At 33.0% G+C, this 62,043-nt stretch overlaps 1 protein-coding gene across 1 annotated transcript; it reads left to right on the top strand.

The window, feature by feature from the left end:
* Nucleotides 1-6,733: 6,733 nt before the first annotated feature.
* On the top strand, nt 6,734-33,264 carry LOC148951684 (uncharacterized). Its single transcript, XM_089091305.1, has 3 exons — nt 6,734-6,890; nt 12,865-13,034; nt 28,391-33,264. The coding sequence occupies exons 1-3, from the start codon at nt 6,869-6,871 to the stop codon at nt 28,538-28,540; spliced, it is 342 nt and encodes a 113-aa protein (XP_088947431.1). The 5' UTR covers nt 6,734-6,868; the 3' UTR covers nt 28,541-33,264.
* Nucleotides 33,265-62,043: the final 28,779 nt, after the last annotated feature.

The raw sequence follows: 62,043 nt of genomic DNA, 5'->3' as shown, positions 1-62,043 counted from the left end.
AAACCATGATTGAAAAAAAAAAGTCCAAGCAGGAATCGAACGCATGATAATCTAATTTGAAGTCCAGCGCTGTACTAACAGAAAAACGCCTCTAATAATCTAATTTAAAATATATTGGTGTTCGTAGGACTCGCTTTAAGGTAAAAAAAGGACTCTCTTTTCTTAGGTGTTTGTAGGTGCCTCTTTAATCTAATTTAATAATATATTGGTGTTTGTAGGACCTTAATTGCGTAGCTTATTAAGGGGGGCTGGAGGAGGAACACGCGGGAGGTGTTCTTGCAAACGTCAAGTTAAGGGTTTTGAACAATAATTATTGCAATGACACCGATTTATGCTTACAACATTTTACACTTAAGAAGTGGCACCAAAAGTGTTGTTTCCAATGCTATATCTCACTTACGAATGGTAGAATTGATAAAAATCACGTAGATGTGAGTAAAATTTTTCAAATGAGCTGTTTAACCTGACTCTAAAAGGTTCTGGTAGTCCTCTAGCCCCAGCTTTTCAACTTGAGACATGGCAACACAAGTGCCATTTTTAATGCAATTTGAAACTTGGAGATGGTGGAATTTACAGGAAGAACGTAGATATGAGCAACATTTTTGTATTTGAGCTATCAAAGATCTATCTACGATGTTCTGGTAGCCCGCTAGCCACGCCCCTCAAGAAACGGCATAAAAAGTGCCTTTTTCGTGCCATATGGCACTAGCAGGTGGCGGAATTTATGTAATCCACGTACATACGATATGAGAAACAGCTTTTGAATGAGCCCTTAAGCATCTCTCAGTAACGTTCTAGTACCCCGCTAGGCCTGGAAAAAAGAAAAAAAAAAGACCGTTTTAACGTTTTTTAACTTTTAGTTACAATGGTCTGTGGTTCGCTCTTTACTAGGTTGCAGCTAATGTTTCAACCTAGACAAAGAGTTCATTGCAAATTGTCCCAAGAAACTATCTAACATTGACATCCGTGATATCTAATAGATGGTAGAATTTGTAAAAACCAAGTAAATATAAGCAATAGCTTTTAATTGAGCCATTAAACATGTATCTACTATGGTGTGGTAACCTGCTAACGTTGCAGTAGCTTACTGGTGAGCAGACGATTTTTGAAACTTACTAAGGGGAGTGGGAGGGGGAGTGTACGGGAGGGGTTCTTGTAAACATCCAGTTAAGGGATCTGGAACATAACTATTACAACAGTACTTTTACAATACTGTTTGTAGGACTTTAATTGCGTAGCTTATTAAGGGGGCCTGGAGGAGGAACACGCAGGAGGTGTTTTTGCAAACATCTAGTTAAGGGTTTTGGACCATAATTATTACAATGATACCGTTTTATATTTCCAAGATTTTCAACTTAGAAGTGGCACTAAAAGTGTTGTTTTCAGTACTATATCGTACTTACGAAGGGTAAAATCATAGGCAGCGCGCTTGCGCTGCCTAAGTAAAGAACGATGTGGGCACACTGTGTTTTTTTTTTTGTTTTTTTTTCTCCATACCCGGGCACTTCGTACCGAAGGAGTTGTCGTAGAAAGTTCGAAAAGGGGTTATTCGATTGAAAATTGAAAGGACCAGTGCCCTTTTTAATAGTCGAAAGCGAATGGAGGGCAACTAACCCCCCTCCCACGCCCACCATTTCCCCAAACACATCCAATCACAATTTTGATATAGCCATTTTGTTCAACGTAGTTGATAGTTCTAGAAATTATATCTTTTGAGGATGACGACTCCCCCACAGCCCTCAGGGCAAGGGTTTTAAGTTATGCCCTAGGGGCATATAAGGTTTTTATAGAAAGCGTTGTTGCAGACACTTCAAAAGGGCTCATTCGATTGGAAATTGAAAGGGCTAGTGCCCTTTTTAATAGTCGAAAGTGATTGGGGGGCAACTAGCCCCCCTCTCACGCCAACCATTTCCCCAAACACATTCAATCATAATTTTGAGACAGCCATTTTGTTCAACGTAGTTGATAGTTCCAGGTAGAAATTATGTTTTTGAGGAGGACACCCCCTACAAGCCCTCAGGGCAAGGGTTTTAAGTTATGCCCTGGGGGCATAAAAGGTTTTTATAGAAGGCGTTGTCATAGAAACTTAAAAAAAGGTTCATTCAGTTGGAAATTGAAATGAATTGTGCCCTTTTTATTAGTCGAAAGTGATTAGAGGGCAACTAGCCCCCCCCCTACACGCACCTCCTTTCCCCCAAAAAACACATACAAAATTTTGAGACAGCCATTTTGTTCAGCGTAGTTGATTTTCTAATAGAAAATATCTTTTTAAGGAGGACACTCCCCCACAACCCTCGGGGCAAGGGTTGTAAGTTATGCCTTGGGGGACATATAAGAGGTTTTTATTAGAAGGCGTTGTCATAGAAACTTAAAAAAAGGCTCATTCAATTGGAAATTGAAAGGGCTAGTCCCCTTTTTAATAGTTGAAAGTGATTGGTCGGTAACTAACCCCCCTCTCACGCCCACCTTTTCCCCAAACACAACCAATACAAAATTTTAAGGTAGCAATTTTATTCAATGTAGTGTTAATTTTGGTAAATTAGATCTTTGAGAATGACAAGCCCCTTACTGTCCACAAAACAAGGGTTTTCATTTTTTCCTTGGGGGCATGTGAAGTTTTAAAGTCCTCATTAGCACAAAAACTTCAAGAAGGAATCTTTTAATTTAAAACCATATCTGGCAGTGCCATGTTCAATAGTTAAAAGCAATTGGAACGTAGCAAGCACCACGAACACACCCAGAGATTCATCAGTCACATCGCCATAAAATTCTGAGAATACCATTTTGTTCCAGGTTCTAGAAACACAGAACATCTTATCTTTGATTACAACACTCCCCTCACCGTCTTCAGGCAAAAGGTTCTAAACTATTCTCTGGGTGTATGTTAGCTTTCGATGAAGTCTTTATCACAAAAACTTAAACCATTACTTATTCTATTCGAAATTTCAAGGTCTCTCGTCTCTTGTGATTATCAAAAGTGATTTTAGGGTAGTTAGGCCCCCTCTTTCGCTAACTTTCTCCCCAAACATATCCAATCAAAATTTTTAGATAGCCATTTTGTTCAGTGTTATGGATTTTCAGATAGAAGTTATGTTTTTGAGAAGGACACCCCCCAAAGCCCTCAGGGCAAGGATTGTAAGTTATGCCCTTGGGGACATATAGGGTTTTTACTGAACGCGTCGTCGTAGAAACTTCAAAAAGGGCTCATTCGATTGGAAATTGAAATGGCTAGTGCCCTTTTTTATAGTCAAAAGTGATTGGAAGGCAACTAACACCCTTCTTCGCCCACAATATCCCGAAACATATCCAATAAAAATTTTTAGATAGCTATTTTATTCAACGCAGTTAAAATTCAGGGCAGTATGAATTTGAGTATGACACTCTCCCCACGGTTTTCAGGGCGAGCGTTATAGTTTATGTTTTTGTTATATGTAAGGTTTTTATTGAAAGGTTTGTTATCATAGATTGAAAAAGGGCTGAAGTGATAGTAAATTCTTAGTGAAACTGCCTTTTTTATCAGTCTTGAAAATTATATGAGGACGACTAACCCCCCTCTGAAGCCAACCATTTCCCCAAAAACATCCAATCAAAATTTTTAGATATCCGTTTTATTCAACACAGTTGAAAGTTTTGGAAATGAGGCCTTTAAAGGATGACAACCTACCCTCCCCCCACAACCCTCAGGGCAAGATTCTTAAGTTATGCCCTTGGAGCATGTAAGGTTTTTATTGAAGGCAATGCTATAAAAAAATCCAAAAGGTTTAACTCAATGGAAAATTGAAAGGGCTATTGCCTTTCTAATAGTCGAAATGGATTGAAGGTAAAATAACCCCCTCTCGCGCCCACCATTTCCACAAGCACATTTTATCAATACATCTATAAATCCATTTTGTTCAACGTATTCGAAAGTTCTGGAAATAAGGACTTTTAGGATGATAACGCAATCAGAGCTTCCAGTACAAGGGGTGTAATTTAGGCCCTTAGTGCATATAAGTTTTATATAGAAAGTTGTTGTAGAAATTTCAGAAGGGGCCTCATTTCATTGGAAATTGAAATTGCCCTTTTTAATAGTCAAAAGTGGTTGGGGTGTAATTACCCCCCCCCCCCTTTCGCCCTCCATTTCCCCAAAAACACTCGATCAAAATTAAGAGACATTCATTTTGTTAAATGTAGATAAAGGTTCGGGAAAATATGTATTCAAGGATGACAAACTCCCGAGAGCCCTCAGGGCGAATGTTGTAAGTTGTACCCTGGGGGTATATACGGTTTTTAATGACAGAGATGTCGAAAATACTTCAAAAGGGGCTCATTCAATTGGAAATTGAGAGGGCTAGTGCCCTTTTTAATAGTTGAAAGTGATTGGAGGGTAACTAACCCCCGTTTCATGCCCACCTTTTTCCCAAACGCCTCCAATGAAAATTTTCAGATAGCCATTTTGTTCAGCGTAGTAGAAAGTTCTCGAACTAAGGTCTGTGAGGATGACAACTCCCCCCCAGCCCTCAGGGCGAGGGTTGTAAGTTATCCTCTGGGGGCATGTAAGGTTTTTATTAAAAGCGTTGTCGTAGAAACTTCAAAAGGGCTCATTTGATTGGAAATTGAAAGGGCTAGTGCCTTTTTCAATAGTTGAAAGTGATTGGAGTGCATCTAACGCCCCTCTCACGCCCACCATTTCCCCAAAGACATCCCAATCAAAATTTTGAGATAGCCATTTTGTTTAACGTAGTTGAATTTTTTGGAAATTAGGTCTTTGAGGATGACAACCCCTCTCACAGTCCTTAGGGTAAAAGTTGTAATTTATGCCCTGGGAGCATATAAGGTATTTATAGGAAGTGTTGTCGTAGAAACTCAAAAAGGGCTCATTCGATTGGAAATCAAAAGGCTTTGTGGCCTTTTTAATAGTCGAAAGTGATTGGAAGGCTTGACAGTTTTATAGTAAATATCGATATGGGCATAGTGTATTATTTTTGTTGTTGTTGTTGTTGTTTAGACCAGGGAACTTTTGATTAAATAAATTGTTATAGGAAGTTTGAAAAACGTTTATTCTATTGAAAATAGAAAGATGTGATGCCCTTTCTAATTGTCGAAAGTGATTGGAGGAAAACTAATCCCCCTCCCACGCCCACCCTCCAATTTTACTTTATGTTTAAAAACTAAATGTTGCCATAAAGTTAAATCAAAATGCACTGTGTTAATACTACTTCCCAATAAGGCATTTCAGCAGTGCCCCAAGAACGACTGAGGGTTTTATGTTCAAACCTTTGGGGCTGCTTCTGCTCTTAAGATTTAACCAAATCAAAATAGCGTAAGTGTATCTTAGCTATCAAAGAAAGTAAACAGATTTTTTTTGCGAATGGTATCAAGTTTTCCATTTCAGGTCAACTAGACGAGGCATGAAACTAACTTAAACACTTCTATTTGTGTCCAGATTTTTAAGAGGGTGTATGTTGTTAAAAATAGCTGAAAATTTTTCTCCAGCATACAAATAGTAGGAGAACAAATTCTCCAGCATTCTAAACTATAAATCTTTAAAAAACGAAAATATTTAAAGTATTATTTTCTTTTTCTCTGAAAAGACTATGTCAATATAAAACGAGCAGAAATTAATTAAAAATAGTTTTTCCACAAAATAAGTTTTTCAAAGAAAAGTAATGAACTCCATTAAGCAAAAATGAGCAAAAATAAAATCAAATAATCTGCCAAGCGTGAAACTACCACAAATCAGCATCGATAAATAAATGAAACCCAAAACGAACAGAAATTACAATAAATAACCAAGTCAAACTCAAAACGAGCAGACATTAACATAAGTTTGGCTCAAAATCCCTGTGCCTTCCCAAGGCCAGATCATAATTTGCACTTTACTGAAAAAAATGCAAATAAATGTGCATTGTCAGTTTAATATACATATACCGATATTTAGTAATCAAAATCTTAATATTATTTGATTTATTAAAGTTATAAAAGTAAAAACAATTATATTTTTTTTTCAATGTATGTTTCAATGACAATGTATCTTAGTATGTTTCAATGACATGCCACTATGAAGCTGTAATGTTATGGTTGTGTGCTTGTTGTGTAGCATAAGGGTACGTACTATTATAACAGCACACATCTTCTTAGTGCTACCAGCTAAATTTAAAACTATCAGTAATGTTAGGATATTATACAGCAGCTTTGCTGTGATGTTTCAAAAGATGTTATGATACACTTTCTGACAAACTGATATTCGAAACCTACATTCTTGAACTTGGCACGCCCGAATGATTGGCTCCATCTGTTTTCCATATTTTTTTTTGGTTTTTCAAGATGCTCGGAACGTTCTACTTTTCCAAAAAAATATATATTTGAAAGCTGAAAGTCAGACATGCCGACTGTATCCAGCGAAGCAAGTGAAGGTTGACAACGTTGCAAGGGCCAAAAGGCTTTGGCTTGTCATATGCAAAGGTTGAATGCCTAATTCTTTTACCTTAGCGAGTGAAGTGAGTAGAGATAGGTAATAAAAACCTTTATTTTTGAGGGCCGAAGGCTTGAGACCATTATTGACGAGGGCGAAGGCTCAGGCAAGTGAAGTGAGGAGAGAAAAGGCACGTTTTATTATAGCAGAAGAACTGAGGGTTAATCATGTCATGTGAACGTTTCTTAACGTCTCCAATTTATTTAACTTATTGAATTTTATTTAATTTTATTAAATATTTAAGTTTATTTAATTATAATAAAATTAAATTTTAATTTTATAAACTTATTTAATTTCAGGACGAAGACTTCAGATTCAGACTCAATATCAGAGACAAGCTTTGACGTTGACGTTGCACTTGGAAGGGGGAATCCTAATTTCCGACTTGGAACAACTAGTAATTGCTTTTCCCTGATGAATAATAATGAAGATAGTGGTTAGTACCCTAGGATAGCTCCTTTTCATTGACAAATGACGATGGTCTTCTTCTGAGAGCTAATATTATCACTTTTCTAGAAGAGTAGTATCATGCAAGGGAGATAGAGCAGAATATCTCAACTTCAACATGAAGTTGGCAAGTTTCAGAGCAGCATGCAAGGGAGGGGATAGCAAGGGAGGGGATAGAAGAGGAGTTCTCCTCCCCACAAGACTTTTGCAAAGGATTGCAATTTTTTTTACAGAAATGGCAATCTAGAAATGACTTTTTTTTGCCAACCGTCTAGGGTAAAACGGAAAGCAGGTCGTCTGCGGTAGGGGTGGTAGGATGTCATAAAGAAAGATTTAAATGAAATAGGAACTTCCTAGGAGGGAGTAAAGAGGGAGGCTTTGAATATATTTGGATGGAGGGGGAAATTGTGTAGCTGTGTTGTCCTCAGGCGGCTTGGCGCTACGAGGTAATGATAGTATTAGTAATTTTTCCGAATGATTTATTAAATTTGAATATCTCTGTTGGATGCTTAGCAAACCATCTTAAATATTCCAAGAAAATTAAATTCTTAATAAAGTGACACAATTATAACTTAAAATTTAGAATGTAAATAATACAGTCATATTAGCGACAGAAAAACAGACAATTTAAAAGGATATGTCCCAAGTCATTAATCAATTCTATGCACATCGGACACTATTAGTTTTGAAATAAAAAAAAAATGTATAAAATTTTAACCTTTTAGTTAGGTTGATAGAATAAAACTCAGTTGTGACTAAGTGAAACTTGCTTGATACACAAAATTTCTTAGCATGAGAATAGGCAAAATATTTAACAGGAGGGATATAAGCTACTCTATCTTCATTTGACCTATCAATATCTAGGTTATAATAATCCTAGGCTTTAAGTCTAAGTCAATTTTTGAATTATACATGACTATCGCGTAATAGTCACAAGGTTTTCAATTTATCTTGAGGATTAAATAAAAAAAACAAGTTTTTTTTAACTGAAAGTAAGGAGCCATATTAAAACTTAAAACGAACAAAAATTATTCCGTATATGAAAGGGGCTGTCCCCTCCTCAACGCCTCGCTCTTTACGCTAAAGTTTTTTGTTGTTTAAAAAAATAAAGTTGTGAGACAGAGTCAAAATTTAGCGTAAAGAGCGAGGCGTTGAGGAGGGGACAGCCCTTTCATATACGGAAAAATTTCTGTTCGTTTCAAGTTTTAATGTCGCTTCTTACTTTCAGTTAAAAAAAACTTTATTTTTTTATTTAATTTCTGAAGGTTTTTGAATTAATGTACCTTAGATTTTGGCTCACCGTACATGAATAATTAAAAAGAAATTCGCATATTAATTTTCCTTCTTTTTTGCTAAATGGCTTTCTCGAAATTTTGTTCTGACGTAACTTACGAATTAACTTACGAAACGAATTTCTATATTCGTATGTTTTTATAACGTATATTAGGGAGTTCGCCCCCTAGTTCAATACCACGCTTTTTACGCTAAAGTTCGAATTTTTTTCAAATCACAAACCCCTGAATCACAAAGGCCGGTTAATTCGAATAGATAGCTCTTTTGAAAGTGCTAAAAAAAACTTAGCGTAAAGAGCGAGGTATTGACTAGGGGGTGAACCCCCTCATATACGTTATCATTTATTTTCGTGTTAATTTTTAATGTTGCTCCTTACTTTCAGTTGAAAAAATTGTATTTTTTTATTTAATTTCTGATCGATTTTTAAATTATGCTGGGGAATCCGGCGCCCCCTTCATAGAAATGTCCCTTCCCCCATGGAAACATCCTCCTTGGAGAGCTTCTCCCCCGTAACCCCTACTCCTACCGCAACCCCCCCCGCCCCCCACCCGAACAAAATTCCTCCTGAAAACTACTATATACTTCCCAATAACCAATACTATATGTAAGCAATGGGCAAAGTTTATAACTTGCATCCCTTCCCCCAGGAACTGTGGGAGATTAAGTCATCTTCAAAGACATATTAATAAGATTTTTGACTATGCTGAACAAAATGGCTATCTCAAAATTTTGATTGGGTGACTTCGGGAAAAAAATGAGCGTGGGAGGGTGCCAAGTTGCCCTCCAATTTTTTGGTCACTTAAAAAGGGCACTAGAACTTCTAATTTCCGTTCGAATGAGCCCTCTCATGATATTCTAGGACTACTGGATCGATACGATCACCCCTGGGGAAATTAAAAAAAAAACAAAAAAAAAAATTAAATAAACACGCATCCGTGATCTTTCTTCTGGCAAAAAATACAAAATTCCACATTTTTGCAGATAGGAGCTTGAAACCTCTATAGCATGAAACTTCTATAGTAGGGTTCTCTGATACACTGAATCTGATGGCGTGATTGTCATTAAAGCCTTATGACTTTTAGGAAGTTCTACAAAAATGAGGCAAATTTCCTCAGGTAACTTTAACTACCAAAACTTTTGATGGGTAAGACTAAACTTGATGAAAGTTATATATTTGAAATCGGCATGAAAATCTCATTCCTTTGGTTTATCTATTGGTATAAAAATTCCGTTTTTAGGGTTTCGGTTACTATTGAGCCGGTTTGCTCCTTACTTACAGTTTGTTACCACGAAATGTTTGATTTCAAATACAAATCAAAATTATGAATTAAGGTAGTATTATAACGGGTGGTCGTTACGTTTTAGGGATGTTTCAGCGCATAAGCTTTAAGGCGTGCTGACGCCCTCTCACCAGAGTGTAAGGGGCAAATTAAAAATAGAAAGTGGGAATCGCTATAAATTATTCTACACTTTGCCTCTCCGTGACAAAAAAGCCAATTTTGGCCTTATTCTAAGTTACAGAACTTTAAAAATAGTAAAAAAAAGCCAAAGTTATATAGGATTTGGTTTAGATACTTGTGGCAAATGTCGACCATATTGGTTATTAAAGCTAATCTTGATCGAAATAACGGTTTTGCTGTCAGCAATTTTCTATTTCTGTTTTTCCATGACATTTTTTCAGGAAAATACCTTGTCCCAGGCCTCCCATATACTTTCACTCCTCATAAAAGACCTGAAAGTCACTACAAGAAATCAGATTAATATATTTCAAAAATCAATCAGGCTCTCAAAGGTTCTCCAGAAATAGGTAATTAACATAATTGGCTAATACAAAAATACATAAAAATATGAACCATTGGGATTAAAACACACTTCCTTACAGGGAAGTATTGGATAGTACTTTTCCTTTTTTTTTTGTGTAACTCAAACTTTTTCAAAATTTAGTTAGAAAGCAAGAATGATTCATTTACTGATTTTATATCTGTTTTTTCGTTCGAAGAGGCCTATGAACTGTATTTGATAGGGGGATGATCAACCTTTAAAACAAGCCACTTTTTGAATAATTTTTCTGCTTTTGTTTTAACATTCAAAGAAAACTAAATACTGTTCAACTTAGCAGTATTTCTTTTTGATATCATTGTAGTTATGACAATCAATGTTGTTTTCTTAGTGTAATATGCAATATGTTTTCATCAATGATTTCTCAGAAATTATTTTAAGGAACAGACGATAATTTGTCCATACAAAACTTTGTATTTAAACTATCTATTGTGTTTTCAGTAAAGCTTGAATGACAGCCTTTTAAGGGATTTGGAGGGCACTTATATTTGTATTTTTTTTAGTTTGGTGTCATTATGCGTTGTAATTTCTCTTTGTTTTAGGGTTTGTTTCCCACGTTTTCCAAATCATTATTATTTATCATTTCAGTTAAGATTTATATAACCCAGATGTATATTTTATTTACAAAACCGCATACAGTGAAAAAGGGTTTTTGTTATTAATAATTGTATATTGTGAAATCTTATTCTAGCGGTTTTGCGCTGATGGTTGAAAAACAATAAGATCAGATTCCGGAAATTAAAAACCATTAGGCTATACAGAACTTTTTAATTAAACTATCTATTGATTTTTCAGTAAAGCTTAAATGACAGCCTTTTGGGTGGTTTGAAAATCACACTTATATTGGTTATATGTGTTCGTTTTAGGTTTGGTGCCATTATTAACTGTAATTTTTGTCTATTTTAGGGTTTGTTTTCTCATTCTTGGTAGTTTTTGCCCATTTTAAATTTAGCATCCTAAGTCAAATCTTTTTGAGTTGTAAATGGGCTTTTTCCTTTTTGTAGAAAAGCTATGTTAAAATCTTGCTATTTAAAGGGGATACTCATTATTTCTTTTAGAACGTTTTTGAATGTAGAGAAGGGAAGGCTAAAATGAGTTTGTCACCTCTGTTGATTTTACTTCAGTAATCTCTTAGGGTTATTTTCTGACTCGTATTGTATTTCAAACCTCAAAGGACCCTTTGTTTCACCCAATTCATTTTCTTCCTATTATTTTTGCTAAGTAGCTTTGTTAAATTGAGGAAGAACCTTAGTTGGAAACCTAGCATGAAATTTAAATATTCTTCTTTAGGATAAAATATGAGAAAATTTTATAGCTATTTTAAAACATCAGACACTTCATAAAAATAAACTATTCAATTTGTTTAGCAATATGTAGATCGTACAAAGAATGATTGTATACCCAACGAAAAAGCGGCTAAAACTAACAGTTTATTGAGGGTTGTGTAGCATTTCTCTTAAAAAAAAAAATCACCATCGCTTAAAAAAAAAATCTGAGATTTATTATTTTAAGATTTTCGAGGGGTTGCAGTTAATGGTAAACTGTTGCAGTTTATCGACGGTGTAGTACATCCAACTGATAGACCATCATGAACTAAGAAAATTAAAATCATTCCCTGGAATTTAAAAGTCTTCGAGGTCACCTAAGTGAAGATCTGGAAGCCATTCAAAAACGGGCAGTGAAAGTGATACTAGACCTGAAACACAACTCTTATGAGGCTGCCCTTAGTACCTTACGACTAACAACGTTGCGTGATAGGCGCTTGCAGTTGATGTGTAATTTTGAGCAGTCTCTTCTTTCGTCCCTGAAACACCGTTTGTTGCTTCCCCCACCTGCGCCTATCACCGCCAACACCCGCCATAAAAACCAACTAGTGCCGTCAAAGTGTCGAACAACCCGTCACAGCACTTCTTTCGTGCCTTTTTTTGTCAGTTATTTAAACCGCCAGTGACCAGTTTTATGCAATGTACTAAACAGCGCCATTTAGTCGGGGCTTCGGCCACGGCTACGATAGTTGTTTATAAATAAATGAGTCTATGAGTCTATGAGTCATTAATTTTATTTTAGCATTGAAACAACAAGGCATTAACCAAAAATAATATATTTTGATTATTTTTTTTATAGAAATTATTATAATAGTTATTCATAACAATTGCTGTGATTGTATTATTACAATCATTTACAGCAATTTTTGCTTAATAATATTTAAAAAAACTACCTAAAAAAAAAAAAAAAAAAAAAAAAAAAATTTCAAATTCTTTAGTTTTCTATGGCAGCAATAGCCATTGATTTTCTGACTTGGCGTAAAGTGGTTGAATTGACGAAAACTTACTGGGCAAAAATTCAATTGTTTTGAACATAACTCTTTTCAAGAAAAACCGGAGTTTTACGTGTAAATTTGTATAATTTTACTCTGTCTGTTTCTGTCCCTCACTCTATCCCCCAATATGTCTTTTGCTTTATGTCTTCCTTCTTTTCCTGTCCCTCTCTTCCTCTTCCCTTTCTCTCTTTCTCTATCCGCTTTCTTACTTCTCATTCTTTTTCACCTTCAAAGTGAAAAAAGTGTCGTGCCATATAATACCTATATAAATACATTCTCTTTAGTTAAACCCCAGGCACTTGAAGTGAGTTTAACTCTCTCAGAAATTCATCCTATTTAGAATGAATGCAATAAAATAATAGTATTTCAAAAACAACAATAATATTAACAACAGAAAAAGGGATCTTGGTTTGAGTAACTTATCGAGAGAGCAAATGATCTTCTGTTTCTTCTGTCAGGTACAAATTCGTTTGCCAGGTATTCTACTCTTGTTTTTTTTTTTACTTTTAAGGCAATGAGTCGCTGCCATTTCATGACCCGTCTCTAGTTATGACAGAACCTTGCAAGATGTGCAATGATCTAACGCTAAAGTATGAAGAGGTAATGAAAGAACAGATGACACTGCTGCGAGAAATTCAAAAGTTGAAGTGCGACAAGTTGGAACTCCTACGTCAAAACGTCGTAAGTGCTCTCAATTTTTTTTTTCTCCTTCCTCTTCTTTTTATCAAAATACCTTTCTTTCGTTCCCTCCAATTTTTGGAGCTTTCATTAGCTAGAGCTTCTACGTCAAAACATCGTAAGTGCTTAGAATCCTGTTTTCTTCTGTCGAACTTATTTCTTAGAATATTCTACTGTTTTTTTCGTCTCTTCTTTTATTGCAGCCTCTGTAAATTGAATATTCCACGTCAAATTGTTGCAAGTGCTTAGAATCTTCTGCTTTTCTTCTTTCCCTTCTTTTTCTCAAAATAATCTTTTTTTCTCCTCACAATTTTCGCAATTGACCATTTTTCTTTTTGAACACCAAGGTGACTGTTTTCTATTTGTTGATCTTGGATATGCGCCTTTAGGGGAGGACGAATTAACTGTTTGGCTTAAATTATTATTTTTTGTATAAGATGACTTTTTTTTAGAGATAAGAGGTAAATACAATTTTTAAGCAACACATTATTAACCCAAAATGTTTTTGCTATCACCCCTATAAAGTAAAGCTTGTCTGAGGAGGTATTTAGTCTTTTGCTTCCAATTTTAATGCTTATACATTGTTTACATTGTTTTACCACATAAGCTCTCTTAGTATTTTACTGGTTATGTCTTTGAGAATTGTTTTTTACTTCTTACTGATTGAGGTTCTTATGTATATATATATATATATATATATATATATATATATATATATATATATATATATATATATATATATATATATATATATATATATATATATATATATATATATATATATATATATATATATATATTGTTTTTTTTTGTTCGTATTAATTTTAATTGGTCAACTTTAACTTGTTTGATCTCAATTTGTCTTTTCTTTACAAATAGAACCAACCTTAATTAACCGACCTATTTGCATTTTTTTTTTTTTTGACAAGAAGCGCAAGTTTGATAGTGTTTGCTTATGAGACTCATAACATTTTTGTAATCTCTGTGGCACCCTTGCTTTTAGCGATGCCCTCAAGATGACACGAAAAACATGGTGTCATCCAAGATATTTTTTTTGAATAGTATTTATATTAGATTGGCCTGGTCTACAATAATGAGTTTTTAACTGGCTCATGGGGTAGGAATAATCCAATCATCAGTTCAAACTCTCAACCTTTACTTGGGGGCTTAATTTGTTTTGCCTTATAGAACACTCCTTTTTCTCTAAGAACAGTACTTGAGTATATAACTACCATTACTGCTAATATTACTAACATCAGGACTACACTTCTGGTCAACACAACCGTGAATACTCCTCCTTCGTCCCTATTCTGTTCAAAGCTCCACTCTTTATTCCCTTCTACGAAGTCACTATTTCGTTTAGATCCTCTCCAATGACCTATTTTCATCCATTTTTGGGCAAAAACTAAAACATGGCCTAGTTATCTTAACCTTTCTTTCCTTATGGCCTTAGAAAGTAAGATCGAACCTTGTTATACAGTTCTGAACTCTATTCTTGTATTTAGGGCCTTTCAATAGGGGATGAACTCCACCAGGCCTTTTGATCGGTCTTGTTTACGTTATGCCTTGTTTTAAAATACTATTTGTCAATTAAAATGTTTTGTATTCAGTCTATTTAGGTGATAGTTCAATCTTGTATTCAGTGGCAGATCCAGGGGGTGAGGGAGGCTCCCCCCTCCTAACGTAGTCAAAAGTAGTGTAATTTTCTTAATTAACGCAAGTTTGCGCAAATTAAACTTGCTCCTAACGCAAGTTTATCGGATCAACCTATTTTGCCCCCCCCCCTGAAACATCCTGGATCCGCCCTTGCTTGTATTCCTATGAAAGTTTAAAAGTTCTTCAATCATTAATTAAGATAGGATTCTTATAGAGTTCATCTCAAGTTATCAAAATTGATTGTAGCAAAGAAAGTATTTTTTTACTGGCAAAGGAAAATATAAGAACATATTTCTTATTGAATCCCAGCTGTTTTATTTCTAGGAAATTATGACATAGGGGAAAAACTTTTTTTTCTAATCTTAGCCTCGCGGAGTTTTTTGGCAGTTTATTCCTGCATATTGGGCCAGGCACGAATGCAAGAACTTCGTTTCAGGGGGGTTCTATATTAAAAGGCAAATTATGTTTATTATTTCAATAAGGATTGCATAAGAAATTTGGCAAAAATTAGGATTATGTTAGGCGTAGCCCCGAGTCCCCCCTCTCCTGCTTACGTCTATGCATTGGACGGCTTATTGTAAAAACACCGTGCCCTAATGGTATTTTAATAGAATAATTTTAGTTCAGTTGCATTTTTGCATATCCAAGTTTCATTTGCCCCTTCTCTTTTTCCATCATTTTGAAAATTTTGCCCCTTCCCTAATTTGCATTCGTATTCACTGGGTTGTTGTTACTACTTTCGCTTAAGGTTGAAACCATATTTGTCTCCATAAACAACTAACAAAAGATTGGAACTCGTTATTCCAGATTGGGATATTTCTGCTAAATTTAGCTATTAAATTACAGCATAGCTAATCGAGACCTTAGAAATATTTCGGTTAAAACACTATTTTACTTTTAATGCTTGTTGGATATTTTAAATCAAACAATTTTCCCAGACTGGCTATATTTTGGAGAGCATATTAAAAACATTGGTTACAGATATACTTGTATATTAATAGAAAATTTGCTCAAAATTTGACGCTAGACGTAATAAATGAAAATGAGAATTATCACATTTACGCCACTCACGAAATAGCTAATTACGCAAAGGAAAAAAAATTAAAATTGAGTAAGATTTTTTTTTTTTTTAAAAAACAATACTTTATTCAACTTAATTCATCTTTTTTACTTGCCAATAATAATGTTGATCATTTTCTTATTGTTGAATTATTTAATATTTCTTGTTTTATTTCATATATTTGACGATTGTTACAGTTAAGGCCCATTCGCAACGAGATTTTACTGATTTAGCTATCGCTAATTTGAGGCAATTTAATTATTAGACTTGAATTAGCGCTACATAATTCTTGGTATTTGTAAAATCTTATTGTGAGTTGTTTATTCTGCTATTTTTCGCTGATTCTCACAAGTAGAATTAAAATGTGACCGCTGTATATTTAAAAAATCTTCTGCCCAAAACAGTGATTTTACTTACAATATTTTCACCGGTCAAATACTTTGCAAATTCGACTGCCAAGTTATAATTTTACCACTAGATAAAAACTACCCTTTGTTATTTTTGTTGACGCAGGATTCAATTTTAGGCACTTCTATCAAAGGCTAAAAAGACAATAACTGGATTGTTGCTTTCGCTAAACATTTATTTTGGATTAGACCGATTTCTTGAGCAAACTACTTAATATACTTACTGGGAAAATATTGATTAAAGAAATATGATTGATGAGACCAACTTTTTTGCTGGTGAGGCTCTTTAGGTCTTTTGTTGTATTGATTCTCTTTCCATCTCTTGACTTTTTTCGGTTTGACTTTCACTAGGTTAATTTCTCTTTTACAAGCATGCGCTAAGAAAATACTATATACCATTTAAAATAACATTTAGCAAACTAAATCGACAACGAATTAAGTGACAAAATATATTTGCATTGGCATATGAGATAAAATATAATAAACTAGTACAACATCGAATTAATCGAGTAATGAAACAGACGAGAAAAAATAGATGGACGAGAAATGAAATACATAATTAGAAGACAGTAAAGAGAAAAAAGAGAAATGATATGGAAAAGAAAAGAGGAAAAGAAATGGACGGGAAAAAGAGAAAAACCACATATTCGATTCACCAACCAAGCAGCAAAATAATTTTTGTAGAAATAGTCCATTCAAAATTTTTGCCCTTAAATTATGTAAGATTAGCTGATTTAACTACTAGCACTGGTGGGTTATTCCACCCTTCAACTACCCTCTAAGCAAATGGATTTTTGCCAGCTTTCTTTTTTTTTTTTGGTTAAGTTATTTTTTCTTGGTTAGAAAAAAAAACTGTTCGCCTACTTTAGCAACTGAGATAAACAAGCAATTGAACAAGCTCTTGATCTTACTCATCTATCCAATCAGCCAAAGAGCAATGTCCCAATTCGTGCAAAGTTATCATTGCATAGTATACATGTCGTGTGACATTTATTATAGCCAAATATCTATGAAAATTACACCATCAGGTTAACACCAAAATGGAATTAAAGTATAATAAACATGCAACATAAGTCTAAATGAGGGTATCATAAAAAAAATTCGTACCGCAAGTGATGTTCATAAGTGATGTTTTGGAGGTTAATATTTACCTACAAGACAGACGGTTAAATTGCATCATCCTCAGTGTGTTACCTAGAGTTAATTTGATTACCCCATAAGTTAATAAATGTTGGTCAATTTTCCTTTTTGTTTTTTTTTCTTTTAAGTTTTCATTTTGTCTTTTTTTTTTGGCTAAGTTTTTCCATTTTTGATTTTTTTTTCCGGTTAAATTATATAATGATATGTCGGCATCGTAAGATATGAATGACATATCACGAAGGTCTCTCCAGGTTAAATGTTGCAAGTCTTAATGATAAATAATATACTTATCGTCATAATCGTCGTCAAAGTCGTCATCATAATCGTCATAATAAATTTAGGCAATAAAAATAAAAGATAAAAAAGAGTAAAACTGAAAATGAGCTTTGAGCAGAGGTGGAAAATAATCTTGAAGGTGGTTCGTGGCAACAATGGCACTACATACCCGTTTTGATGACAAATATATGTAGAGAGTTATATTTGATTGACTTAGAAATAGATGTTAGCTAAAGACTATTATAAGACTGGTGTTTTTACTGAACTCGTTCCAGTTTTTCTGCTAACCTAGATCTCTATTATTTAACTTCGAATTATTCGAAGTTCGATTTTTGCTAGCGATGCTAGTAATCTGTCTTTCACCATCCTAATCAGCTCCCAGCTTTCCCAACTTGATAAGATTGGGAAAGAAGAGCACCGTAAGATACCCCAAAAGAATGCTGGTTGTGTCTACGGAGAGCTTTTATCCATATCAATGCTTGATTCTCTTTGTCCATAACTTCTATCCCTTTTGCAATCCCTTTTTGTTCACTTCCATAATATGTTTAGGAATAGCCTCCTTACACCCTTGCTACCTCCATCGTCTATCAAATAGGGACTGTTTTGTTTCAGGTGTCGCGGCGTAGGATAGTAATCAATCTTTCACCATCCTACTCAGCTCCCAGCTTTCACAACTTGCTAAGATTGGGCAAGAAGAGCACCAGCTCTGTCATGCTTCAGGGGCGGATCTAGGAATTTTTTTTTAGGGGGCACGCAAAATAGGTTGATCCAAAACAATATTTAAGGGGGGGAGGCGCAAAATAGGTTGATCTGATAAACTTGCGTTAGGAGCAAGTTTAATGAACGCAAACTTGAGTTAATTAAGTAAATTACACAACTTTAGACTACGCTTGGGGGGCGCACCCCCCCCCCCCGCTTGGGATCCTGCAGTGTCATGCTTCTATAATCAATCACCCAAAACCACCATACTATCATAGTCATTTATTAACAAATATAAACAAATAAACCGATGTGTACTCAACCTCTATCAAATAGGGACTGTCTTGTTTCAGCTGTCGCCGGGTAGGAATGAGAGGAACAGTTGGTTGGGGTTTGGTGATATAGGACCAGGGGTTCAATCACAGCTGCTGCAGGGCTGATAGGGGAACAACTGTGATCCGAAAGTATCGTCAATCTGCAGACCAGACTAGATGGCGGATCTTTTTTTTTTCATTTCAATTCCTACTCGCAAATTGTTAGTGCTGACGGTCTTGGGAATTTTAGGTTTTTAATTTGCAAGCGAGAATGGGCGAAAGAATGGATGGTAATTGAATTTACAACAAAATCCCAAATGAAATTTTGATTTATGCTGGTTCAAGGTCGCTAGTAGCAGCAGTGCCTTAATTTATCATAAATTAAAGTAAAAAAAAAAAAACAGCTGCATACTAAGAGCTAAAATTCCATGTCATAAAATTAATTGATTCATTAAAAGTACACATAGGTCATAATTAAAAGGTGAAAAAATCAATTGATTAAAAGTTAATCAGCTGCGCACCCAAAGCTGGGAGAAAAAGAATGACAAATAACAATAATAAAAACAAAAGAAAAAAAAAACAGGAATAAATAGAAAACAAGAATTAAGAATTATGAGGTGAAACCCCGTTCGAAATTAAGCGCAAACAACGAAAAACATACAAAACATGCCACATCATGTCCTAACAACAATATAAAAAAGGTGTTTAGGTGCTTTTTTGGGTGTTGTTTATATTATTTTATATAACATGTAAAACAATGCGTAATCTGACTAAATGCTTTATTTTTTTTAATAACTTTAGTTAATGTGATGTTTGAATAGAAAATATAAGTCATGTTTCCACAAATTTTCTTTTTTCTTTTTATTTTCTGTTATTTTTATTTTCTCCTCTTTATTTACTCTTCTGTACTTAACTTGATATAAGTGATGTTCTGTAAGACTTCGCTCAAGAAAATTGACAGAAATATACGTGTCATAAATACGAAGTAGCTTTTGCTAGGCCTAGTGCTTTAAAACTGTCAATTTTCCAATTCAAGATTCAGGTAGGCTTCTCTTTGAGCTTGGAAACTGAATATTATTTAAAGGAAATTTCATGTCCATAGAAAAGCCGCTTTTCTCTATTATCTGTTGCCATGTCTTCAGATGATAAAAAAGGGCAAGGTCTTTACGTGACAAGCAAACAGAGGGCTGATTGCAGGCATTGAATTAAGCGGAAATAAAGAAATGCTGAGTTTTATTTCTGTTTAGCTGAAGAAAGTTTACTTTATAGTAAAGTTTTCTACGCTTTCGGAGACTCGAAAATATTTGCAGGTGTTGCTTATCAATTTAAGGTTAACAGTTTCTAAGTTGTGGAAAGGAGAAGTTAGAATTTTAATTGTAAGTCTCTAATTATGTATTTTGTTTTCACTTGTTTTTTTCTGTAAATTTACACGTTAAGTGCCTTATTTATTTACATACCGGTTATCGTAAAAATTGGATTGCAAATTGTGTGGTAGCCATGAAGTTCCTCGCAATGCGTGATTACTATTTTTATTGTTTCCGTGTGACATTTCAATAATTTTGTGTTTTGTGCCAAACAAAAGCTTCTTCTAATATTATATATCATATTAAATGTGTGTGTCTTTATTAAATTTCCGTTGTGTCTTTTTGCTATCTTTTCTTTAAAGATGCTGGAAATGCTTCACTTTGTAGTTCTGTACTTTTTTTTGCTGTGACCATTCGAATTTTAATTCAATTATTGTTTCTTTTGCAAGATCAGGCACATTCGTCCTTCTTTGTAGAGCTCAGTTGAATCTAGCTTGTGATTTGTCTGAGGTTTTATATATTTCAATAGTTATTTCCTTTTTGTTATTTTTAAAGGATTGGTTATTTATTGATATATAGTATTGTTATGTATTATTTAGTTATTCATTATCTTGTTATTATATTAAAGTGCTTATTTATTAATAATTATGCAAATATTATTAATAGTTGGTATTACTTTATTAAATTATGTAAAGTTGTAAAAATTTAAAGCAATTATTCAAATCTTGAGCTTTACGTAGGCTATATTGTAGCCGGTCAGAGTTGTGCTCTGGCCCTTTGGGAGTTTGTTCTGTGTGTGATAATATTTGTGTCTACGACCTTCTTTCTTCTTCTTATTCTTTTTATTTTATAAATATTTTCTAATATTTTTAAATAATAAAGACAGGGACAAAAAAACAGAGTGTTTAAAAGCTATGTAAACAGATGTATTTGAAAAATCAGAGAAGTGAAAACTAGATTTTGGAAAGAATGATTGAAGAGCGTTCATTTTTTTTCTTTTTTTGCATACCCTAGAAGATTCAAAAACATGCAAAATTTAAACTATACATTTGATCTTAATCTTTATTCATTGGACAAAAAAGATGGCTCTCTTGAAACGAATATAAATTTTCATGTTGATCCGTTTTTCTCATTAAATATTATAATGCTATACATGCCATTTAGATAATTAAGTACATTCGGCCAAATTGTGTTCTTATTAGTCAATTATGTACAATTAGTCAATTATGTACATTCCACCCTAGGGAAGTCTAAATCATTTCAGGCCTCTCAGCGTCATATTACTGACATTTAGAGTCTAGTAATATAAGGGCGTTTGTTCTTATCAAATGCAAAATTACAGTTTGCTTTGAGTTGCGATTGTTCTGCCATCTTTGGGGAATTTTATCACCAGTTCCGCGGAACAGCAAAATAGAGTCTTCCACAAAGTCTCCTCTTGGCTCCCTTTTTTAGAAGCAGTTCTTTTCTTTTTAGGTACCCTGGATGTTCCTGGGAACTTGAGTTGTGATTTTGACCGATGTCGAGGACATATATTTAAGATTTTTGACTAAACTAATCGACCTTAATTTAAAAATTCCTTGTACTATCCTTTGTAATAACTGAAGTTTAGCAACTCAAGTCATAATTGAATCCAATGAAATAAAAAAACATTTTTTTTTTCAATAAAAGTAAAGCAGCAACATTAAAACGAATAGGAATTATTTTGTATATAAGGGGACTGCCGCCTGTTTGTTTTTGAGGTTCCCAGTTTAATTTTTAATAGATTTCAGTCTGTCCATCTCCCTGATCATGAGCCTTCTGAATTTTAAAATATTGCTTGAGGCTCACCAGAAAGGACTAAATTATGCTCACTTTCATTTCTTATTGTTTTCAACCGTGTTTTAACAGCAGTTCGTGAATGTTTCAAATTTGCTGACGATGTAACTGTATTAGTACTGAGACTAAACCGAACAGACTGACTTGAGGAGAATTTTTAATGAATCGAAAGCTGAAGCAAAAACAGGTGAAATTGACAGCTACTGAGACTGAAGAACTCCTCTATGGCGGTTTTCTTTTTAAGGTTTGACAACCACGTTTCCTATAATTCCTTACTGTCGACGAAGAAAGCAGTTAAAATAATTGGAGTACTTTGAGTATTCGTTTTCTAACCTGCAGAGATTTTGTATGCCAACTGAAGTTTTCAAATCTGTATGCTGCAGTTATTTTAGACCTTCTTGTATCAGTGTCCATGCTGGCATCCGGGACTGGCTAATGGCTAATCGGACAGCCTTGAGATGGTACAAAAAGAACTTTGAAATTTATATTTGGACAAAATTAATCAAGATGTGATGATGCACTGAAAAATACATCTTGAATCCGTTTGATAATCGTGTATTTGAATTAACATATTGATGGGGACTAAAATATTTGAACTCTCCAACTCATCGTGGTTTATTGTACGACCTTGAGAACCCTTTTTAAAAAGGACCAACACTAAACTCTGAAAACATAAAAAGAATTGTCCACAATACAGGACAACCCCAGCTTTTAGTACCGAGATACATTGTAAATAATTTGTCCCTTATTTTACTCGGCGTTTTAATGAAAACGCTTTAAGTATTTGATGTAGTTTATTTCATGGATTAATCTGTGAGTGTTCTAGTATTCATTCGACTCTATGACGTATCTGCGCTAGCATTTGCTATTTTGGTTTATTATGCATCTTGTCTTATCTCAGTAAAAGCATTTGTGAGCAGGGTTGCCACCTGTAGCAAGAAAGTGCTATTAAGAAAGTGCTAAAACACTGTAGCATGTGCTACATTGAATAACCAAATTGTAGCACTTTCTTCCTACAATTTTTTCTTTTTGTCTTGGATGAAATAATGAAGATTTTGAAATAATGCAAAGCGCCTTATTCGTGTCTTTGTTTTGAAAGATTGGCGCAAAAATGGTATAACCAGGACCACCTTTTTACCGCGTTCGTTTCGAAAGATCGGCACTAGGTTTGAAATAACCAGACATAAAAAGATGAAACGTTTTACCTAAAACTAATCCAAATACACATAAACAAACCAAGCCCGTATCTTGGCGCAAGTCGCGACACACGCCAAAAAAATTGACTGTAGCACCAAAAATCATTGTATAGCACCCAAATTTGTGCAATTTTGGCACTTTAGGGACTAACCGTGGTGGCAAACCTGTTAGTCCAACAGATTTTGTTAATTTTATTTATTTACTCATTACCTTTTAAGACATTTGAATAGAGAATTTTATTGTTTAAATCAAATGTGCATCAATAAGTACTTTTATACTTGAGGCCATGGACGTAGGGAGGGGGGGGCAGCTGCTCCCCCCCCCACCTAGATCTTCAAATTTACATTAGATATGGCTGAAAAAACAGATGGTTTGGAAAAAGCAGTTGATAAAACTCCATCACACTATCAACTGCCCCCCCCCCTAGACAATATGCTGCCTAATGCTGCCTACGCCCATACTTGAGGCATTGTGAAAAATACTTTATCCACTTCCAAGTCCCTTGTGTTTGAGCATTCGTTCTTGTAACAATGGGGGCTAAAAGTATACTTTTTCTCTGAAGAAGTAAATCTTGTTTTTTGTCACGATATTAGAGGACTCTTGGAAAAAAGGATATCCTGAAACATTTTCGGGATGATCGGCTCATTCTTATTGACAGCTCGCAATCAAGTTTGAAGTGTGTTCTTGTACAAAATGGAATGAGTATCAATATCATCAATAAATATCAATAAATAAATATCAATATAATAAAGATCAGGTTCAATATCAATTGCTCATTCAAAGAGAATTTAACAACAAAAAGACACCATAGTTCTAGTTCCGGAGAAAAAAAATACATGGATGTCAAAAGTAGACTTCAATTTGTGTAAATATAAAATGGCCAACTTTCTCTTTGGAGAGCATAGCGGCCGCACCAAATATGGTCGAATCTTGTGCCTCTGGAATAGCAGAGACAAATCACATCACTGGGTTAGAGAAGATTGGGCTTAGAATGGAAACATGGACAATAGGGAAGATAATATCATTAATGTCCCATTATTTCCACGAGAAATAATCATCTTTCCTCCTCTGCATATCAAGTTATGTCTAATGAAGCACTTCATAAAGGCTCACGTTTTGATTTGATCATGCTTTGCATATATAAAGGAAGCAATGCCTCAGTGAGTTCGGAAAAAATTACTTCAGGAATATTTGATGATCAACAAATAAGACAACTAATTAAAGACACTGGATTTGTAAATTCAATTATTGAGATTGAACGAAGTGCCTAAGCTTCATTTGATTCACTAAATCAAACTTTTATGGACAGAGGTGAAGCTGAAAACTATGTTAAACTAGCAAACGGGATGTTTAATAGTTTCAGAAACCCTAGCTGTAATATGAGATGTAATATTTAAGCAGCCCCATAGACAGTTTTTTGATAATTTAAGTGACACCATTGGGGAACAAGCTGAAAGAATTCAACAGGATATTAGTGCTATGGAGGACCGCTACCAAGGAGGATGGGACACACAAATAATGGTAGATTGTTGCTGGAATTTGAACAGGATTTTTCAAAACACACGTTCAATTCTACCTTCAAGCTGCACCTAGGCTCCTTGTGGTGGCCAACACACCACGACATGTGTTGTTCCAGCACGTGTCGACGCTCGTGGCAGGCTCCAAGATTTTCAGCCAATGACCTTCCCAGCGACGGCCGTTTTTGGAACCCTCTGATCGGCTTAAGATTGGAGAAAATAAACTGAGGATGCCATAGCTATACTTATACTCTGTACTGCGTTCATAATTATATCACTGGACGTTTGTTGGTTATAAGGTACACCACAAGGTCCTTGCAGTCACTTGAAGCACATTGGTCATCATGCTACTCGGCGTGAAGGATAGGGTGTTTACTTCCCCTCACCGCTTTGTAATACGCTAACAGATTTCCCGTGCTGCCTAGGGACGGAGGGTAAGTTTCCTGTGCTGCCTCGGAACGGGAGACCCCCCTCCCCGGGAGATCTTCAGTGGGATATAGGATCATGTCTCATTGCCTGGGCCTCCATTCCCGCCGTGTATTTCCAAGCTTCTATTTCCAACCTTAAGCAATTGGCAAAATACCAATGCCCCGTTTCTCACATTTTGAAATTTTACATATCCTTTATTCGCCCAACTCTCGAATATGCTTGCCCTCTATGGCATTTCTCACTAAATAAAAATCAAACCAAAAGGTTGGAATCCGTCCAGAAAAGGCCTTTAAAAATAATTGCACGGGAAGGGAAGTTGCCTTACTCCTACTTCTTAGAAAAGTTTAAAATCAAAACTGGAAAAGAGACGACAGGATCTGTGCCTCCGTTTTGGTGGTAATGCGAGAACCAACATCCGAACTGAAGAACTTTTTCCGCCTGCCTATAATCCTGAACGGAAACCTCTCCCAACGGAGGCAAAAAATCCCATCCCCTTTTTAGAACCTGTAAAGACTAAAACAAAAAGATATTTAGACAGCTTTATACCAACCTTTACTCAAACCCTTAACACATCCAATACCTCTTAACGAAGTCTTCTTTATACTCTTTGGACACTTGTTATTTTTTAGTTTTTGTTTTTAATTTGATTTATGACTTATTATATTAGATGCCGTATTATGACTCTAAATTTTTATCTCTAATGTATGACAAGACCTGATTTGATATGACATTATTTTAGCTGCTCTAATATTTTTTGTATTTGTTTATTTTTTTATTTTTATAATTTTATCTGTTTATATTTCTTAATGATTTGGTGTCCCTGATTCTAATTTCATTGATTTGCTTGTGATAGTTGTTGGTTACTTTATGTTCTTTTTTTGTGACACAAATTCGGCGATTTAACACTTGTGAAAGTTTAAAAATAAAGCCTTATTATATTCTATTCTGACAATTCAAAGCTGGAAATCCGAAATATCCCTTGCTATAGAAATAGTGTGAAAATCCTAAGAAGAAATACAATGTGTTCAAGATAATTATTTGTTTAGAAAAAAAACAACAAAAAAAGGCATGAAAGAAGAAAAAAGAACTGTTTTACTACTTTAGCACTTGAGGAAAGTTATAACACAAACTTCAGATTAAGGTAGAAAACAGGCACAAGATTCCCGCAAAGAACACCTTTTGGTGACGGGTGGCTTTTGTATTATTTTGATTTATTTATTTGTTTTTAGTGTTAATTCCTTTTCTTTTCTACAAGATTTGTATATATTCTGATAAGTGTACGTATTTTTTCCAGGACAATTAATCCGTCTATTTATATTAAGACGTAAATAATTTTATCATTATCTTGTTCCTGGAGATGAATGTCTCTTTCTTTTGTCTTTTCCATTTCACGATATTGATTTTATGTGTATATTCGTGCATCTATATACGTATCTATTTGTTTTTATGTTTATACTAAAATAAAAAAAGTTTTTCAACCAAAAGTAAGGAGTAACATCAAAAATCAAAACGAACTGAAATTATTCTGTATATAAGGGGGTCTGCCCCTTCCTCAATCCTGGCTCTTTACACTTATATTCTTTAAAATGCTTCTCATTCAGAATCAGCGGCCCTTGTATTTGAGCAGATTTTCTTAAAGAATTTGGACAGAAAGTCAAACTTTAACGTAAAGAGCTAGGGTTGTAGAAGGGACTACACCCCCCCCATATACAGAATAATTTCGGTTCGTTTTAAGTATAAATTTTGCTTTTTAATTTCAGTTGAAAAAATCTTCTTTTTTTATTTAATTTCTGAACGTTTTTCAAATCAGGCCAAATCATTTCCCTTCCCCCGCACAAAATTCATAACAAAAGAAATTCTGTATATTTTCCAAAAACAAATATTACTTGTGAATAATGGGGAAAATGCGTAGCTTACAGACCTTTCTCCAGTGACTCTTAAGGGTCATGTCATCACCAAAGGCATAGCTATTTGACCTTTTGACTATGCTGAATCAAATAGCTATGTTAAACTTTTGATCGGATGTCTTAGAAAAAAATGGACGTGGGAGGGGTGAAAGTTACCCTCGAATCCTCTTTTGTCACTTAAAATGAGCACTAGAACTTTTGATTTCCGTTCGAATTAGCTCTCTACTGATCTTCGAGAATCATTTGACACGATCACCCTGGGTAAAATAAAAAACAACCAAATAAACATGGATCTTTCTTCTACCAAAAAATACGAGTTTTCACATTTTTTTAGATTGAAGTAAGATCGCTTACCTTTTCGGAGGTATCCCTTTTTTTGAAAAGCAGACATATATCCTCGGACCCTTATCTTTTGTTGGGGAACATTAAACTTAATAAATCTTATATATTTGGAATCGGCTTAAAAAAAAAATTCTTTTGATGCATCTTTGGTTATAAAGATTTTGTTTTTTAGAGTTTCGGTCACTATTTGGCCTTTTTTACAGTTCGTTATCACGAACTGTTTGATGATAATATATGACGTTTCTATAATTTAATCGAAAATTATTCTATCGTTATTACTTTCTTGGAAACTACGTAGAATCAAGTTTTATCATATATCCCCTTGAGATTTACCCCTTGAGATATATTTCAAGTTGAATGTAACCTATAGCTTGATTTTATTTCAATGTTATTGTCAGTTTAAATTGGCAATTAATGAATAATATAATTAGCGGGAATTTAATTAGATTAACTTTTTTTCCTTTTTAGGTATGCTAGAACTACATAATTGTTATATATTTTATGCCATGTTTTGATGTTTACTATTTTTGTCATTGCAATATTATTGGTAATTACTTGGTAATTTAAATTAATTTTGTATTTTAATAAGTGTAACTGTCTATGTGTAGACTCGCAAGGAGAACCAGATAACTATATGTGTTCGGTAAAATAAAGAACCAAAGGGCTCTGTCTGTCTTAGTGTTTTGGTAATTTAATAGGCATAATTCTTTTACTTCCTAAATATGCTAGTACGACATAACTGTTAATGTTTTGATGTTTAATGTTTTTATCATTGCTATATTCTCGGCAATTATTTGGTAATTTAAATTAATTTGTTATTTTAATAAGTGTAGCTGTCTGTGTGTAGATTCACAAGAAAAACAAGATGACTATTTGGGTTCGGTAAAATAAAAAACAAAAGGCCTGTCTTAGTGTTTTGGTAACTTAATAGACATAGTTATTTTACTTCCTAAATAGGCCAGTACGGCATAATTGTTGATTTTCTTATGTTTATATCAGTGCTATATTCTCGGTAATTAATTGGTAATTTAAATTGATTTGGTAATGTAATAAGCGTGTTTACTATCGCTAGAAGAACAAGATAAATATATGTGCACGGTAAAATAAAAAACGTAAGGTTTTTGTCTATCTTAACGTTCTGGTAATTTAATAAGCATCATTTTTACTTTCTAAACAAGCTAGATGAAAGCAAAAGAGGTTATCTTTTTTTCAGCGTTTTTGATAATTTAATTTGATAGTTAATTGATAATTTAATCTGTTTGGTAAAATTGACTAGTGCAACTTTTTTGTTTTTAGGCGTGTCAGAAGGATATGACAGTTATTCGAGAGCGGGAAAATAAAGCCCAAAAGGATCTACTGACACTTACTAAGGAACTGGCACATCTCCGCAGGATACTAAGACAGTATGAATCACTACCTGAGTCTTCTGTAGGATCTGCTGTATGAAAAATATATAATTAATATAAATTATATATAATTTCCTGGTGCAAAATTTGACTAGAAAGTATTTATTTCTTGAATGTGATAACCATTGTGCTTTTAAGTTTATTTGCTTAGAGGAAAAATTTTTGTGTTTTCTTTTCTTTTTGTATTTTAGCTCGTGTTTGGTTGCAAAGTTTATTTAAGAATAATATTTTAGAGGCATGAAATAAAGAGTATGGGAAAATGTTAAGAGAAAACTCAAATTGATCTCTGATGAATATTAAAACAACATATAGTGCTACCCAGTAAAATGATTATTACTTTCGGTTAAATTGAATTAATTAATTAATTAAATTCAATAAGTTCAAACAACTATCGCCATTTAGGGCTGGCCAGTAAAGTCATTAGTTTTAATTTAATCCTTTAGTTTAGTTAACTAATAATAAGACAGCCAATACCACCTTGTGTTACCCATTAAGGTAATTATAAGTTTTTCTTTTATCGTTTTCGTAATCGTCACGTCAAATTAATCACACAAACCTAAAATAAAATTTTAGTTGTGTTTTTTTTTATTTATAAAGCAATAATTTTGCTAAAAGGGTTTAATAAAATATTTGTGCGAATTTTATTGAACTGACAAGTGTTCTGCAGATTAACTGAACCCTAATGCTACAGAAAAAGTTTCAAAACTAATTACACAGTTTCAGAAATTTCAGGACTTATCAAACAAAGTTGGACTTTGATTTAAATCTAAGTTTTAGTAAATTATATTAAGCCTGTTTCGGACTTTTCTAGTTCCACTGGTTAAAGCTGCACTGTAAGTGGCGCTAGTAGTCCTATCTGCTGTTAAAAACATTTTAAAATGCGATAAGCTTTTCATATAAACACTGAAATACAACAATAATCATAAAAATGAATACACACAAAATGAACACGCACAAATTTGGATTTTTGTTAAAACTCTGAATTTCCTGTCTTACCTATTTTCTATAGTCTTTGGTACGAAAAGTACAGTTTCATTACTAGGACACATTTTTGGAGGGATTCATGTCCTTCTTTTCTGCACTCTCAATTTTGAGGAAAATATATTCCCTTTGGTGAAAGTAAAGCAAAAATAAATTGCTTTTAAAATGTACTATGGTACTGAACGTTTGTTATTTGAAAAAAAGTTTTGTGAAAAAACAGAAAAAGAAAACAAATATGTTTTTAATCGAAAAAAGTAACAAAATGAAGGCTTAAAAATTTTCTATTTTTTCCAAATATTTTTCATCTCCAAATGGTTTCGTTGGTTTTTAGAGCTTCAAGGCATCCTAACGGATTTTATGAGACATTCGTTAAAGAGATATAAAAATCCAGCCTAAAATGCCGCCTAAATAGCGAATCTTAACTCGAAATTTTTCATGGATTTAGAAAAGAAGGACCTACGGTATCTCTAAAGCCGTTTGAGGTGTTTTCACAATTTTTAGATCTGAATTAAAAACTAATAAAAAAAACATTTCCAGAAGATTAAAAGTTTATCTGTAATCATATGCTTGTTATTGTTATTTATTGGTATAACACTTAAATCTATTACTCTATATATTATCTATTACTCTATCTATTACTCTATATAGGGGTAAAATTTTGAGTAGTAAATAGCAGTCATTTTGTTTGAGGTTTTATTTTTAACTTGACATGCACTTAAAAACTACCAAATTCATTTTTCACATAGCAGAATAATAAGGTTTGCATTATTATTTGTTTTTTTTTGCTGTTTTTTTTTTGCGGCAAAGTCTTCAGAAAACAATAATAAAAAGGAGAATATAATAAACTTATATTAATGTAAAGATACAAATTATAAAATAAATATTAATTTGAGGAATAGATGGGCATCCAATTTACGCCGATGAACCCTCGGCGAGGAATTAGAAAATCCAGTCAAATATAACTGTAAAGTTAATTTTGGTGTCCTTCTTTATTCCTTTTTGAAAATATTTTTCATAGTTAATCTGGCCAATAATTCTTTATGACCACTGAAAAAGGACAGTATTGCTTCCAAAGCTCCAGTAAGGGTCAAGAAGAATATTTAATAAAATCTGGTGCTAAATTAGTCACCAGATGAACCATTTCGGTAGAAGAGAACAGGTAGACCTGGCAATCTTTAACACCCTATTTCTATCACACATAAATTTTACTTTTTTTTATACTTTTTTATAATTTTTCTCTATTAATATGCAGACACTGTAGGATATAGGCCTACACTAAAAAATTACAATGTAGAACTTATAATAAAAATTATAAGTTTTTTATATTAATCAAAATCTTGACAGCAAACCTTAATTATGATAAAGAACTAACAAGAAATTTCCATCATAAGAACGTATAGACAAAATTAATGACGCAAATTCACTTTTCTAGTTCTTCTTGTAAATATTTACGTTTGCACCAACGGGGCTCTGGTGATCCATCTCATAATTTTTAAGCACTTTTATTGAAGTATGCTAAATGGGCAATATCTTTTCTCACGTTGTTATTTTGCCCATCCCGTTATCTGTGTAGATCGGTCTAGTTATGAATCCTATTCTCGTCCACAATACTCCTGCGAAAATTGTGCTGGATTAGGCTAATAGAGAAGCACCCTCTTATTATTAAGAATCTATAATTTAAAAGGAACAATTTTTCATAATGAAATTTTTTCATAAGTGTTGTTTGACATGCAGTACATAATAAGTTAATGCCCACCTTGTATATTCATTTATTTATGATAAATCACTATTTCTGTATTGAACCATCTGTTTTGGTATTTTAATTGGGAAATACCTTTTTTGTGGCATATGTATTAGAAAAACTGACAAAAATTCTAAATTTGTCCCCCTCCCCCACGAGATGGAAAAACATGTTTTGCACAAAGTAGCTCACATATTTTGCTCAAATATTAGTATTTATATTAATGCTAGCAAGGTTATCGAATTCAGCAAACTTTTGCGGAGAATATTGCGAGTGGAAATGCGTAAGTCAAAAATGCATAGGAGTAAGCTGGAGGTCAATATGGGGAACAGTAACCCCGCGTTATCTCCAAAAAATACGCAAAACCAAGTGCAATGCAAAGCTAAGACAATGAGCGGTCATCAAGAGGTAATAAAAAAGACCATGCCCGCCCTCTACATTTTCATACATTGGCACCACTGTTTCTTTTGGCCTAATTTCTTTTTTTCTTAAATAAATTATTTGTCATACTCTCAGCGCCTGTCAGTCCTGAAAATGAAACAAATATATCACAAATTAAATTCTCTTGATTTTCAGTACTTTCTCTTGAGTCTATATTAAACAACCATAACAATGTGCGTTGAAACGCGCAGAATAATAATAATCTTATTATCACAGCCAATGGGGAATGGAAACCGTTGTTTAATATATATGGTTCAAAACATATATGCATTCCCTGTGCACCATAAATAGCCTAGGAGACACTATTAATCATGTTGTCACAAACACAGACTCTCTGCTTTTCTTATCAAACTGGATGGAAGAATGATCCATGCTACAATTAAAATTGACTATAATCTAGTCAATCTATTTATTCACTAAAATTTTCATTATCTAATAGCTATTACAGATCCAATGATATACCCCTGAATGATACCCAAAAAATCCATGCAATAATGACATTTCTAAATACTAAGGAATGATCTTTAATGGAAACAAAGTCCAGTTTGTGATTGGAGAAATTTGTCTATTCGTATTGACTATTTTGTTGTCAACCACGGTTTTGGAAAAATGAGGAATTAAAAATTGGCCGGTTGTAATAGCTCGAAACGGGATATGCCTATTTAGGTATCTTCATTTTGAAAAATTGAATAGTCTCCTCTCTCTCCCACAATACAATTATTTCTAAACTTCATAAAATAACCCTTGTACCTTTCACGAGTTGGTGCTACTGTTTGTTTCAGACTACTTCAAAATATTTTTTACTAAAGTATTTGTCAAATTTAAAGTAAAGAGAGATATTTAAAACTAAATCAAGGTTAGGTCCAAAAAGACAGTCCTGAAACTGAAATAAAATATTCACAAATTAATATTAAACTCAGTTAAGCTTGTTTTGAACGTTTCTAGTTCTTAGTAATTTTTTTTCTTTGTCCAACTTTAATTCTTTTTCTTCTCAAAGTTCAATTTTTGGTTGATAATTGCAAACAACTTGGATGACAAATAATCTTTTGTTCCAGCTTAATCGTATGATGAAATCTTTCCCTGTTAAAATTTATACACTATTATATCAGTGTGTTCATAAGGTATACTTTTCTTATTCGTGAATATGGAATAGGTCATTTTGATTTCACGTATAACAAACATCCGATCTGAATAATTCCTGAAGTAGATTTTCGAAGGGAAATTAATTCTTTTGTGCAAGATTAATCTTGCTTGCTAATCATCTAATTGTTTAATTAATGGTTTCAAACGATTAACTAATGGTTAACCGTTTGATTGATTTTTTTTACATGAAAAACTGAATAAGGACTAAAATTGGTAATTCTAATAATAAAACAATAAGAACTATTTATTTTTCGTCATTAGGTATACTTTCCTCAAGATTAAGTTGTTATCACATAGACAATCATTTAAACATTGGAGTAATCCACTATCTTTAGCAACCTACTTGCTTTATATCTTTGTGTGAAATTTCATTGTAAATATTTTTCATAATTGTGTACTTTGTGTTTTGGTTTTTGTTATACTACGGATACGTTATCAAATATATAACACTATTTTTGTTCTTATTTACGTATTTGTGTTTTATTTCTAGACTTGAAATAGGAAAGTGAATTTAATCGTTCCATGAATATGGAAAGCTAACATCAAGGAAGTGATGGCAACGGAATAATTTTGAATTTAAAAGTTTAGACTGAAAGAAAATAACAGTCTTTAGCTAATAACGTGCTTATCGGAATCCCCACTCAAACGGAAAGATTGAAGAAAAGGCCCACAGTTTTCGAAGAAGATTTATCTTTCTAAGAAAGTTGTATTAGAAAGATCTCGATTAGCTATTCCACATAACTTTTCTGTCAGCTGTCGTATGAATAGCCTAATGCACTAATATCACCTTAAGAATATACAAGGTATTTGCTAATTTTAAAATTAATATTTTAAGCAGCAGATTTTAATCTGAAATTTTAGATTCTAATTCAACTCCTCTACCAAATCTTGTTGCGAGTTTAGAATTCAACCTTCAGTTACAAATAATATGACTTGGTGCATAGGGGCTGGGTCTGGATCTTGTTGATAGGGACTGGGTCTGGGTCTAGGTGATAGGGACTGGGTCTAGATCAAGATGATAGGGACTGGATCTGGATCTAGTTGATAGGGACTGCGTCTGGGTCTAGTTGATAGGGACTTGGTCTGAGTCTAGTTGATAGGGACTAGATCTGGGCCTAGTTGATAGGGACTGGATCTGGGTCAATTGGGTCTATAGATGCGTGGATCCAATCCCACTCCGAAATTTTATACTTATAATGAAATTACGCTCAGCGTTTTGCAGTAAAAGATTCAATAGTCTTTTGTTCTAGTAAAGAAAAATGTCATCTTCGTGAAGAGAACCTATTCTCCATGAATAATCTTCTTTTTATTTTTGAATAATTTTTCTGGCTTCTAGATTAATCTTAGGCATTTTATGTAACTTTAGAGCATACAATCTGGCGTGAGACTAATGCCCGGGCTATATTATAGTCACACTATGAAAACTTCTTCGCTGCCAGTTATTAATTCTGTTGACAGTTTATCGAAACGGAAACGAACAGTCAGCTTTCAAGCATAAAATATAAGTTAGACCAATCAGAGTTGTGGCAAAAATTTTTGAAACCAGAAAAGATGGAAGTTTGGAACAACAGTTTTTCTTTTTATCTGTACAAGAATCTGCCAAAAGATACAAAGGCATTGTATTAGTAGATAATGTCTTAGGAATGATGATGGGTGTGCCAGAGGGTGTCACATGCTAGCCATTGAGTGTCATAGATTAGAAATTGGTACGGAACGTTGCAATATAACAATAAAATGGCAAGTTTCCAGTGTTCAAAATTAAAAACAGTGGTCATTTTTAGTTTATAAAGTTATTTTTGTGGGGGAGGAGCTTGAAAAACCCTTTAAGCGTGATAATGTGCATCAACGGGTGCCACTTGCCAGTCATAGATTACAACGAAGGCAACAACATACAAAGTCTTGGAACTGGCGGAACTCGGATTGGAATTGGCGGAATTGAAATTGTGGAACTGGGGGTTGAAGTGGGGGGCATCTGGAACTGACGCATCGGGGGCCAGATTTGGAGTTGGGGTCAGAGTGGCATAGATGGGGCTGGATTCAGTTGAGCTGTGGTGGAAGCGAGCAGAATTGGAGGTAGAACCGTTGTAATCGGGGGGGGGGCAGAAGCAGGGGAAGTGGAATTGGTTATCACCCTATTAAAAAATATCTTGAAATATTGTAGTGATGGATCCAAAGTTGATGGGAGGGGGGCAGATGCGCAATGACGTGGTGGTGTGAGGTGTTTTGGAGATCATTATGATAGGGCTGACGAAAACATGAATCAATGGATTTAGATCATATTTTTGAAAATTTGAAGATTATTGATTCGCTTCAAAGTGGGTCTCTATAGGGGTCCAATTAATCTTTTGTTCCACTACTATTACTACTTCTAACAACTCACCACAGCTCTAAGCCGCCTGAGGCCAACACAGCTACGCACGCTCCTCCTCCATCCGAATCTATCCAAAGCTTCCCTCTTTACACCCTTCCAGGAAGTTCCCATTTCCTTTGAATCTTTCTTTATGACATCCTCCCACCCCAACTGAGGACGACCTACTTTCCGTTTAGCCATAGACGGTTGGCTGAAAAGGACAATATTCGGCAATCTGTTATCCTTCATCCGCAAAACGTGCCCTAGCCATCTCAACCTTTCTATCATTATAGCCCTAGAAAGCGAGATTGAACCACACATCTCGCACAGCCCACTGTTTGAAATACGATCAGTCAGCCGGATACCCAGAATATTCCGTAGGCAATTTCTATGGAAAACATCTAGCAAATCTTAATCTACTTTTCGGAGCTCCCATGCTTCAGAGCCATATTTGACCACTGTCATCACTGTAGCTTCTAATATTCTAATCTTGGTTTGCAGACTTGTCTTCCTATTCTTCCGATTTTTTCTTAACTGCGAGAAAACACCCTGAGCCCTGGCTATTATATTTTTAACACCTTCTCTGCTCCCACCGTCTTTACTAATAGTACTACCATGGTAAGTGAAGCTGCCTACCTTATCAATCTTTTCGTTTCCCAACGTCACCTTTTCATCTTCACTTATTCCTAGCCTTAGTGACTTAGTCTTCTTAACATTAACGTTTATACCTATTCTAGCGCCCTGAACACACAAAACCGCTAAAAACTCCTTCATCTTAATAACATTTTTATCTAGGATGCTTAAATCATCGGTATAATATAAGTCCAGAAGAGTTTTTCCTCCCCATTTGATTTTGTGGTCTCCCATTGCCTTTTCCTTTTTGGGATACCTGCAAGAACTGGGACCTTGCGGTCAACTCAATATCCCCTTGAGGAGTGGCACCCCTCGAGGAAATTATAGCCTAGTAAACGACATAGCATTCACACGAAATTCTTGTTAATGGATATTTATCTGAGCTTGGTCTGATTTAGTGGGCGTTTCGGGCTATAAAACCTCTCCCTAGCTAATTTATCTACTATGCATTGCCTCCCCGTAGTAGCATAACATTTTTAGGCATGAATATATAATGAGTTAAAGGTAATAGACTTGAGACTGTCTGGGCAGGATTTCGACTCTTGTTGATAGAAGAGCATCGCCAAGTGCTGAAAATCCTGTTGTGACCAAGATTGGCCCCTGATTGTAAAAAGTCTCCATTAATACCGGAGGTCCCAGGGACCTCTTGCTGTCCAGTTCTAGGCCTTTTTAAAAGCTTCGGTTTAGAGTTGGGAAGATGTATTGGTCCACTTCCTGCACTGGTATCGTTGCTTTAACTAAGGCCAAAATAATTTCAATGATTTTAAGAATATGAAAATTGGAATTTGGAATGTTTTGAAGTTACAAAACAGCCATTGTAACGACATTCATTTTGACTGACGAATTTAGACGATTCGAAACGAAATTATTATGTAATTATTATGTAATTGTCCTCGTTTTCTTCCTTTCTTCGCGATTTTTTGTTTTATGAAATTATTATGAGTTTCAGAAACTCCTATCCCAGGGGCAGGAAGCATGAAATTAGGTGATATAGAATTTATTTACTGAGGCAGGAAGCATGGTGGTACATAGACAGGGAGAAAGGCTCATGATGAATAAGGAAGCTGCTAAGTGTTGTTTAGGCTGGAAAGGTATTAATAATAGAATAGCCTACTAATTGCTCATTTTATGACTAAAAAGTTCAGTGTATCAGTTATAGTAGTATATACCCATGTAGAAACGGCTGACGGAGATACTAGTGACTTAGATGAATTTTGCTTACAGTTACTGAAGCAAAGAGAGGTAAGGCAATAATGGCATCCTTTTTACTTTAATGGTTCAGAGGTTTGAGGCCCTTGTTGATCAATTGAATAACTATAGTCAGTGACGGCTAAGTACAAGTCGAAGCCATCAGTAGGCTTAATGGTAAAACCAGAGTCATTTCCTTAGTATTTTTCTGTTGTCTTACTTGTTTTGAAATACATTTGCCTAATTTTTGTTTATCCCTCTGTTTGTCAAAAGCTTCCATTTTAGATAGTAGAACTGCTTTTGATCTTCGTTTTCCTCTTTAGAGAACACAATATGTGCACTATGTTTAAATCTTAATGTTCTATTTTTCTTCTTGAATTATTTTAAGCAATTTTCTTGTTGTATATCTTAAGCCTTCTATAATTACCCCTGGAGGATTGCCCACACACTATAAACTGAACTTGTTGGCTCTTAAACATACTTTAAACTTGTGTTTAAAAAAAGATAAAGATTAAGTCCCTACCATGCCGATTTGATTAAAAACAGCACTATCTTGCTCTAAATCTTGCTTTTCACTAGATGAAGGCTGTTTGAATTCAGGGAGAATAACGCATTGACTCTCTTCGATATTGTCACTTTTGGAGGAAATATCGTTAAAAATATCTTGAAATTGAGGAGGAGGGGGAATAATAAATAAAATCTCTTTAATATTATCACTTGTGATACAAATGTCATAAAAATCACTTGGGGAGGCTTGACTTCCTTCAATATTGTCTCTAAAGTAGTCAAGTAGACCTTGAAGTTATTTTTAAATAAGTAAGATTTTGCAGAGGTATAGGATGTGCCTATACCTAAGTCAGTGCTTATAAGGATAGATGGAACAATAGATACAGTGCCTAAAAGGGGATCTGAGCTTTTAGATTTTACAGTAACGTCTTTGAATATTTCATTCTTTAATGTTCAAAAAATGTTTTCAAAACAACCTTGAATTACATTGTTAAATGAGTAGCTTGTTGTAGGGGAGTAGGAAGAGCCCATACCTAGCTTGGCGCTTGTAGGGGTAGGTGTAACAATAGATGAATTGCCTCAGAGGGGGTCAGCTCTTGTAGATTTCACAATAACGTCAAAAGATCTCAAGTTAACTTAGCACACCACGCTAACTTAACCTAAACTAACCTAATTTAATAGCGTTAAACCTAGCCTAAATGAGGTATTTTATATTTTATAGCTTAAAACCGTTAAAACTAATCTACTTTAAAAGTGATAAACTTAACCTATTTTAAACTAATAAACCTAACCTAAATGAGGTATTTTGTGTTTTTAAAAACTATTTTATGTAAGCCTTTTGCGTGTTTTGCAAGAATAATTTTGGATTTTGTGGGATGTATTTTTTATATTGTGAGAATATTCTTTGTATTTGTAAAAAGTGTAATGAATTTTGCAACTAATATTTTGTATTTTATGAGAATTATTATGTTTTTTAGTATTTTGTATTTTGTAATAAGTATTCGGTCGTTGTTAAAACTATTTTGTATTTTGAAATAACTACGCTGTATTTTGAAAGAAATAGTTTGTATTTTGTTAGGACTATTTGTATTTTCTAAGATCAATTTTGTATTTTCTATAAATCATTTTGTATTTTGTAAGAACCACTTTGTATTTTATAGGAACTATATTGAATTTTCTAAGTACTTTTTGTATTTTATAAGAAATATTTTTGTTTTGAAGGGACTATCTTGTGCCTTTAGGAATTATTCTTTGTTTTGTACGAAGTATATTGGATTTGTATGAAATATTTTGTATTTGTAAGAACAGTTTCATATTTTTGTAAGGAATATTTTTCTTCTGTAAGAGCTACTTCGTATTTTGTAACAGCTATTTTATATTTTTTAAGAATTATTTTGTATTTGGTCGTATCTATTTTTGATTTTGTAAGAAGTATAATGAGTTTTGTGAGAAAATTTTGGATATTGCATGAAATATTTTTAATTTTGTAAGAATAATTTTTTGTGACAAATATTTCTATCTTGTAGTAACTATTTATTAACTAACTATTCTAAGAATTACTTAGTATTATATTAGAACTATTATGTATTTTGTAATAACCATTTTGTATTTTGCAGGAAGTATTTTGTATTTCGTAAGAAGCATTGTGTATTTTATAGGAACTATATTGAATTTTGTAAGTACTATTTGTATTTTATAAGAACTATTTTTGTTTTGTGATAATCATTTTGTATTTTGTGCGAATTATTCTTTGTTTTGTAAAAAGTACATTGGATTTGTAGAAAGGATTTTGCGATAATGAGAACTATTTTGTATTTTTGTAAGGATTCTTTTTGTTTTGTAAGAACTGTTTTGTATTGTTTCTGAAGTATTATGTATTCTCTAAGACCTATTTTGTTATTGTATGAAATATTTTTATTTTGAAGAACTATTTTGGATGTTTTTAGAACTCTTATGGATTTTGTGAGACATATAGTGTATTACAGGTAATTACTTGGTAAAAAAAAACTGTCTTCCTAATTTAGTAACTGAGATGAATGAGCACTTGAACAAGGTTTAGACCTTACCCATCCATCCAATCACCTATGACAAAACAGTAAATCCAAACCAATAGTCGAAAAATCATGTCCAAAATATAGCAAATTCAATATTAATAACTGTAAATCATTGTCCCAAAAGCAAGCCAAAGCACCTTAAGCATACAAAATTTAATATTCCCCAAGTAATCACCACATTTCATGGCTCCTCAGAGGAAAACTCAATTGCCCATACGGGTTATGGCGCTTAAATTCCCTGGCCCAGGCAAATGAGCGTGCCTGCCACAAAAACTTATGGCATACGCCTATGTAGTGTCACCTATGGAAAATCTACAAAAAATGCATTACCCAAAAATATAAAAATACCCCCAAAAAATTTTAAAAGCTTCATTCACCACTGTTCACCTACAACTGATTCAAAGTAAAAACTACCAAAATCTGAAAGAACAACACTTCAGCCAGTATACCTCCCATAACTGCATAACAACAACTGTCAACAGATACCATTCAATTTCATGCCAAAATTCTAAGAACTAATTTCATCCTATCCTCTGTAACTCGGCACCTGCTTGTTTCGAAACAAACTCTAAATTCCAAAAATTATAGGAAAGAGAAAAAACACATCTAACAAGTTACATCAAAACATGGTTCAAAATTTCTTTATGATTCTTATTATACTCATTTAAAAGTTCACTATATTGAAAACTAAGTTTTTAAAATTGCCAAGCAAGTTTAATGGTGGAAAAACCTCTTACGATTAATATATGGCTAAGTATTTGACCTCTACTTTTAAAATCAATGTAATTTGTACGATGTAATCAAAGTTCTTTTATATCTAAATATTTGAAAATAATGCGATGAATATGTTACATTTGAATGTATATTACTTTTAAGGAATAGGAAATTAACTATTTCAAAATTAAAATAATCTGTTTTATTATGTATTTTAGAAACTAATGTATTATTAGGTGAAACATTAATATCTAAATCTAGAAAATAGTTTTTCCCCATTGCTGGGTTCCAGACTGAACTCCGGCGGGTTTATTTTATACGAAATCTCTACAAAATCTGCACAATTTATCACCAGAAGATCATTTAAACTTCTTTTATAATTTGAAAGCAAATATTTTATATTACTTGGCTTCTTTTTATCAATCATAAAATCATATTGTAAATGGCTTAAAAACAGGTCCACTGTAAATGCATTAGTAAAAACATTAAATAGAATAAATTGCAGTAAATTGTAAATCATATCCAAGCTATAACATCTTGAACTAGTAGTACTATTAAAGAAATTAGTCCATATAGTCTTCTTATTATTAGCCTCAATTTTGTAGAAAAACCAAATTAGACAAAAGAAAAGCCTTCTCAATAATCTTTTTTAAATTTACAAATACAAAATTAATTGGTAGATTGGTCCATAATGCAGTGTAATCAAATGATTTCACTCTTTTGCCTGAAACTAAAGTCATAGAATCTATTACTTGCGATGAATTATTAACGCTCCAATATGGATTAAAATTAGAAATTTTTTTAATTTCTGAGCAATATGCCTTAAATTTGTTTTTAATTTCTCCTAAAATACACGACAGGTAGGTCGCCGCAATTCTGGTAGGGAATTTGGCTGCACCAGCAATAAAGCATGGTTTCGGGGGATTCTTATTAAATTTTGACGTCCAATGTACGTCCGTAAAAAAGGGAAATTTTTATCATTATCATTAACATTAGTATTAAATTTTTTAAAGAGTATATCTTCCATTATTTTCATTAAACTATTATTACTATCTTGAACCTTTTCGTATGTATTCGTTGTACTTAACTCCTTTGATAAAAAGCACAATATAGCTTCTGACAAATTATTGCAAAATTATTAGCTTTATCAATAGGTACAATGAAAAAGTCATTCCGTATATTAGGAATCGCTTGTTTTATCTTAGCATTATGCAAAATTACCTCATTATTACGATTATTTACATTATCATATATCTTATTTCTAACCTTGTTAATAATTAAATTTGTCCAATTCTGAAAACTTTTTATTAAATTTCTAGTTTTTGCATCATTTACCAATAAATAAATCTAATTCATTATTTAACCCACTAAGCACATTAAAGGGTTTTAGATGATTAGAGAGACGGAATTTAGCCCCCATTTTCATTAGAATCTGCAGATCCATTTGTTTTATTATTTCCAAATCACCTGTTATAATATATTCGTAAGTTAGATTTACAAATAATAAAAATTACTCACACTTACACACTGGTTTCCAATTACTATCCATGTCAAAATTCTTAAGTATTAAATTATAATTAAAAATCCTTTATCCTATCGTTTTTGAGAACTTATATGTTATAATCGGATTGTTCTTATAATTTAGATTACTAGGAAGGGCCTGTTGCATATCACGCTGGTTTAAAATTACAGGTAAGTTTATATCCTCTATTTGTTAACTTCTAAAATTTATAGATAAATATAATCTCTTCTCTTTATTAACAGTCATATCAGACTTTTTATCCTTTGAAATATATTTGGTTCTAGCTAAAATACAAACTGTATCAAAAATTAGTTTAGTTTTTGAAATTCATTGCGTATTATTCTTTAGAATCCAAAATAATTTTATTAAATTTTTCTGTAACTTATTTAAACATTTTATTATACTAGCCATACTATTAGACTCAAATAGCTAGCATACTATTAGACTCAAATAGCTGGCACAAATCCTTCAAATAAATATTTAATTCTATATTCTTTTTTCTATTATTTTTCCTATGCCCTCTTGATTTATTTTTATGTTTAATGGAATGATTAAAAGAAGGATAATCCATTAAACCATTTATACAATTAACAACAACAATAGACATGTCTCCATATTTAGTCACTCGATCATTCAACACTGAAAGGAAAAGCAGTACCTAGGACAAGGATTCAATTAATCTTGACGTTTACGTAATTTTATATTTTCTCTTCTTTAGTTAAAATATTTAAATCTAAATTTTCTGAAATTGTAATAGTTAAATTAGTTTAAGATCAGGTACCATTATTACAGTGTTGTAGTAGATAATTATTAGTTTTTTTCCATTAATTGTGCTTTTGTGTCCTGAAAATATAACATAAATGTTGTTAATACTCTCCCAGCACATTGTAAGCCACAGATTTTACATTCTAATAGATAAATAATATTAGTTATTTTACAATTTATATTACCCAGAGGTAAACATTCAAACTTTTTATTATATAAAGTGCTCTGTACGATAGACCGAGGAGTGAAATAATCTCGGCAAAGAAAACAACGACCGGTACACTTAACAATATCTGGTAGATTGCCCTGAATGTTACTATTATTCGTGTTAATCATTAAAATATCAAGCAATAAAACCATAACGACACACCAAACAAAATCAAAACCATATCCAAAAGTCAAATCCATTTCTATTAACCATAAGACCGTTCTAATAATTCAAAACAAAATAAAATACCCAAATAATTATCTGTATCAGTTTAAAACCTGAACCAGCGTTATGGTCTGTCGGGGAAAAATTTAAATACAATTCCTCCACCTGCACTAGATCCCACCTGAGATCATATAATGTATTACAGGTAATTACTTGTTAAAAAAAAACTGTCTTCCTTATTTAGTAACTGAGATTAATGAGCACTTGAACAAGGTCTAGTCCTTATTCATCCATCCAATCACCTAGGACAAAACAGTAAATCCAAACCAGTTGTTTAAAAATCACGTCCAAAATACAGCAAATTCTACATTAATAACTATAAATCATTGTCCCAAAACCAAGCCAAAGCACCTTAAGTCTACAAAATTTGGTATTCCCAAAGTAATCACCACGTATTAGGGCTCCTTAGCGGAAAAATCACTTTCTCACACGGGTTTCGGCGCTTAAATTTCCTGACCAAGGCTAATGAGCGCGCCTGCCATAGAACCATATGGCATACCCCTGTGTAGTGTCACCTGTGGAATATCTACAAAAAATACAATACCCAAAAATATAAAAATATCACCAAAAACATTTTCAAAGCTTCATTCACCACTACTCACCTAAAACTGATTCAAAATAAAAACTACCTAAATATAAAAGAGCGACACTTCAGCCAGTTTACCTTACATAAGTACATAACAACAAATGCCAACAAGTACCCAATCATTTTCATGCCAAAATTCTAAAAACTTATTTCATCTTATCCTCTGTAACTCGGCACCTGCTTGTTTTGAAACAAACTCTAAATCCCAAAAATTATAGAAACGAGAAAAAACACATCTAACAAGTTACATCAAAACATCGTTCAAAATATCTTGCTAAATTTTAGTATACTTATTTAAAAGTTCATTATATTGAAAACTGTTTTTTAATTGCCAAGCAAGTTTATTGGCGGGAAAACCTCGTACGATTAATTAGTGGCTTGACTTTAGTATTTAGTAAAGTATTTGACTTTACTTTTAAAATCAATATAATTAGTACAAATTCTCGCATATCTAAATAGTTGGAAATAATACGATATATTTGAATGTATATTACTTTTAAGGAACGAAAAATTAAATATTTCAAAATTTTGAGATATTCATCGTAAAAAATTTGTAAAAGTAATAAATAAAATAAATTCTAGTACATCGTAAATCATATCTAAGCTATAACATCTTGAACTAGTAGTACTATTAACGAAATTAGTCCATCTTAGAAAAGTATCAAGTATCAATTCTTAGAAAAACCTATTCTTAGAAATTAGATAAAAGAAAAGCCTTCGAAATAATATTCTTTAAATTTACAAATACTAAAATAATTGGTAGATTTGTATATAATGTAGTGAAATCAATGAGTTCACTCTTTTGGTTGAAACTAAAGCCTGAGAATCTATTACTTGCAATGAATTGTTAACGCTCCAGTATGGATTACAATTAGAAATTTTTAAATTCCATTTTTTTAATGCCTTAAATTTATTTTAAATTTTTTCCTAAAATACACGACGGGTCAGTCGCCGCAATTCTGGTAGGGCAACTGGCTGCGCCAGCAATAAAGTGTGGTTTCTGGGGATTCTTATGAAATTTTGACCTTCAATATAAAAATGGAAATTTTTATCATTATCATTAACATTAAATTTCTTAAAAAGTATATCTTCTATTCTTTTCATATACTATTAGTAACATTTTCAACCTTTTAATATGTATTAGTTGTACTTAGTTCCCTTATAAAACATCACAATATAGCTTCTAATAAATTATTACAAAATTATTATAAACTTTATCAATAGGTACAATTACAAAATCATTCTTTATATTAGTAATCGCTTGTTTTATCTTAGAATTATAGAAAATTAAATCATTATTACGATTACCTGCATTATTATATATCACATTTCTAACCCTATTAATAATAAAATTTTTCCAAATCTGAAATTTTTTTTTAATTTCTAATTTTTGCACCACTTACCAATAAATAAATCTAAATTATTATTTAACCCACTTAGCACATTAGAGGGTTTTAGATGATTAGAGAGACGGAATTTAGCCCCCATTTTCATTAGACTGTGCAGATCCATTTGTTTTATTTTTGCCAAATCACCTGTTATAATATGTTCGTAAGTTGGATTTACAAATGATAAAAATTACTCACACTTACACACAGATTTCCAATTATTATCCATGGTCAAAATTCTCAAGTGTTTAATTATAATTAAAAATCATTTGTCATATCGTTTTTGAGAACTTATATGTTATTATCGGATTATTTTTAGAAATTTAATTACTAGGAAGGCTCTGATTCACTTTACGCTGGTTTAAAACTCCAGGTAAATTTATATCCTCTATTTGTTTACTTCTAAAGTTTACAGGTAAATATAATCTCTTCTCCTTATTAACAGTCTTATCAGACTTTTTATCCTTTGAAATATATTTGGTTCTAGCTAAAATACACATCGTTTCATAAATTACGACGTTTTTGAATTACATGGTGTATTATTATTGATAATCCAAAATAATTTTATTAAATTATTTTTTTATAGCTTATTTAAAATTTTATTATACTAGCCATACCATTAGACTCAAATAGCTGGTAAAAATCCCTCAAATAAATATTTCAATCCATATTATTTTTCCCATGCCCTCTTGATCGATTTTTACGTTTAATGGGATGATTTTGTAAAAGTCATTTTGAATTTTTCTACAAAATGTTTTGTATTTTCTAAGAATTATTTTATAGTCAGTAAGATCATTTTTAGAATTCTTATGAAATATTTATATCTTGTAAGACATTTTTTGTATTTTATAACAACTATTTTGTATTTCTTATGAAATAGTTTGAGTTTTGTAACAAGTAGATTAAATTTGTAGAAAGCATTTTGTACTCATGAGAACTATTTTGTCCGTTAGTCTGAATTATTTTTATCCTTTAGTCTGAAGTATAGAACATTTTTTTATGAGGCAATATTTATTTTGTATGAACTTATTTGAATGCTATATGAAGTATTTTTTTTATTTTGTAAGAACTATTTTAAGAAAGAAAGATTTATTAAAAAAAACATATCAACAAAAAAGTATTACTTCCTCCCCTAAAAAGCAAAGCTTGTCCGTAGGGGAGGTAGAGAAAACAAGATCCTTAAAACAAAGACCACTTGGGCACCAATACCACTAATACCATCATACTAAACAATAAATACAAAATAATATCATATATTATACTTCCTCTGGGAACATCATATCAACAAAACCCCCACAATCAATAAATCAATCAATCAATCAAAACTCATATTCAGCAAAAAGCAGTTCCTTAATGATTTTTCTAAAAATGTTGGGGTCACCAATAGTCTTAATATCGCTATTCAAACTATTCCATTTCCGCGTACCTCTATAAAAAACAGAAAAACATGAATGGGAAGATATACCTATAGGTACACAGAAGTCCGCGCTACCCCTTGTATCATAAGAATGAACAGTAGACCTAATGGACAATAAATCATCAAAACAACGAGGCTGAACATCCTGCTGCAGTCCAAAAATAAACCACAATACATAGAACTCACGAAGGCCTGCAACCGGAAAAATTTTTAAAGTTGGGTGAATTTCTCGAACAGACATACGTGGAGATATACCGGCTAAAATTCTTACGGCATGATTTTGTAGAGCTTTTATTGGTTCTAGGATAGAAGAAAAAGTAGAGAGCCAAATACTCGAACAATAAAGTATATAAGGTGTATTAAAAAAAAAAATAAAGATGGCGAAGGACAGACTTGGGAAAACAATGTTGGAGTTTCTTCATTATACCGAGATTTCTCGCCAAAATTTTGCTAGTTAAAGTTACTTGATGTTCCTTAAAAGATAGAGTTTTATCTATTACAATCCCAAGGTATTTAAAAGACGCAGTCCGTTTTATACTGCCATTGGGCAAATCTAATTCCTTGATCCATGGGTAAAAGTTTGATGATCGCGAGAAAATATCAAGTTAGACTTAGCCATGTTAATCCTTAATTTATTTACCCTCAGCCATGCTATAATTCTATTAACTGATTCCTTCATGGAAATCTGCAGCAGCTCCGCTGTCTTAGCTGTGCTAATAGCTCTTGTGTCATCAGCAAAAAGTAAAACTGTTTCATTAGTCGGGTTTACCGTTAGTTCATTTATTCTATAGCAAAAATTATTCAGACAATTTGGTAAATCATTAATAAATATCAAGTATAATATAGGACAGAGAACTGATCCTTGCGGAACACCTATTTCAATACGCTTTTTTTCGGAAGAAGAATCATTTAGTTGGACATACTGATAACGATTACTTAAAAAACTTCTTAAAAAATTTAATGATTTACCCCTCAAACCATACATCTCACACTTCTTAAGTAGAAGTTCATGATCCACAGTGTCGAAAGCTTTCATCAGATCTAAAAATATAGCACCTATTTTAAAACCTTTTTCTAATACCTCATAAATAATAGTTGTCAAATAAATCATCGCCTGTTCCGTTGTCCTTTTTCTACGGAACCCAAATTGTGTCTCTACCAGTAACTTATGATCCTCCAAAAAACTCATCATTCCAATACTAAAACACTTCTCTAGAACACGGGAATGATGGGTAAAACAGATATCGATCTATAGTTTTTTGGGTCATTTTGAATACCACCCTTGTGAATTGGAGTTATACGGGCAACTTTAAAACAGTCTGGGAACTTTCCTTGACGAAAACACTCATTAATTAACCCACATAGAACTTTAGCTATAACAGGAAAAATACATTTAAGTGTTTTTAGAGTAATATGATTGCTACCAGATGAATTACTACACATCCCATAAATAATTTTTTGAATTTTGTCAACTGTTAGAAGTCTAAGGTGAAGAGATACATCAATCGGGTCCCTCAGTAAGGACTCGAACGTTGGATCACCACTATCAAGTACAACTGACATAGCTAAATTCAAACCAATATTCGAAAAATAACTCTGAAATTCATTGCATATGTCCTTTTCAGAATTCAAAGTCTTTCCCATTACACTAACTAATTCATCAGGTACACTATTTATTTTTAATCCAATCACTTCTTTTATTAGTCCCCAGGTTTTCTTAGGGCATTCTTCGACCTCCTTAAACTTTTTCTCAAAATATTTCTTTTTTTCATTTCTTAAAATTGTATTCAACCTATTTCGATAAATTTTATATAATTGCTTATTTTCTTGTGTCAGGTTAATTATTTGAGCTCTAAACAATTTATCTCTTACATTTATTTGCTTCAAAATCACAGGACTAATCCAAGGTTTTTTACTTGAGTGCTTTCTATTAAACGGTTTCAATATGACTGCTTGACTTATCAAACTCTGCAACTTTTCATAAAATAAAGCAAACTTTGAATTTGCGTCCTGAACTTCGCCTAAAACATCGTACCAATTCACCTCTTCTATATCATTTTTAGGTTTTACCATCGCATTTTTACTGATCACTGGAATCCTTGATTTTTTCCTTTAACCACCTTCGTGACAGTTCTAAAGCTAGCTGAAACTCCAAAGTGGTCAGATACATCGTTGATAAGGACCCTGGGAAGACTCAAGGGTACATTAGAAAGGATTCTATCTAGAAGCTTAGCTGATGTTCCCGTAATTCTTGTAGGGATATTTACACAAGCATGAAACCCATTAGATAAACTTCTATTAATAAATTCAGTGCTAGCAGATGACTGATCTATAAGGTCAATATTAAAATCCCCCATAATAAAACATGGCATAGAGTTAATCGGAAGTTTCATTAATTGTTCTTCAAATAGGTCCATAAAGTCTTGGAGCAGACTCTGTGGAGGTCTATATACTACAACAATGCAAAAATTCAAACTCTCTCTAGTTATATGTAAAACAAAACACTCGCAAACTTTCTCTCTATATATTTTAAGATTTTCTCTTATTGAAACCTTATAATCAGCCTGAATATAAGCTGCTAGGCCTCCATGTTGGTAATACTCTCGATCCCTTACACATAAATTATAACCAGGGATATGCAGAAATTGCGAGTTATTATCATTTAACCACGTTTCAGTTAAAGCGATCACCTGAAAGACATTAGTATTTATTAATTCCGATAAAAAATTATGCGCAGAATTCAATCTCTGACAATTCAAATGAAAAATGTTAAGGCCAAAATGGCCCCTATCACCATACAAGGATAGTGCCCCTTCTTTAAAAATATACCTTGATGGCTCATTTGTGAAAATCTCAGTAGCATTAATATCTAAATTTCTATTTATTCTTTCGTTAAACTGGCTGGAAAAATCAACTCTTCGACTTTCAAGTTGCAGGACATTGCTGTTTCCAGGAGGTAAAATGATATCTCTAACCATCATCAATAAAAGTTAATGTATGTGACGGTAGAGGGTGGCGGTGGCGAAAAAAATCATTATCTACAAAACATATATCTAGACCTAGATAAATACAAAAAAAATGACAAAATATATTCCGTCAAAGCAGACATAAGAAACAAAAATTAAACAAAACAAATAAACAAACCGATCGATATGTATACGCATATCAACTCCCAAAATAAAATTCAGTGGGTTAATATGGCTCACAACTTCATTTATAAGCAAACCAAAATTTAATAACCTTCATAACTAATAACTTTTCGTATATTCTCTAAGAAAATAATTTCCAAACACTATAAATAACTAGCTCAAAACCACTATTTACATTTTTAACACTTTGAATCATTCAACCTTTTCAAAATTACCTGCAGATTTAATAGAAATAACCGGCGGTACCACGGGTGATATTCAGCACCCAACACCTCTCTCCATCAAATATTTTCTTTTCATCACCAATTCCTTTCTAATTTGGTGCACCTCTCTACTAACATCATAACTAATAAAAACTGGTTTTCCAGACTGCAAGTCCTTTCCTCTTAATTTGTTTGCATTTTTCATTATCCCGCATCGGTCCTTATAATCAGTAACTTTGATTTTTATAAAGTTACTCGCTTCTTGTATCACTGAAAATGGAGGAATATTCTTGACTTCCATTTCTAATCCCTCATTCAGCACTCTTTTAAGGGTATTTTTTTCATCTGACAATGAATCAGTCCTCACATTCCAAAACAATTTGTTGTTTTTTCTTTCTGTATGCTGCAAACCAAGAGACTGATTTTTTAATGATGTAACTTATGTAAATAAATCATTCACGAGTTTATCCTGATTTTCCATCCTAGACTTCAAAGTATCTACCCGATTATTTGTTTCTCTTGCATCACCTTCCACACACCTGTATCTTTCTCCCAATTCACAAACAGTTTTTTGTGTATTTTGCCCATCAGTGTTCATACTATGAAGGGACTCTCTAATTTCTTATACGTCTGATTGTAAGGTTTCCTACAGCTCCAAGATTCTTACAATATTTTCTGCATTTGTTTTCTCACATTCCTGTCGTAAGCATTCGCCACTCAAATCCAGAATAGAATCTTCCGGCGAGGGCCTTTTCTTCCCTGTTAGAGTTTTTGGGGTTGACGTTAGGCTTTCATTTGATTTATCACCACTCTCATTACCGCCATCAGTTTTCACTTTCTTATCATTTCTCTTTCTCCCCATTCTAATGGACGGTTACGGCAAACTAAATTTCCGAAAAAAGGCAATCTTCAATCAATATATGCCACACGGTTCAAAAATTCTTTATATTTTCATATTTGCTGTGAAATTTGGTTATTATTTATTCGTTCATTTCACTGGCCACTACTAACCCACTTCATTAACTATATTAATGGAATGATTGCATAACCACAATCTTCAAAATAAAGGTACAGTTTTTTCAAGGTCATTAGTTACTTGTGTAATCATATATTGGCTTAACATATTTCTTTCATTCCACGCAAAAATCAATAGGCTCCTTGTCTAGGTTTGTCACTTGTAAACAGGTTATCCGTGAGATGTAATTTATCACATGTAAACAGTTAATCCGTGAAATGTACTTTTTATTTAAGATGTTAACTGTCCAAAGGCTGAATGAAGACTGCAATTGTCTTATATGTCTTATAAGACTATTTTGGATTTAGTGCCAAGTATTTTTGATTTTGTAAAAACTATTTTATATTCTGTATGAATTCCTTTGTATTTTGTCGTAACTATTTTGTGTTTTCTAAATACTATTTTATATTTTATTATTTCGTGTTTTGTCGTAAACATTTTGTATTTTATAAGAATTATCTTATGTATGGTAAGAATAATTTGTATTTTATCGTAACTATTTTGTACTTTCTAAACCATTTTTCCTTTTATCAGAATCATTTTGAATTTTGTAAGAATCATTTGTTTTTTGTAAGGACTATTTTTTGTTTCGCATCAACTATAAGGAAATTTGTAAGTGTAATTTTGTATTTTATAACAATTAATTATGTTTTGTAAGAATTATTTTGTATTTTGTAAGAACTGTTTTTGTATTTTTATGAGCTATTCTGCATTTTGAGTTAAGTATTTTGTATTTCGTAAGAACTATAGTGGATGTTTTACGAACTTTTTCATAGGAACTATATTGAATTTGTATAAAGTATTTTGCACTTTGTACGAACTGTTTTGTATTTGTAAGAAGTATTTTGTGTTTATAATCATAAATATAGTAGTTTATTATAAGCATTTATAAATACTTATAAATAGTAAGTATTTATAGGTATTTATAAATACTTACTATAATAATAATAATTGTTTATTGGTAGTATTTCGTATTTTATAAGAATTATTTTTTGTTTTGCAAGAAATATTTTGTATTTCATAGAAACTTTTATTGTTTCTGTATAAAGTATTTTACAGTTTACTAGAACTATTTTATATTTTGTTAGAACTTTTTTTTATTTTGTATGAACAAATTTGTATTTGCAAGAAATATATTGAAATTTGTAAGTAGTATTTATATTTCATTAGATTTTTTTATAAGAAATATTTTTATTTTTTATGAACTATTCTGTATTTTATAAGAATTATTTTGTTTTTCATGAACTGTTTGTATATTGTAGCAGCCTATTTGTATTTTGTAGGGATAATTCTGTTAGGTAACAATTGTTTTGTATTTAGTAAGATAATTGAAATGCTAAATATGGGCAGGAATATCTATTGTCTTTTACTTGATTGAATGTGTACCTTTCAATGAGGAAGGCATAGTCTTGGCTCAAAGAATAGGGACATTTCGAAAAAAAATTCATACATCCCTGTAAATAGCGCTTTTTTACTATGTTTTGCAACCAGCTTATATAAAATCAAAAAAAAAAAATACGACTTAAAAAGTTGCTTTTAATCAAAAAGGCTTTGTCTTGGCTCAAAGAAAGGGAGCTATCTATTAAAAGTTCTAAAAAGTACCTCTTAATAATTTTTTCACTGTATTTTGCAACAAAAATATGCAAGAGAAGAAAAAATGTGATTCACTGTGTGCCTTTCAATAATGAAGGCCTATTCTTGGCTAAAAAAAGGTATTTCCATTAAAAGCTATCAAAAATACCTCTTAATATGGCTGCTCGCTATGGTTTTCAGTGAAATTATACAAGGTACGAAGAAAATAGGATTAAATGTGTACATTTCAAACAGGAAATATCCAGAAATGGATAAAAACATTCATTACCAAATTTTGGTTAAGAATATATATAATGTCTTTTTAAGACTTGAAAATCAAATTGAAAAAATTTCAGTAAAAAACTGAAATGTTCAGTATAAAAAAAAGATTTTTTTCGTGGGCTCACTTTGGAAAGCACCCGAAAGTATTGTTTATGTTCCTTTTGGTTTTTGATACTGCTCTTCATTTTCCATTGAAGATCCATGTTCAAAGTACTCCAATGATCAAATTCAAAAATTATTTTCCCTATCATTTCCTCTGCCAAAGTTATTGGTTAGTTAAAATTGCGCTGAAACAAAGTAAATTGATGGAATTAACTTTAAAAAGCTTAGGTTTAGCCTAAGGAATCAATGTATTTTCTTGCCATTGTAAATACACTTAAACAATACATTTGCTTGACTTACTTGATTTAAGTCCCATCGGTCCGTGAAGGTCGTCTTGGGGCCTCTTTCTTCTTAATGGCGTGGATGTGCCTTTTGTATGCTTCACGGTCTTCTGCAAGGCAAAGAAGGTCCTTGAGGTGGTGAGGTGCAAAGTTTTCCTTCCTCCTTTTTGGGGGACGACCACGAGGACAAGAACCGTGGATTTGGCCTTCGAAGGTGATTTTCGGGAGACGGGACCAACCCATTCGTTGTGCGTGACCGAGCCATCGAAGTTGCTGGAGCTGAATCTTCATGATAATTGTTCGTTGTACTTTAAGGCACTCGCGAAGTTCGAAATTTTAGATTCTATGAACTAAGTGATCCCGGAGATGCTGCGGAGGCACTTAGTTTCAAATGATGCGAGTCGATGATTGTCATTTACCTTCAGTGTCCATGTTTCACATGAGCAGATTGCGATAGGGATGATCAGGGTATCAGATCTGGGGGATGATCAGGGAAAAGTCGTGTGTTAAGCCACAGAGAAAAATCCTTGCTTTGCCATATGGGAATAAGGGCTTTGAAACTGAAACTTGCAAGGGCGAGACGTCTTTTAATGTCTTTGATAGACTGTTGACGCTGATGATCAAACTACCGAGGTAAGGGAACTCGTCGACGAACCACTAGATACTCTCTCCATTAAGTTTCAGGTCCGGCTTAACTGTATCCGGCGGCTGCGGCAATACATTGGCTTATAGTATAGTAATACTGGCCGCTTCGAACAACATCAGTATTTGGTGAACTTCACGATGTAGTAAAACAGTTTATCAGAAATGGAATGGGTGGTAGAATTTTTGGTACAGTATTGAAATTTACTTGACCGCTTGTATCTATACTGTCACGGATCAACTGGTTGTATGAACCTAGGCACAGGGATGACCTCTTTTTTAACGTAGACATGGGGATGACCGCTTTTGTAAACGTAGGCATGGGGTAGGACAGTTTGTGTCAACGGAGGCATGGTGCGACAAATTGAGTCATTGTAGGAATGGTGTGACCGCTTGTATCATCATAAGCATAGTGCAACTGCTTGTATCAACGTTGTTATTGCGTGACCGCTTGTATTAACGTAGACATGGTGTGACCACTTGTATCAACGTAGGCATGGTGTGACCAATTATACCAACATATGCATGGTGTGACCGCAAGTATCAACGTAGGCATGGTGTGTCCACTTGTATAAATGTAGGCATAGTGTGACCGCCTGTATTAACTTAAGCATGATGTGATAGCTTGTATCCACCTAGGTATGGTGTAACAACTTGTATCAACGTAGGCAGTTGTAACCGCTTGTATCAACATACTCATGGTGTGACTGCTTTTATCAACATAGAAATGGTGATACCACTTGTATAAACGTAGGCATATTGTGACCGATTATAATAAAAAAATTCTTGAATGATCCTAATCCTTATTTCCACTAGTTTTATAAAAAGTGGCAACATGGCGACACCCAAGCCACCCCTGGCATCATCATTTTAGCATTTTTTAACGTTTGAATACCCAAAATGGATATATTTTCTATTACTATTATTTTCCGATAATTCCCAACCTATGCCACACTATTGCTGTTCCGCAGCACCCCTAACATCATGTCATTACCCTCCTCTCCCCTCTAAGAAATCTCAAGACTTTTGTTGTTAAAAATTAATATTTAATTTATTGATTGAAGTTTTCACAAGCCAAGCCTATCTCGATTGGCCAAATGAGGTCAGCGTAACACAATGTACCAGTTCATATGACATCCTCCGGCGCACATCCTAAGAAATCACAAATTCTTATTATAAAATACGAAATACTTATTACAAAAAAAAATTATTCTTAAAAAACAAAAATACATCCTAAGAAATCACAAATTCTTCTTACTCCCGAGCGGTTTGTATCTTTGGAAAATTCAAAATCGAAGTATAATTTTTTTTTTCTCTTCTTTTTTTATCCTACGGAAAAATTAAGAACAGAACTTGAACTTTTCTTCTCTTCTCTTAGAAAATTCAAAACTGAAGCAGAACTTTTATCTTCTTTGGAAAAATTCACAATTGAAGCGTATTTTTTTTTTATCTTCTTTGAGAAAATTCAGAAGTGACGTGGAACTTTTTCTCTTCTTTGAAGAAATTCATAAGTAAAGGGAATCTTTTTCTCATATGTTATAGGGAATAACAGTTCGCTTCTTCGGGAAAAAAAAAAATCAGAATCGAAGCTTAAAATTGTTCTCTTCCTTGGAAAAAATTCAGAATCGAAGTTTAACATTTTTCTCTTCTATGGAAAATTCAGAAGATAGCTTGAAATTTTCTTCTCTGTCTTGGGAAAATTCAAAACCAAAGCGGAACTTTTTTCTTCTTTTGGGAAACTCAGAACTGAAGGGTAAATCTTTTTCTTTTCTTTATAAAAAATCAGAATTGAACTGAAGCATTTTCTATTCTGTGAAAACATTCAGAATCGAAGCGTAACTTATTCGCTTCTTTGGAAAAAATTCAGAATCGAAGTGGAACATTTTTATTATAAACAAATAAGTAGAACAACAGGGAAATTTTTATACAAGACAGTGGAACGCAACTTTAAATGAATATTTCGACCCTATATCCAAGGGCCGTCCTCAGCAAAAGAGACGAAGAGAATAAAAACACTATAAAAGAAACTTACATTAAAATTCAATCATTAAAACTGTTTAAAAAATGCTTTAAAACAGCCCTAATATCATTACTTCAAGGAAGTTGAACCAGGACTGGTACTCCAAACGAAATGGACAGAGAACAATTCATTCAGATGGAATTAAAATACTTACAGACAAGCTTTTAAAGCTAATCTCGTCTTCTTGGCAGCCAGCCTAGAAGGTCTATTCGTAATAGGTTGAGTGGAGTTATTTACTGGAGTGGAGTGGAGTTAATTCAAAATGATTTGACTAATTATATTAAAAAACCAGTAAATGACTCCACTCAACCTATTACAAATAGACCATCTAGGCTGGCTGCCAAGAAGGCGAGATTAGCTTTGAAATCTTGTCTCTAAGTATTTTAATTGCATCTGAATGAATTGTTCTCTGTCAATTTCGCGTGGAGTACCAGTCCTGGTTGAACTTCCTTGAAGTAATGATATTAGGGCTGTTTTAAAACATTTTTTTAAACAGTTTTAATGATTGAATTCTAATGTAAGTTTCTTTTAGAGTGTTTTTATTCTCTTCGTTAGTTTTGCTGAGGACGGCCCTTGGATATAGGGTCGAAATATTCATTTAAAGTTGCGTTCCACTGTCTTGTATAAAAATTTCCCTGTTGTTCTACTTATTTGTTTATGATGGAAAGGCAGTGTGGTCTTCGTCGCTATTTGCGTCTAGCTTACGGGGAGCAGTTGACTTATGATATCTTTTATTTTATTAGTTTAGGCAAAAAACATGCTAATATTATCAATCAACAAAAATTTTTAGAATCTTGTAGAAATGAAAATCTTACTCCTAAGTCTTTAAGATATAAATTGCATTTAAATACCCGTAAAGAAGCGAAATTCGCACACACATTACATTACACTAGTCCACATTACTAAGGATAAAAAACAAAAACGACAGAGTATTTTCTCAGAAAGAAAATATCTTGAAAAATTTTGGTGGGAAAGTCTGTCCACTGTTGATTATTCTCAGGTTGTACGACTGGATAGGAACTTATTTATTTACGATTTTCGTTTATCTAAATAAAGTCTTTATAAGAAATTGAAATGTCTAAGAGATGAATATTTGACGGATCATCGTGCTTATACCCCGATGTTTACTCCAGGACCCGCTATTGATAATCTCTCCTCTAGAGTTCTTGAACCTAAGGAAATCCAAACTCTTGAAAAAGGTCCAAAATTTTCTTTTCCACCAAAACAAGTTCCTGTGGCAGATATTGTTTCCTCCTTATAATCTTCTTTGCATAAACACTACATATCCATTTCTAACCCAGATGAAGTGAGGTCTTGTTTTATTAATACACTTTACGGCAGCCAAAAAAAAGTTACATCTCATACTAATTTGACACCAGAAATTTCGCACGACATGAAAATTTCGTCTAATCTTTACAGAGACCCTTGAATTATAATAACTAAAGCAGACCTGGGAAATTCCCTTATAGTCATTGGTACCTTATATTAAGACAATAAAATTTATTCACACTTAAATGACACAAATACATATACTTCCAAGACTCACGACCATACTAATAAGTTTGCGAATAAAATTATAACCGAATTAAAGAATTTAAAACAAAATGGCAAAATCACCCCACAATTGTATAATAAATTTCTCCCCCGAGGTAGCTTTTGCCCAAAGTTTTACGGTTTACCGAAATTACACAAGCAAGGTATTCCCTTAAGGCCAATTGTAGCATGTACGAAAGCCCTTGCTTCCAATATTGGAAAGTGGTTAGGTATAGCCTTCAAACCGTTACTTCATTCCCGGAAATCGTACATATGTAATTCGATAGATTTAGTAGAAAAATTTAAAAGTTCAAGCATTTCAGAAAATACAATAGTAAGTAGTTTTTACATAGTTTCTATGTACACAAATATTGATGTAGCAATATCTGAGCAGTTATTAAAAAATAAAATAGAAGAAAACTATCATTTAATTGAAGATTCAACAACAGGAATAGATTGTGAGGTTCTAATGTACCTAGTCAAAATTTGTAATAAGTATTCAATGTATTTTCAGTTCCTTAATTCTTTTTATCAACAAAAAATAGAAGTTCAAATAGGGATAAAATCCTTTTAATAGACAGTGATTGATAGAAATTCACAAAAATACCAGATATTTCGGTCACATATACAGTGACCGTCATCAGTAGTAAAACTAAAATAAAACAATTTAAAACATAAGTTTATATACTAAATCAAATAACACTACATATTGTTTAAATCTCTAATTCTTTTCAAAGCAAAGGCGGAAGCTATTCTCTTTGACCTTCTTGGATTCGGCTCATTAGCGTTCAATGATATAACATTTGGACAAAGGTCAACTACATTGGGTGAATTGAACTTTACTGTGTCAGATTTTAATAAATTATCATAGATAGAGTCCAGCCCATATTCACCTGTATCCCAATTCAAAGCAATATTCTTGAATAGAATTTTCTTTATTTTCAAAATTTCACGAAAATTTTGCTTTAAACCCCGATCCCTAGAAATCAAAGAGACATTCTCGAACAAAATAAAATGGTCTGAAAAGTTAAAGATATGTTCAGAAAGGGCTGAAGTGAAATCTTCAGACTTAGAATCTTACTTTAAAGCCGAAGAAATAGAATCTTTGTGTTGTAATAATCTCATTTCCAAACTCTGGTTAGTACGTCCCACATATTAGCTTCCACAAGTACATGGGATCTGATAAACCCCACTTTGTTGCCCCAATGAAGTTAGATCCTACCCAGAATTTAGAAAACTACCCACAGTATTATTACTCTTTAAAGCTACCCTTAGACCATTGCTTTGTAAAATTCTTTTAAGTTTTTCACTTAGCCCGGGTACATATGGTAAGGAACAAAAAACATCCTTCTCCCGAGTTGTCTCCAAGACTTCCTTAGAAATCTCTAGAAACCTTTTTTTTCTTTTTGAAAAAGTCTGGTTAATTAACCATTCTGGATACATGTTACTTATTAGTATTTTCCTTAGAAAAGACAACTCCTCCTCAACAAATTTTGGAGAGCAAATACTAAAGATCCGATCAGTTAAAGAAATGATCAAACCAATTTTTACTTGGTGAGCGTGACTCTTGGCGAGAATTTGCTCTGAATCTTACATCACAGATGAACTGAATTTATTAGAGACATACTTTTTGGAAACGGTTATCCTATTGTTTTTATTAACAATACAATTAGCCGAAGATTGACATGACACTCCTACAAAGTTAAGTTTTTTTTACTAATTGAAGGTCCCGTCAAGCCCTCAAGTATGATTTACCTCCCATATACTTCAGATGTAATTACAAGTTTCAAAATAAGTTACATACAAAATAATTTTTATGTTACTTTTACAAATAATTTTAAAATCATTAATTTCTTAAATTCTGGTAAAGATATAACCCCAGTTACTCGCCAGAGAGGGGTTTATCAAATACCATGTGACTGTGGCCATTTTTATGTTGGTAGAACCCATCAAAATTTAGAAAAACGCCTGAAATAACACAAAGATGACATAACTATAGCTTTAAATTCTAATAGTAGAAATATTTCCTTTGATTCTGCTTTAAGCGGTCACATATATGATAACCCTAGTCATAAAATGCTTTTTGAAGAAACTTGCCTTATTAGCAATGATTTAGGCATAAAACAGGTTGTTCGAGAGGTAATTGAAATTAAAATCAAAATAAACAGTAATATTTCTTTAAATAGAGATTTGGGGGAATATTCAAACAATGCCCTATACACAAATTTAATTAAAAATGATTTGACTAATTATATTAAAAAACCAGTAAATAACTCCACTCAACCTATTACGAATAGACCTTCTAGGCTGGCTGCCAAGAAGGCGAGATTAGCTTTAAAAGCTGTCTGTAAGTATTTTAATTCCATATGAATGAATTGTTCTCTGTCCATTTCGTTTGGAGTACCAGTCCTGATTGAACTTCCTTGAAGTAATGATATTAGGGCTGTTTTAAAACATTTTTTTAAACAGTTTTAATGATTGAATTTTAATGTAAGTTTCTTTTATAGTGTTTTTATTCTCTTCGTCTGTTTTGCTGAGGACGGCCCTTGGATATAGGGTCGAAATATTCATTTAAAGTTTCATTCCACTGTCTTGTATAAGAATTTCCCTGTTGTTCTACTTATTTGTTTATGATGGAAAGGCAGTGTGGTCTTCGTCGCTATTAACATTCTTATTCTCTGGAAAAATTCAAAATCGAAGTGTAACTTTCTTTTTCTCTTCTTTGAGAAAATTCATAACTCAAGCGGAACTTTTTTTTCTTCTTTGGAAAAATTAAGAAGAGAACTTGAACTTTTTTTCTTTTCCTTGAGAAAATTCAAAACTGAAGTATAACTTCTTTTTTCTTTGGGGAAACTCAGAGTAGAACTTGATCTTTTTTCTTTTCTTTGAGAAAATTCAGCCTGTGCTACCTTTGTAGACGTTTCGAAGTGCATTCGGGAAGTCTCTTAATTGAAACTTATGACTTAGGATGTTGTTTAAATTGTTGGGTTGTGGTTTAATCGGTCTCTGCTACCTCTGTTGATGTTTCAAAGCACATTTTAAGTTTTTCGTTTGAAACGTATAACATAGAATATTTTTGTAAGTGTTTTACCGTGCTTTTATGTGGTCGGCGCTACCTCAGTTGATCTTTCAGAGTGCATTCTGGAAGCCATTCGTTTGAATTGTATGACTTAGGATATATTGTAGTGTTGTGTAGTGGTTTTATCTTGTCTGTGCTAACTAGATTGATATTTCAAAGTGCACACTGGAAGTTTTTCGTTTGAAACCTATGACTTAGGATATTTTTGTAGTTTGGTGTCGTGGTTTATCTTGTCTGTGCCACCTCAGTTAATATTTCTAAATGCATTTAGGACGTTTTTCGTTTGAAACATATTACTTAGGATATTTTTGTAGTGTTGTGTCACGGTTTTTTTGTCTGTGCTACCTCAGTGGATGTTTCAAAGTACTCTCTGGATCTTTTTCGTTTGAAACGTATGATTTAGAATATTTGTGTAGTGTTACCTCGTGGTTTATCTTGTCTGTGCTATCTCAGTTGACGTTTCAAAGTGTGTTTTGGAAGTTTTTCGTTTGAAATGTATGACTTATGATATTTTTCTAGGGTTTTGTCGTGATTTATCTTGTCTGTGCTACCTCGATTAATGTTTTAAAGCGCACTTCGGAAGTTTTTCGTCTGAAACATACGACTTAGGAGATATTTGTAGTGTTGTGTAGCCGTTTATCTTATCTGTCCTACCTCAAGTGTGTTCTGGTACTATCTCTTTATAACTTATGGCTAAGGATATTTTTGTTAGATGACGGTTAGGTTAGATGACACCTCCCCTGACCCAACTTAAACTCACCTAGCCTATGTAGGTTAACGTGAAAGCACTAGAACTAAAAAAATTTCCAATTTTGTCTGCAAAAGTTCTTTTTAGGTTTCATAATAGCAAGATAAACACAACAACATGACACAACACTACAAAAATATCCCAAATAATACATTTCAGACGAAAACCTTCCAAGATGCACTTTGAAACATCAACTGAGGTAGCACAGTCAAGATAAACCACGAAAAAAAGTTACAAAAATATCCTGAGTCATATTTCAAAGAAAACTTCCCAAATGCACTTTGAAAAGCCAACTGAGGTAATACACACAAGAAAACCACGACAAAACAGAACAAAAGTAACCTAAGCCATACGTTTCAAAGAAAAACTTCCAAAATGCCCTTTGAAACATCAACTGAGGTAGCACAGACAAGATAAACCACAAAACAACACTACAAAAATATCTTAAGTCATATGTTTCAAACGAAAAACTTATAAAGTGCACTTTGAAACATCAACTGAGATAGCACAGACAAGATGAACCACTACACAACACTACAAAAATATCGTAAATCGTACCTTTCAAACAAAAAACTTCAAAAATGCACTTGTAACAGCAACAGAGTTAGCATAGACAAGATAAACCCCGACACAATACAAAAAAATATTATAAGTTATACGTTTAAAATGGAAACTTCTAAAACACTCTGTTAAATATCAACTGAGGTAGAACAGACAAAAAAACCACGACACAACACTACAAAAATATCCTATGCCATACGTTTCAAACGAAAAACTTCCAAAATACACTTTGAAACATCAACTGAGGTAGTAGAGACAAGATATACCACGACACAACAGTACAAAAATACCTTAAGTCATATGTTTCAAAGAAAAAATTTCCAAAATGCACTTTGGAATATCAATTGAGGTAACTCAGATAAGATAAACCACGACACAACATTACAAAAATGTCCTACGTCGTACGTTTCAAACGAAAATCGTCCAAAATGCATTTTGAAACATCAATTGAGGCAGCAGAAACAAGATAAACCACGACACCTCGCTACAAAAA

This window comes from Artemia sp. Qi Xiang Cuo, chromosome 6, assembly GCF_049724085.1.
Source record: "Artemia sp. Qi Xiang Cuo chromosome 6, ASM4972408v1, whole genome shotgun sequence".
NCBI classification, from domain to species: Eukaryota; Metazoa; Arthropoda; class Branchiopoda; order Anostraca; family Artemiidae; genus Artemia; species Artemia sp. Qi Xiang Cuo.
Note: the sequence above shows the minus strand (reverse complement) of the source record. Positions and strands in the feature narration are given on the sequence as shown.

Coding starts and splice junctions, on each gene's coding strand:
- LOC148951684 (XM_089091305.1), top strand. CDS start 6,869: ATGAATAATAATGAAGATAGTG. Junction 6,891..12,864: donor GAATAATAATGAAGATAGTG/GTTAGTACCCTA, acceptor TTTACTTTTAAG/GCAATGAGTCGCTGCCATTT. Junction 13,035..28,390: donor AACTCCTACGTCAAAACGTC/GTAAGTGCTCTC, acceptor TTTTGTTTTTAG/GCGTGTCAGAAGGATATGAC.